General features: G+C 39.2%; 2 protein-coding genes across 4 annotated transcripts; both read left to right on the forward strand.

The window, feature by feature from the left end:
* The first annotated feature begins 11,533 nt into the window (after positions 1–11,533).
* Positions 11,534–41,803, forward strand: NR1H4 (nuclear receptor subfamily 1 group H member 4). 3 transcript variants are annotated; one of them, XM_036401150.2, is made up of 9 exons: positions 11,534–11,618; positions 19,597–19,959; positions 25,253–25,405; positions 29,203–29,336; positions 29,841–29,939; positions 30,491–30,590; positions 31,540–31,686; positions 40,378–40,491; positions 41,565–41,803. In XM_036401150.2, exons 1-9 carry the CDS (start codon positions 11,534–11,536, stop codon positions 41,801–41,803), a joined length of 1,434 nt encoding a protein of 477 aa, XP_036257043.1. The 3 variants fall into 3 exon arrangements, with proteins under 3 accessions (XP_036257043.1, XP_036257042.1, XP_036257044.1); XM_036401149.2 differs by having other exon boundaries at positions 25,253–25,393; XM_036401151.2 differs by lacking the exon at positions 25,253–25,405.
* A 6,437-nt stretch (positions 41,804–48,240) lies between these two features.
* On the forward strand, positions 48,241–57,247 carry GAS2L3 (growth arrest specific 2 like 3). The gene is made up of 8 exons (XM_036401396.1): positions 48,241–48,261; positions 49,241–49,409; positions 49,801–49,919; positions 50,627–50,768; positions 53,342–53,405; positions 54,070–54,208; positions 55,053–55,160; positions 55,877–57,247. Exons 1-8 carry the CDS (start codon positions 48,244–48,246, stop codon positions 57,245–57,247), a joined length of 2,130 nt encoding a protein of 709 aa, XP_036257289.1. The 5' UTR covers positions 48,241–48,243.
* Positions 57,248–71,896: the final 14,649 nt, after the last annotated feature.

Consider the following 71,896-nt stretch of genomic DNA (forward strand, 5'->3'; position numbering starts at 1 on the left):
AAGTTTTAAAACAGCCTCATCTGGAGTCTACCACATGCCTTACCTGTGGGTTGAGGATGCTGTTTAAGTTCAAGCCTGGCCTTCTAGTCCTGGTTTGTGTTAAGTTTCTGGAAGTGTGTTTGGTATTGTGTCCTCATGCCCTGGCTAATAAGTGGATTTTTCCCCAGGTCGAATGTAGGTGCTAAGCTGTAGCCTGCAATATCTGCAGTCCTGCCTCTGCCCTGCCTCCTGGAAGGACCTCGGTATGGGGCTGCACGCAAGGTGCTCCCAGCCATGCACCTGGCCCCACCTCTTCCTGCTGCTCTTGGTTGATCCCTGGATGGCCCCTCATTCTGATTTACGATGTTGTCTCCCCTGGGCCTGTTGCCATCAGCAACCTGGCCACTCAGGTAGTGTGGAGATGTCCTTAGCTCCAGTTTTATCCCCTCATGGAACAGCTCTACTCCGCCTCCTGCTCCTTCCTGATGTACAAGTGCCTGCCTTGCCAAAGGAAGAAGGCAGCCTCTCCCAAACTGAGCACTGCAGCCTTACTTACAGTGGAATCTGATGTTCTCTTTCCTCTCAAATGTCCAGGCAGATGTGATGACATCTCCATCAGCTGCTGAGTGTGAAATATTCCCATTTTTCCCTGGTTATCATGGACTTCTTGGACAGGATAGGGATATTCCCCCAGGCTTTGTCCTGGGGACCTCTTGTGCATCTGATGCCAGCTCTGCAGCTTTCCCTCTCAATGAGTGAGAGCAGTCATCAGCCTGCAATGCTTCAGGGCATGGTAGAGCCTCCTCTAGAACAATAAATTGTACACCTGAGGGTTTAAGAGGTTAACAGTGACTCTGCCTTGCCAGATAGCATCAGCAGAGCTTGTCCTGCACCTCCACTGCTTTACACTGTCCATTCATATGCTGTCTAGTCTACACTTCCTCTCCCCTCCTGAAAGAAATGGTTCTTAGCTAGCTACTGAACTAGTCCTTTCAAACATCTATCTTTTCCTTGACATTAGACAAAGTATGAGAAAAAAGTAGAGTTTTAAAAGTTTGCAGAATGAATTTACTTGGTGTGATTATTATAACAATTCAAAAACCCATCTAAAAATATTCTAACATTTATTTATTAATAATACTTCAATTGTCACCTTTGACATTTAGTTTAAGAGAACTACTTATTAATGAAAGGACAGTGCTTTCATTTACTGGAATAGATCAACATTTCTTAACAATTTTATCTCTACAAATATTTACATAAATGAAGGCTAACCCTTATTGAACTCAATCTCTATCACACTGTAAAACATCAAAATGTCAAGAGAAAAAAAACTGTAAGAATAAAGTATATATTTAGCCCGAGGCCTCTAGGACAACTTCTTATCAGCTAATACTGTACCAACATGTTTAATTTATAGCTGTGATTTCTTTAGGAACTTGTAAACTTGTAACCTCTAGAAGGGGGTAAGGGTGGGGAAGAACATGTAATATCAGTGTGTTAATTAAAATTTAAAATAATGAGAGATAATCTAATATGGAATACCAGAATTTATTAATAGAAAAACAAATCCAAATTTTCAGTTAAGTTAGCTGGAGGGAAGTAGACCAAGTTTCCCCTACTGAAACTTAACTTTTTGGTGCTGTAGCTGATTCCACATATAGTCAGCTCTCCTCTTGCACCCAGGCAGCTGTAAGATGGTATCTTACATATATGGTCTCACTAGAGCATGCTGGCTAACAATTAACTGCCTGTCACCAGGGAGGAATTCCCCCTCTTAGGACAGATAGTTCTGTGGTCATTTTACCCTTCATGATATTCCACTTAAACTATGCGAGTGGCAAAGACAGATTATTTCATCAGGGCAAAATATAAGATTATGGAATAAATTTTGCCTTGCTCAGAAACTGAATAATTAGAGAGCAACTTATAATGAAGAGGCTCTGGTCAATGAAATATTTAATCAACAACTAAACTAATCTTAAAAGCAGTAATTCCTCCACTTTTAAATGCAGGAGGTAAAAAAAAATAAAAATATTAACAGACATAAGAATTAACTTACTTAAACTTTGCAGCCATTCCTTACCAATTTTTTAACCTGTACAGAAACAACCATAGCTATTAAGATTGCTTAATTGTCTTCAGATGATAAAATAAATTGTAAGCATATGATAATCTTGGGCCTCTTTCCAGAAATGAAAAGGTGAGGGTGCCTGAGAGTAAGAAATGCCTGGTTTAAGGAGACAAACCATGGCCCAAAGTGGTGTAGAGGATATGAATCCTCTGGGTAGCAACGATAAATAAGGCATGCCACAGGGATGAACGAAGAGCTGAGAGTGACTGCTCTTTAGTGGCAACTGTTTCTGGTCATTTTGTGAACACTTTCTGAACTGAAACTGATGGTTTGTGCTGAGGCACAATTTAGTTTGCATAATCTCTCACGTGTCTGCAGTACCATTCATTCCAGGAGATATAAGAATAGGGAAAAATAAATCCTTCAGCAAAAGTAGATCTTGGCATATGAAACAAACACAGATCCAAGGCATCTCACTCATGGCTGCTGCAAATTGGATCTTTTGTCAGGAATGCCCAGGTGTTTTCAAAGTACTGACAGCTCCAGGTGCCAGTTGGAAAAGCTGAATTATCCTTCAGCCAGACCAGACCTACTCCTTGTTGCAACTCCCACTTGCCCCAAGATGTTTCCAGAAATCCCTAGGCCAGGATGGTATGTTTTCCCACTGGCAAGACAGGAAGTTTCTCCCTTTGCATCTTGGAGAACAGAGAAATTAATCCATTGGCAGAGATCTATCTGGCTTTAGCTCCTCATCCTTACCTTCCCTGTGGGAATGGCTGTCTAATGCAGGAAAGAATCTGCCTCCAGTTGTGCCAGGGGTGATTGAGATTTAATTTTAGGAAAACTTTCCTCACCAACAGGGTTGTCAAGCATTAGAACTGTCTGCCCAAGGAAGTGGTTGAGTCACCAACCCTGGAGCTATTCAGAAGTTGTGTAGATGTGGCACTTATGGACGTGGTTTACTGGTGGATTTGGTGGTGCTGGGTTAATGGTTGGACTCATTGACCTTAGAGATCATCTTCAACCTGAACAGTTCTACAGTTGTCATGTGTACAATGTTGTTGGAGCTCCAGAAACCTGGCTGTGAGTAGTCAGTAAGCTTTTCAGCTGCTGGAAGAAAATTCTGAGCAAAAGGAGCAGGTACTGGTTATTTGTGGGTGTATTATTTTTGTTGTTTTTTTTTTTTAATGTGTGATGATGCATTCATTTGGATGTGGAAAGAAGGAAATGTTAAAGGTGTACACCCAGCCCACTTTTTTCTTCTTTCCCTCTATCTCTTTCTGTACTACATATTTCCCACCCACACTTTTGATGGCAAACTACTTTGGTTCCAGGATTTGTCTTGCCTTTCCATGAGGTACCTTGTCAGTCAAAGTGTGGAATGGCATTCATTTCAGTGGAGAAAAGACAGAGTAGCAAGAGGAGGAGCAAATGAGCTATGGCAAACACCCCCTTTCTTTCATGGAATGTGAAGTTCATGAAGTGGTATCTTCTAGGCAGACAGATTTCTAGCTCTGAATGTTATCTATGTCCCTGGTTTTGTTGCTGAACATGTATTTGGACTGCTAATGACATAGATGTAGTGTAGAACACATACTCTTTGTCAATTACAGAAGTAATGTTACTATTGTCTGGAAAAGTTTCAGGATGTCAGATAATATTCTGAAATTTAAAAAATTTTAGAATGCAATGCTATCTTAGAGGAGATATTCCATTTATAAGTATCTGTGTTTGAATATTTCCTCCTTCTATTCTCTCCCTTGATGCTGTGTATGTAATCTCTTGAAACACCACAGAAGATATATTTAATTTGCTCCAATTCCTTTCTTTTCAATTCTCATTTGTACATGAACCACAATAAATATGAACACCTGGCTTTAACCAGTAGTGCCACATGTCATTGCTACAGGCAACATCTCCTCTTTTGATTATGTGGATGATTTCTTTGCTTTTTCCAATAATATCTTGAATATATTGATTAATGGACAAAGCACCACTTTGGCACTTGCCTCTTTATTATTGTAAGGAAAGGAAAAATGTTTTAATGCAACAAATGTGTTGGTGAATAGGGGCATTAAATTCCATTTCCTTTGTGCTAAACTCTTAGCTGTCTGACAAACAACATCCACACAGAGGAAAATGCTTTTTGAGAAAGAACATTTATTGAAAGTTAGTCTCTAGGGACTTCTAAAAAGCAATTGCTCTGTGCCACCAACTATATCAACCCAATGCTGGGGGAAGCTGAATGATGAAAAGGAAATTTCAGATCTTTGAAACCTACCAAGAGACCGAAAGCTCCACGGCACATAATATGACATTTGTTGGATTTCTTGCCTCCACTTCTGCTTTTTCTCCTGGTGTGGGACAAAACCCATCACTGGCCTCAGTATGACCAAATAAATTGGCTTTTTTGGCATACTGAAATGGCATGTGCTTTCTAGGCACCACTGGAGTAGACATATAGTGGAAAGTGTCAGATGGGCTGTTGGCATGCTTGGTTGAAGAGACCACCTGTCTTCTGTGGATAGGGTTGTTTTGGAAGAATTCTCTTACTTGAAAGTACTTTGTCAATTTTGCTAAATATTAATTTGTCAAACAGAAATCTCATTGTTTACAGGAGTGAGATGGTGTTCAGAGAGTCAGACATGAGGACTGAGAGAGCCTTAGTCTTAAATGCATTTGTCATGTGTCTAGTGCCTGCTGGAATGAGTTGTAGGCATAAATCCCTGGAAACAGTAGTCTCTTGGGAGTAAGTATCCAGTGACAGCCTTATGGCATCATTCTCCCATTGCTCTCTTCAGAAATCTGTCAGACCAGGACTGTTTGGGTGGCTATCAGGTGAATTTGCAAGGGACAGAACACATAAGAGACTCTTTATTAATAATATTTTCATGAGAAATATAGAGAATTTATAGAAAATTTGAGTTGCGCTGATAAAAGCTTCAGAGCTTGAGGATTAATATACCTTTTTCAAGTATTTTCTTTCCTCTTAAAATGAGGGAAAGTGGAGGAATTTTATTCTTGGTAATTTTAGGGCCAGCAGCTCTCACTTTTCTCAGAGAAAGGACCGTCTTTTTTGCCCAGTGCCTCTCTTTGCTCAAGTAGAAGGCACAGCCTGTGTCTCTGTGTATTCAATCTTTCTCAGACAGTGTAAATATGTAGGGAAGGATGGACATCATATACTGTGTGGCAATCATAAACTCACCATGAGTGATGCTGTCAGTAGTCTCCTCTGACTGAAATTTGTCTCAGTACCACTGTCAGATCAACTCATGCCCACTGGGTATGTTTAGCAATGCAAACCAGGGAATTATTATGCTTCCTGTGCAGGTGGGATGTTGAAATAAAACAGCCTCAATCCATTTATCTTCACTTTGATTCCCTCTGCAGGGTAAATTGGGATGTGGTAGTTCAAGGTCCCCTTTCTGTCGGTGACAACACATCAGCATTTTCAGATACAGTGCAACCCACTCAAGGATGTGGTTTTCCATCTACAGGTACTAATTTCTTCTCCCTGTGCACGCCTGTTGCATGAGTTTGACAGATTTAAAATTAAGGGCCTCAGTTTTTTGTGTAAAGCTTTATGTGATGAGCCCAAATCAAAATGATGCAATTTTTTAGAGATTGTTGCAGATACAGGAATTAAACTTCAATGTCCTCGCATCCCTGTGATGGTGAAATTTATAGCCTATTCTGCTTCAGTACTCAGTGTAATGCTCAGTCTCCATAAAAAGTATGAAAAAATAACAGAAAGACTTAAAAAACAGGTTTATGTCTTGGAATAACATCTAGGCTCTTTGGATGGGAAAGACAAGGAGGCTGAAGATGTCATAAAATGTACATGTGCAAGGAAAGTGTTATAATTAGCAACAAGGTACTATCACCCCAGTGTCTGAGTTAACTTCCCCTCTGCACTCGATCAGAGTATTAACGAGCATCTCAAATCTCTCTGCTGATGGTCAAGCTGGAATTCACAACATTTTAATACAGTCCATGTTTGGAGAGTTTCGCAAAGGAAGAATTGTTAATGAGTAATCCTTGTCCATTAGGGCACTGAGCCAATAAACCCAAGCTTTGATTCATTGTGTTATCACTACAGGCTTCTGCTAAACATGAAAGAAAAACAAAACAAAAATGTTCCTATGTGAGAATCATTAGGATACTGAACTGAGTGCAGAACTGTCTTACATCCTGCCATCTGCAGTCTTCCAGAAAAGAACAGTAAGTAATAATTCCTTAAACTGATAGCTTCTTGCTGTTGTGTAGTATAAAAGTAATTTTATCACCTGAATTATTTAGTAGATGTTAATGGATTTTTTTATCAGAAACAAAAATTGAAGTGAAGAATAATTTAAGAAGTCATTTCATCCACAAAACTGTCTCAACAGCAGGAATTCCCTTTGGGAAAAATGATAAGGTGAAAAATAAGGTCATGTTGAAATTTTTCTTTAGAATCTGGATTCTGTGTGTCACCAGAACAGAAGGTGGAAGTTTGATATTGAGACTTTCTTGCAACAGCAGTATCTAGTTAATTGTGTGCATTAGCTTTGAATTTTTCTTTTCTCATTTTAGAAAAAGGAAATATTTTCAATGTGATTAATGGGAGAATAGAGAAAAATCAGAAAGGGAAAATTATATTTGTTTCATCCAATTTTTTCTTTCACAGTTCTGTGTGTGTATTTCAAGTGTATTTTCCAAAGTTGAAGATTTTAGCACATATTTCACATAACTAGGAGAAGTAAAAGGGGGTTTCAAATTTCAAGTGATTTGAATCCATTGCTAGTTTTTAAGAAAATGTAATTCTACTCTGAGTGTTTCTGCTACTCATTTATTTTCAGAAAACTATAACTGTGGCAGAACACATTTCACTTCTGTTATTTTTATTGCTATTGCTTGTGTTACAGAGAACCTAAAGATTGGGAAATGTATTGGAATTGCACTAGTCTAAATGGCAGTCCAAAAACAAGTTAGAAGTGGAGGGCTTGCAGGTTTTTCAGGTGAGACATGAAAAACATGCTGGAGAAAGCAAGAAACACACAGATGGTGTTTAGGCAGTAATCCCAGGCAGAGTCAGAAGCTGGCCCCGCTCTTTGAAGTCACTTACCTGCTTACAGAAATGTCATTGATACTTCTCATAGAGTTTTCAGTTCTACTTGGGACGCAGAATTAAGAAGTAGGAATATTCTATTTTTTTTTCCTGTGTCCTGTGTCTCTTTCCTCCTCTGATTTTAAACTCCATATTAAGAAATGTAACAGAAAATTTCAAATAAGCCAAATAACGCTCGTCCTGACTCCGCTTCTCAAACTTGCTCGTATGGTTGCTCGCATTTTGCAAGAGTTGCTGTGTAGTTGCCTGTAGTGCTGCGCTTGCCAAAATGACCTGAGAGCAGCAGGCTGGAAATAGAGAGCATGAATCTTCCTAATGCTTTCAGGTCCCTTTGATACACTTTAAAACAAATAGGTAAGCAAATAAAATAGCTTCTCAAATAACTGAGGCACTGCATTAAATATTTTACAGAAAGGCTATGAGGCCACATCAAAAGCCTGTGAATGAGATGGGAATCTATCTTCCCATTGATGTTAACAATGTTTGGATTGAGCCATAGATTAATGATGTTATTGAAATTTCTCTTTGGGCAATAGGCAGTCAGATGTGTGAAGAATAGGAAAATATTATGGGACAGATGGAAGGAAATGTACTTCACTAATATTCGTGAAAGATTTTGCATGTGCTTTGATACATCTTCCTTTGCTGAGTAATTGAAATAGATTCAACCATTCTTCTGAAGGTAAACCACAATTAGAGCTGTCATGGAGCTTTTCTGATGATCAAATGTATTTTTACATTTACTTGAAAGTGTGGGGTCATTATGCTTTCGTTTTCAGTGAAGCCAGTTGATTCAACTTTAATTATTTCAGTAAGAGACCTGGCTTTGCTGGCACAGAAGCCAGGGAAAGCTTTATATTGACCATAGCAAGGTCAGGGTAGTGCATAGATAAGAGCCGACAATACATCTGAAACCAGAGTTCAGTGGTAAGCCCAATTGTCTCTACATACCTATTTGTATACCTCAATGAACATGCATCCCATAAGAAATCTGAATAAATAGGTATATACACCCACACAGTGGAAAAACGAGCCCCATATATAATAATATACATGTAAATTTTCTTAGTTAAACATAGAACAAGTAAACACACATTGATTGTTCTGAAGTATGTTAAAGGTTACATGTAACAAAATTTTATGCAATTCCGAGCTTCTAACATGCAGTTGAAGACAATAATTTCAAGCAGTTGTTCGCATATTTTACTTTATACATGCTGATCTCTGTTTTCCTTTGCTGTATATTTTAGCCTATGAAATAATCTCCAAAAGTGGTGGAGTAAATTGGTTTATTTAAAAAGTTAACTAAAAATTATTTGGAAAAAAGAATTTTTAATTTATCACATGCCTTTTCTTTTCTCCTGAAGGGCTCTTATTTTGGAAAACATATTGATTTCCTGTGCTACTATTGCCTTTATTTCAGCTTTTACATGTCAGATGCTCTTTGTTTCTGTTGTTACACCTCAAGATGGAGTATCAATCCAATATAGTGACCTACATTATTTCCCAGAACTGAACAATTATGGAGTAAGTGTAGCTTCAATGCTCTGTACTGTGTACCTACTGTAGGTCTTAGAGCTGGAAATTAGCACCTGCTCCTTTTAAATACATGTGAAATTAATTATATGGATAAATCTAATGTAGGCTAGATAGCTCACAGCAGGCTGGACTCAGGAGAAAATCAAAGCCAAATATCAATCAGTATTTAATAAAGAATTTGGTTCAGTGAAATCTCCAGTACCAAAGTTATATGCATTGGAAAATATATTTCTGGTCTTTTTTTATGGTGATCTTGTGGCTTGCAGAAAACCCAAGAAGATAGGAATAATCTCTTCCATGAAATCTAGTAAATGGTCTACATCAGCTGGATATATTAAAGAAGATGAGGTATTAAAATGGTGGGAATGGAAAAATCATCATGAACATTTGGCTTGAACTGAATCAATCCAGACAAAAATATGTGTGGCAGAAGGCATAGAGTTACAAAACTTGAAATGTCCTACAATAGTGCAGATTATAACAAATATATCCTCAAGATTCTTACTATCAACAAGGCAGTATTAATAACATGAGGGTTGGGTCTTTTTGTGTGCGAAGAAAATAGATTCTAAGGAGTCCATCTTGAGGTTAAAGAGGTCATTATACGATGACATGTTGAAAATGGAATGTCCTCAAAGAAACGAGAAAGAAGTTTATGGACATATCAAAGAGACTATAAAAACATAGACCTTTAGAAAGTTTCTAAAGGCTTTCTATAAGCCTTTAGAAAGTTTCTAAAGGCTTTCTATAAGCCTTTAGAAACATAGCTTGCCCTCTTTCTTCTTATTTGCAGCACAAACTAGCAGGATGCAGAATATAGAATTTACAAGCTAAGAATCTATGCATTGAAAGTCTGAGGATATACTGGCAGTAAATGCTTTTAAATAGATGTCTTCTTGGGACTGTATTTAAAGTATTTTGATATAGCTTCCAACATTCCCTGAGAAGATAAATTCTAGGCTCTGTATTAACATAGAGGAATTCATAATCCCAGTGCTGATGTTAGGTGTTGCAGTGTTAGGCCCTCAAACAGGGGCTGATGAGGAGATATGAGAAGTAGGATGGCAGTGGTGGAGCAGTCTTCATGTCTGGCTGTAAGGTGAGCTGATCCTGCAAGGAACTCTAAGGGCTGCACTCCCATGGGCTGCAAGGAAGATATTCAAGGGCTGGGACATGAGGAGAGGGAGCTGGTGGTCTCTCTTCTCTGGTCTTCAACAAGAAAATCCAGACAAATATTCATTAGCCCACTGAAAATACCTCATTTTGATGCTTTTCTTGCCTTCTCCCATCACAGAACACTTCTAATGGGCTGTAAGAGGACTCCCATTCTAAGGGTTTGTCATGGGTATTTCATGAGAAATCTGTCTGTCAGGAATTTTAAGACCTTAAAGCCATGTGAGTAGCCCCACATCTTCATTTCAGCAGATAACTTCCCTGGAAAATGAGGCAGCAAGGCAATAAAATGGTTGGAATTAAACATGGACATAGTGGGGTGGCTAGGCTGGTTGCCAAACCCCATCCAAGATACAGGGAGTTTTTTTGCTGTTGCAAAACTATGTTTCTGTGCTAGATTTGAGACTGTGTTTATATGTGATTTGCCTCAAGAACCCTATCTGGTCTGTGATACAAGTAGCTTTTGACATTTCTATGTAAACTGTTTAAATTATCTGTGGGCAGACATTTAAAATGCATCTGTCTAATTAGAGGGCCTCTGTTTATGTTAAAAAAGAACTTAATGAATCCTTACAGACAAATCTGAATATAATTACAGAGTGTGCTTGTCACTCACTCTCACAAGCTACTTCCCAGCCTGCTCAGCACTGGGGCCTCCTTCAGCATTCACGTTTTTGTCAGATGATTTCATTTCTCCTCGAGAAACATGCTGGGCCCTCACTGAGAAGCAGACTGGGCTAGAACTCTCAAATGCTTCAGTGAGTGGAAATGCAGTCCCAGGGACACTCCCACGGTAATAAAACCAAATAAAGAATTAAGACTGTAAGACAGATTGCTGACAACTTTGTGCAGAATCCTCTTGGTGTCTGTATAAGCCCTCCAACATTTCCTCATTGGAGCTCCATATTCTCCTGCTGGTCCTGCCTCAAATGCAAGTCTGGAGTTGGCCCAGTGCACCCAGGTGAGCTGGGCAGGGGAGCCCCTTTCACTCCTCTCCCAGCCTCCCCAAGGCAGGCTTGTGTGGCTGCTTGAGACCAGAGAGAGAGGGTGGGTGAGCCTGGTTATCAGAGCAAGGCTTGGCTTTCTGCTGTTTCTGTGTTTCTGTGGTTTTTTTCCCATCTATCTTGTTCAGTAATTACTGAAGACAAGATAAAGAGCTGGTCCCTCGAAATTAAACTTAAGTTTCCCATCTGTGTTCTTCTGATCTAACCATAAACTTACACTTTTTCAGGAAGTGAAAACAATGAAATGATGAAAGGGTGGTGAAAAATAATGCAAACAATTGGTATTGCATGGTAGGGGGGCTGGGCAGCATGCCCTCAGGAGGTCAGGTCAGTGCTTCAGTCTGAATATTTGAATAAATTCAGGCATGAACCGCTCTTAATTTAAAATTACCAGAAAGAGGGCAAAAAAAATATGCCACAGCAAGGAAAAAACAAACAGGCTGGATGTAGCTTTTTATTTAAAGGCTGAATTAGGTTTTGTAATTTCAACACAATATTTTTACAACAAATATTGAAACAACTTCCTGCATTCTGCTTTACACTAGGTACACAAAAGTTAGTTGTCTTGTTTAAAATATTCTTTTTTGCTTCATATTTTTCAGGGTCTCTTTTCAACCTCCTGTTTAATCAGCATATTCCTCCTGAACTGAAGAATAAATGGGATCTGAAATGAATTTAATAGGACATCATCAGCTAGCCTCTGCTGATGGATTTCCTCTTGCTGAAGGTCCTCATTTGTTTGGTAAGTCACCAAACTGGGTTGAAATAGCAAGCTGTCCTATACTCAGAAACCTAGGAGAAAATGGACTGAAATTTCAAGTCAAGGGTATTAGGCTGAAATGTGCCAACCTTCTTGAATCTTCAATACCTGTGAGAGGAATAACAAACAATAGATCTGTGGTGTTAATGCAATCCTGCACATTCTTGCTCTCATCACTGCTCACAGTCTCACCTACAACCTGTAGGTTGTTTTTGTGACACTCTTCTAATACTGGAGATCATTTGGCAAAAACAGACCTTTGTATGGAGGCTGGATGTTACCTTCATGTGAGTCACTTAAATCAAGCTGAGCAGATATATTTCCAGTTAATCTGTAACGAAGTTATAGTGCAATGTATTTGTATTGCCATATTATGCAAATTTATGAAAGTAATTTCACCTAAATTAAAATCCCTGTCTTCTTACAACCGTTAAAAACTTATCCTATTAGCTTCAGTGCACAAGAAAATTTATAAAGCAGGCTGGAAGATTCTCCTTGCTCCAGTTTCACTGGATTTTTCAAGGCTAAGCATGAGTTTGTTAATAAGTGAAAAATTCTTGGTCAATATTTTATAAGCATGGGTAAGTTGTTTTCTGGTATATGTACCACTAAGAAAAAAAAAAAAGATAATAATAAATTGTTTTAGCCTTTCATTTGACAAGACAATAGGTCCTTCATTGAATAAGTTATGATACATTGAGGGCCTCACACACAATACAGACCCCTACAAAATGCTGCAACACTTCAGAAGTTTGCAGTCCAAATAAGACCAGAATTCTGCCTTTTTGAGTGCTGGAAAGACCGAACACATTCCAGTTTCACCTGTCTGAAACAGGAGTATGGCCTGGGGCCTGGAAGGAAGGGCTCTGGCACGCAGAGCCACTCCAGCTGCAGAGCTCCCAGGAGTCAGGACCATCTCTACAAGTCAGACCACTTGCAGTGTCCTGGCTCCACACAATTAAACTAAAGAATTATCACTAATGGTAGGCAGAACCCATTCCATTATTGAGTGTTACCAGTTTCTTTTCCTCTTTGTTTTGGGGCTTGGTTGGAGAAACGTTTTGGAGTTGTTGAAAAAAAAAAATATGCTAACAGCTAAAACACTCCTTTGCTACCTTTTAATTCCAGTGTCAGGCCATGATATACAGAGAGGAGAATGATGTTCAAATTTAGGGTGCCAAATTTTATATCCAGTGATCTTTCAAAACTCCTGCATACGCGAGCTACTTCAGATTTTTATCAATACATTCCTCCCCAATATCTACTTTTTCATTAATTATTTCATTAATTAAAGGAGTAATTATAAGGTTGCTTAAAAATACAAGGAAGAGTGTTAATGTAAAATACTTTCCTTCCACAGGGTAATCTTACTTACAAATTGTGAAGCTTTCAGAAGAGGCAATGTCTCTCATTAATGGTGTTCAGAGCTTAGCACAATGGAGATTTAATTCAAACTGACATTTCTGTAACATAAAGAAATAATTTACTAAGGAGTTGAATCAGGGGTCTTATTAGGAAGAAAACTTAGGACTCCTGCTGTGTTTCACTTACGCTGACTTTTCTTTTGTGGGGTGTCACTCTAATATGGTGTCTTTTTTGCTTTTATAGCTGGAAAAAAGCCTATCAGAAATAATATGCAACTGAGTGCACAGAGAAAATTACTCATTGTGAAAATATGACTCCATCCCCACAAAACACTTGTAGGAAATGGCTTTGTCTCTCAATTCTTTATCTTTGTAAATTATTTGCAATTTTTGTCATTCCATTTTGGCAGGAAGTGACTTGTGAACCCCAGAAAACAGGAAGAAAGTTTTTCTTTTAGATGGTCCTTATAATGCATGTTTCTTTTAGGTCTTCTCATACATTTCAGCTCACAAGTTAAAAATTGCTGGCTTACAGACATTACCCTTTACACAAACAGTCTCCTTTATTCAAAGATGCACGCTCTCATTCTGTAAAAAAACCTTGGAAATACATTTTGTTTTCACTCTGCTTTATTCAGTCGATGGGGAGAGTGTTCTTAGACCTTCAGATGCAAATCTAATTGCTACTCCAAACATTAACTCTGGGTTCAGGTCTTTCAAAAAGAAATGTTGTCAATTCTGAATTGCTTGTGCTTTGAGCCTCATCACCATAGAAATTCCAGGGCACTTCTACATCCTTTGCCTCAAGACTTCTAGATGCAGCAGGTTTTGAAAAGAAAAGATTGTCTACCTTTCAGTAGATGAAAATTGTATGTTGCCATTTTAAGAGTGTATGTCTAATGTAAAGTATCTCTGGATGTCTTTGGAGGTAGTGTGTTCTAACCATAGTTTTTCACTTCTGCAGTTATGAGTCCCTGGGGAAAGGGCCTCAAAATGCAAATGAGGAAGGATCTTTAACCTAGTTAAATTCAGGGTCCTTCCCTTCCACCCTGTCTTCTTGCAAAACTGCTTTTTTTTCTAACTCTCTACTCAGAAAGGTTATATATTTGTGTGGCACCTGAAGTATATACAGTATGTGACTCAAACTGTCATTTCTATGAGAAGTAGTTAGCTCCATTTTATTTTCTGTGAAAGCACCTCATATACAAGTTGCTAGTATGCAGGATACTAAGTGTGAAACTTCAGATATCAGAAACTGAATTATTTCTAAGAAACTGAAAAGAAAATAAAATTCTTAGTTTGAATGAACACCTATTTCAAATATTTTCAAGTATTTCAAGTATTCTTGATGGCCTGAAAATGTTTTCTTGTAATGTGATGCTAAAATATAACAAGACAAGAAATGCCAGCCTCACTGTAGATGTATCTAGCTGGGAAAGAAGGTTTTGGGGGAAATGAACACTCTTAAAAGCTGTGGAAAGGATGAGGAACAATAAGAAAAAAAATGACGTGTAACAAAGGGGGTAAAAAAACCTGTATACCTAAACTTCTTAATGAAAGAACAACAAATATAATTGAAAATTAATTGTTGTAGACACAGAACCGGGCCTAAGAGTAGCTTAAAAGACTGACTCCTTTTAGGTAAATCTACTTTTTTTTTCTGCTTTTTTTCTTGGCTTAGTTTGGTTTGGTTTGATTTGTGGTTATTTGTGTTCTTTTAGTTGTTGTTTTGTTGGGGGTTTCAGTTTATTTTGTGAGGATTTTTGGTTTTGTTTTTTGGGGTTTGTTTGTTTGTTTGTTTTGTTTCGTTTGGTCTTTTTTTTTGTGTGTGTATTTTTAAAATAAATAAGAGTGATGAAAAAGTTGTTAGGGTCAAGTGTCCAAACTGATTAAACAGCTTCAAGATCATAAGATATGTTAAATAACTTCTTGTCTTTGGCACCACCTGGCAGTTGATGCAACATCTGGCTTCATCCCTGCAGAGAAGATAATTAGGCTCATAACTGACCCCCAAATCAAAAGGAACAAACCAGCACAAATTAAAACAGAAAACATTGGACGCATAATAATTATTAAGAGAGCCAAACCAAACAGAGTGGCAATGTGAGTAAAAAAATTAATGAGAAGGACAGATTGGATGTGGCTTTCAGCAACCTACTTATGAGGAAGGTATCCCTTTCTATTTCAGGGTTTGGAACTAGGTGATCTTTAAGGTCCCTTCCAGTCCAAACCATTCTGTCTTGTCATACAGGTGTGTCCAGTATGGTCTGAGCTCTTTGGCCTTTTTTTGAGAACACAACATTTCTCCACTTAAAAAACCTGCTTCCTGTGATACTGGAGTGGTTAATCTATTGCACAGAACCACCTGACCTTACCAAATATTGATTGATAGAAAATTTGTTTGTAACAAAACCACAATAGGTACAAAAATACAATGGCTAGACTACTTGGAGGCATCCCCTCAAAGTGGTAGCCAAATTTTATCCAGGTAAATCCACGCTGTGAACAGACATTGTTTCCGGCATCTACAAACAAGTTGCTCGTAATGAAGTTAATTAGTAAACTATACAACCCCTGGTCTGTGTCACTCCTTTCTAATCTTAAAGAAAGTTCTCACAGTGAACAGGACACAGACAAAGCAGAATTAAGAAGTTTTATGTACATGTAGACTTTAGGAGGTCAAAAAAGGAAAAAGAGAGTGAGAGAAGGACTGTGGCACCTTAAGGAGAGTATCTTTCATCAGGAAATGGACAGATTGAACGCAGCCTGAGGTAGGATATTGCCATATTCTCCCTTGGATATTTTTGTTATCTATTCTTGCACTCTTCCTTGAAATTGTAGGATGCTAGTAGGCTTTTTACACCAAATGATCTTTAAAAGATGCACAAATAATTTGTTTGGAATTAAACCAGGATTTTGATAATGGCTATGCCATGGCTTCCGAATTACCTAATTCTGGATATTGTTATTTTATTATGTTCCTTGATGAATAATGAAAGAGAGCCAGGGGTTCATATTTTAAACCTGCTTAGAATTTAGTTCTCTTTGTTGAACTTTACATTAGTGGAACAATAACTTTTACATTAAAATGTGATCTCATTGTAATTTCTGTAATATTCTGCATAAAATCATATTTAGCTTGCCCAAAATCTCAGTATCATTCTGTGAACTGAAAACAATTTCTTTATTCCTGCAAGGAATATTTCTACAAGTCAAATATTTTTTGAAGCTTCTTGTAAAGTATTCAGTGTAAAATTTAAAGTAACAAAAGTAAAACTCGCTAATAAGTTTCAGTTGCAAGTAGAAAAAAATATTTGTAAAACAATGATCATACACATGTGAAGGTTTCACTTTGTTTTTAGTAAGTGGTCAATATTTTTGTAAAAGGTTTTAATTGAAAAATACTTATTACAAAATATAAGATTTGCAAATTGAAAAAAAATGTAGATGTAATAAACTTAACATTTGTGTGTGCTTAAATAGTCTTTCCTTAAAAATCTGAAAGGTATCCTTCCAAAAGGAAAAAGAGCTAAGTGGTTCAAAATATTAAGACTACACAAACAAAATGTCGGTGTAGTCCAATGTGCTCATTTCTGATTTCACTTTCACTGCTCATGCTACTGCCACTACAATGATTTTACTGGGCTGCTCATGCTTTAGTTGCATGAGACCAGTCCATGCCAGACCTCTATTATATATATATATCTGGAGAAAAGCTTATGTACGTTCTGCTTGGTAAGATAAGATTACTTTTCTTCTGTGATAAGAAATTATTTAGTCCAGACTTTCATGTACAGGTCTACAGGTACGTCATGCTCAGGTCTACTTAAAACAAACCAAATCAAAACCAAACAAAAAACCCTCAAAACTTCAAGCTAAAGTGGGAAAACCTACATATTTGCCATCTAATAATCTTCAAAAATCATACTGGTCTTTAAGCACTTCCCAAAGCTTAAGCTGTGAGTCTGTTTTACATAAAACAAGGCCATGTTCTCTCAGTCTCTCTCAAACCTGTCTGGTTTTCCTTTTCCCTTCCATTGCTCTGAGCATGGACTCAGTTCAGCTAAATTGTTTAAAGTGTCTGATGGAAGGAGAAAGGAGGTGATTTGGGCTGTTTGGCTTTTTTTCCTTTTCTAAACTTAATTAAGACTCTTTTTTTTTGTTTATTTGTTTCCTTTGGAAGCAGAGTAGAATTAATGACTGGGGAGATTTTTCTAAACATACTTGTAACCCAAATGGCTCTACAGTTCTTTAAATAAACCCCCAGTATTGTCTCAGGATGTGCTGCAGTCCTTTAGTAATCTGAGTTTTTTAACAAGCCCTGATATTTTTTTCCATGGAAGGAATGTTGCCTTCTCTTCTTGCTCTTTCAGAAGCCCAAGTAGTTCAAGAGGCTGGTATACAGCTGTTGTGGAGTTTCCTGTGTATGACAGAAAGCAAAAAGCTAAAAATCAACAGTTTCTTCCTTTTAATTTTGGGATTGTCCCACTTTCTTTTAGCAAACTCACCTAATTACCAATGAGCAAGTGAAAACTTAGATTTCCACAGTGAACAGTTTCCTTTCCAAAGAGATACTAAATGATTGTGTATCCCACAATTAACCCCATATTTACCATCATCAAGATACCTGAGGTACCTTGACCAATCTTCATGAGCAGCAGTCTCTGCAAGTGGTAAATACAGCTAAAATACCACTCATTAAACCTATACAGGATATGAAATCTTTGCTGTCCTCACCCTTTACTTGTTTCATCACTGCTGTGGCTGGCAGGTATCAGTGACAGTCTGCATCTGATGCATGAAGCTGTAGTGTCACTTCCAGGCTCTTCATAGAGTCCCCAGATGCCCTCTGTGTGTCTATACTCTTTGTTTAAATGGCATAACCTTGGATTCAGGGAATGCCTTCTGCTACTCTGCTTCTGCCACTGTAGCACTTGGTGCCCTGGCCTCTTCCAGAGCAACAAAAAGCAACCATAATTAAACTAATTGCTGGTAATAAAGGGCACCATTATTCTCATTTGGTTTTGGCTCACCTTTTTCCAGACATACATCTCGCTGCTTATTCTGGAACTGGGACCTCAACACTTGTGATTGGCAAAGATGTGCTGTGGGCTATAATAGAGAAGCCACAAAAACCCAAAACAGTCGCATGGCTTCTGCAGCATGGTAAAATAGGAAGGGCAGAAAGCTGCAGAGCAAAAGTGTGAGACCTTGAAAGTGAAAAAGCCAGTGTAATTAAAAGGTCAGTTCCTGGCATTAACTGAAGTGAGACAAAGGAGAGGGAAGGATCCCCCACAATAGATTTTGTCATTACAGATGTTCCCTGTTCTTAACTGTTGGCATTTCTTCATTGTTTTTGATTCCTCACAAAAGAAGGACACTTGTCCGTGACCAATTTTATGTCAGCAAAAATGTTTTTGGAGTTCTTCTGAAGTACTGTTAAGTGATGGTCACCAATGAGCATTAATCTATGATTTTCCTGTAAATACTGCTGTTGATTCAAATAAGACTGGACTGATCATCTTCCTGGAAATATGTACTCTTTTCCTCAGACTCTCTTCTTGGAACTATTGAAGGAATTGAGTCAGAGTTTTCAGGAAACCACAAGATGTGGCTCTCTCCAACAGAAAATAAGAAATAGTTTGCAAATAACTTTTAAATTCAGCTTTTCAGTTGTTTGATGTGGACTGGATTTTACCTATGCCATCCAGGGACTGCGAGATGTTGCTGTGCTTGGAGTACAGAAAAGAGGGTTCAGTTGTCTGCAATTTAAAATATGCTATTTAATGAGCAAGGTTAAGGTAACCTCCAGATACCGTGTTGATCCCAACAGGAAAGGTTGCCACTCCTTTTGCCGCTGCCAGCTCTGTTGCTGGCTCAGAGGTGACTAATGCTGGCTTACAGAGGTGCTTCCCATGACAGCCTCACTGAATGGCACAGGGGCTGGGGACCAGGCTGCAGAGTCTGGCTGGCCACTGGAGGCTGGATGGTGAGAAGGTTGCATTTCATCACTTACATTAGGAATATCTTTCTTGTTCTTTCCTGGTAACCTCACCTTCTTATTTCAGGCTCTTCTTGAAGGCTTATTTCATGTTTTCAGTCTTCTAATTAAGCCTCACCCTTGTCATTTTTCCCTAGTGAAGTTTTTGTCTGTCATGATGTGTTCATTCAGAATTAATACAAATTAACATGATGTTCGAGTCTTGATTTAGCCTTCACCAATACCATGGGGTTTTTGCCATTTGTTTGGATTTCTTCCATTCTGCTTTTAGGCCTAATTTGGATTGTTAACTTCTCTGGGGTGGGGTTGCTCTTTCTAATAAACTGAACAATTATATGATTACCTGCACAATATTTTTCGAGATTTTTTTATGTAACTGCCAGTGCTGGACATTTCCACCAATTATAAAGGAATGTTTGAGAATGAATAAATTATTTTTAAAACTTCTTGCAGTGTATTTGTGTAGCAAATCTGAGTTTAGATAATGCAATCTTTGTGCCTGATTTTTGAGATAGATGTCTGGAAGCAGAAACTTCTCTGATAACTAAAATTTCATGGTAGTAATAGAAATTGGTTTTGCATTATTATTTTCCAGGTGTCCTTTCAGAACCAATGAGTTCTCCAGTGCAAGAGGCAGATGTGTCACCTTATGCACAGTACAACAATGTGCCATTTCCTCAAGTTCAGCCTCAGATCTCGTCGCCACCTTATTACTCCAACCTAGGCTTCTACCCTCCACAGCATGAGGAATGGTACTCCCCTGGGATGTATGAACTCAGGAGGTTACCCTCAGAGACCTTTTTCACAAGGGAGACAGAGATAATGGACATCCCTGCAGCCAAAAAGCCTAGACTGGGTCACTCCACGGGAAGAGTGAAAGGAGAAGAGCTCTGTGTGGTCTGCGGTGACAAAGCCTCTGGGTATCACTATAATGCCCTGACTTGTGAAGGATGCAAAGGTAGGATGAAATCAGCTAATAGGCACAGCAGCTACTTAGGTTTTTTGGGTTTGGTTTTTTGCTGTTGTTGTTCTGTAGGGTTTTTTTACTTTTCTTGTTAATTTTGTCCAAATCGTCAAACATACTAGAGATTTGCATTCGGAGCCTGTGTACCCTGTTCTGCATTTCCCCCAGGGCAGACTGGCAGTGTCTTCTACCATTGCCCTATGATTATTCAGCATAACAGGCCAACCTCCAGCTCTTGAGCACCATTAGCTTTTGGTGAACTGAAGGACAGCTTTCTCTGGAGACTGGCAGCCTGGCTCTGCTCTCTGTGGAAGCTGCTCATGCCATTCTCTGCCTCTGGAAGGAACATGCCCATGGAGGCCCCTGGGAGCTGAGTGCTAGGCTGCCCTAGAAAATAGCTAAAACCAGCCCAAGTGCCTCATGTAGTATGCATTGAAGGGAAGTAAAAGCTGTCAACCCCCACCTGCAGGCTGTTCCAGGGACTCTCTTTCCCCCAGCTCCCAAAGGATATGATGGGCGTCTTCAGGTTTGTGAAATTAAAGGATTTCTAGTTCTGTACTTTCTTCTCAGGGTAGCCCCTATCTGTAGGGAGGGAGCTTCTTCAGGAGAAGGTTTTATCTCTAGGACAAATATCTTGCTTCTTAGAAGAATATTATTCACATAATATTATCAGGATAAATGTGATGTAGAAAATCATTACTGTCATGGTAAACATGATTGTCAGATATTTTAGCAGAGAGGGACAAGAGATTATGTCAACTATCATACCTGAAGAAGTATAATATAACTGTGACAAGGCTGAGGTACATTATGGCCAGAAAAATAGTGCCCGATTTTTTCATCCTGTTCTGTGAATAAATATTTCAATAAAATTTCTGTTTTATGGATAAAGACTAAAGCATGGTCACTACCAAATTACTAAAATATCTTAATGTGGAATTCACTGTTATAGAGAGTGGACCTGGACCTAATGTGTGCTTTATCTATCACAGAATCATTTGTGAGGGAAAAACAGATCACAAGATTCGAACACTCGAAACATGAATACAGTCAAGGCTCACACAGTTTATTTCAATAATTCTAATAAATAAGAGATTCATTTATTTCTGCTGTCTGAGTGAATAGTCTCCGAGACAAAAACTGTGAATTAACTCATATTAATGCTGTCATTATAAACCAGGTTAAACTCAATTTTGATGTGGCAATTCCAAGTAATGATACTGTTAAATTAATTCTGTTAGTAAGCTGTTCCTCCTCTTTATTAACTGCAGTATTTAATGTGTGAGAAACTTTTCAAAGACTTAAAATTACAAACTTTGAATTATGTATAGAATGTTTCTGGAAGAGAGGTTAAAGCTATCAGGTAAATATTCAGACTAAAACCCATGGTAAAAGGAAAAGTGCATCCACTTCCCTACTGATTCAGTTTGAATCACTCTATGTAACCATAATTTTACTGCTTTATTGGGATAATCTATTTTATATTTTTGTTCTGTTTCATGACTGCAACATCAATTACAAAGAATAGTACCCTTGATCAAACATAGTAAAAGTTGAATTACTTAAAGATAATGGATTCTGTTTCTACAATAAATTTTAAAGGTGACTAAAGTACCAGCTGATTCAGTAAAGAGATGTGCTGAGGACAGTAATTCTGTCTGACAAGGCAGAGCAGATACTATGTTTTCTAGATCTCTTGATCATTCTTGTTACCTGTGGAGTTTTTCACATGGGTATACATTACCTTCAAAGCATGGAGACCAAAATTATGCTCGGCACTTCAGTTGTGCTCTTATCAGTGCAGTATAATAACCACCTCACGTGTCTGTGTCTTGGACCTCAGTATGAGATTATCCCTTCTTTTTGCAACAAGACTGCTAATTCATGCTCAATGTGTGTCCAAAATAATATGCAGGTCCCTTTCTAGTGCTCACCTTGGAGCACCTCTGCTCCATTGATGCAGTGGATGTTCTTATTCAAAGGAAGAAGCTTTGCACATATTTTTATGGGATTCAATCCTCTGTGATGAATATGTTATTTTTTTTTTATTATTTCTTTCATGGGTAATGTATTCAGCAACACTTTCCATTCTCTTTGGTTTTCTTTCTTGTGCAGATGAAACAATATTAGGATCTTATCTATTGTCCTTATGAGAATATTCATCTGAAGATATTGGCAGGAGTATATATTGATATATATATACATTTCTTAATGTATTGCCATCCATAAACAAATATGTATGAACTATTTCATTGGTATTTTACATAATATTTACAGCACAAGGAGCAATACACTATGTTTAAACTTGCTACTGTGGAGACCATTTCTGAAACAGTCTTTGCAGACTAACATCAAAGACATTCTAGTACAGCCTCAGCCTGGACAGTTATACTGGGTTTTAAGGGCCATTTTTAGGTGTTACAGGACAAGTGTAACATAATGTTGTGCTTGTTTAATTAAGCCACAGAATGAGTTTGGTTGAAACAAAAAGCGCCCATCTTTGAGATCCCTTTCAACCCCAGCCATTCTGTGACTCTATGAAAAGCTAGTTACACATCTCCTCCATGCAGGCTTGCAGTAGGAATTTTTGCAGTATTCAAACCACTTCTGTGCTGCTTGATGTGTCTCACACCAGACTAGAATTCTTCTTGCAGAAAGGGTCCCTCTTTAATCTTCTCCTTACACTAACACCCACCATGGGGGCATGGGGCAAAAGAATGCCAGAAGATGTCTTGATGGTCTGACAGAGCAGAGCAGGTGCTTTGTTAGCAACTGTGAATTTCAAAAACTTTTAAATTTAAAACCCTTCAGAGTGCCAAACAGAGATATTTCCAAAGCTTCCATCCAATCTTTTTACAGCTTCCCTCCTTCAACTTTCATAATTTCCATGAGAAAAAATCAGCATCAGTAACATTGGAGCAGCTCTACCATAATTAATCATATTCATGACTATCTCAGAGCAAAGCAAATTCAACATTTCCAGCCAACATGAGCTTTTTGTAATTTGGCGAGATCAGATAAAAATTAGACTGTGCCAGAAAAACCTTCAGCTTTTGGGATTGCTAACCCTTTGTTAGTTTAACCTATGTTGTTTCAGACTTACCTTTAAATTTTAGTAAAACTCCTCCTGTTATAGAAAGTCACATTTCTGGCAGTGTAAATTCATTTTGAATTAGTAGTGAATAATATATACAGAAATTTCATTCATACCAAAAGCTAATTTCCAAATTAGTTATGAAGAAGTCTGTTCAAAAAGACAATGATTCAAGAGTCACTTCACAGAAAACTGAAGCAAGAATAGGGTTAAAACTAGTGTTTGCCAAAAAGAAAAAAAATATTTTGCTTTTCATTTCAGATAATTTCAGCTTTCTTTTCAAGAGAAAGTATTTGACTGCTTGAATATTGTTGGTTCCTAGCTTTTGCATCCATATTTTTGCCTTTTTCTTTCTTGTATATCTTTAATAAATTATTTATCAATTTTTTTCTTTCTTCCATCATGAAGTAAATGCACACCTTGTGAATAGGTTAAGTGATAAAGTCACCAATCAGTCTTAGAATGTTATAAATATTGGTGCAGAGCTTTTCAGTGTTTACTACTAATTAATGTATCAGAAACGATACGATTTTAAATTTGCAAATAAATTTTATAAAGCAGATGCAGTTGCCTTTAACTGACAGTGAGAACTTACAGCTTCAATCCAGGCTTTTTTTCCTTCCCTGACCAGTAAATGGTAATGTATTAGAACCATGTGAGTGATGAATAAAAATAATGCCTGGGGCTTCTGGAGGCTCTAAGGAATCTGCATTTCAAAAGAGACTGATGCCAGTCAACTGTATTTGTTTGAAAAGCAGCCAATAAGACACACAGCATGGAAGAGATTTCAAGCAGGAATTACTGAAGATTCAGAGAAATGCCAGATTTTTTGGGACCAGATAGTGGAATTGTTTTACTGGTTGCTACACATCAGTGCATGGAAGAGATTAGGCAACTATAAAACCATGGGGCAAATTTGGGAAATTGTCATGTGACAATGCATGATCCTTCAAACACACAGACAATTCTTTAGATTCACAACTGAATGTGCTCTATGATTTGATTATGGGAGACTGGCTCTTATCTGGTCCTTCTTTTAATGCATTAGAGTGTCAGGTTGGAAAACAATAGTTTTATTGTGCCAGGCAGCGGTGATAAGAAAGCAAAAGCTTTTTGAATAGCTCTGGTTAATATAAATGTACACAGAGCTCTAGTTTGAAGTACAGTATAATCAGTGATGTGGCAGCAGAAGCTCCCAGGAGTTTATTTCAGAAACCTGCCCTCACATGGGGAGGAAAACTGATTCCCACTGTAGCTGATGCTGATGCTAAATAGTTTCTGCCATGTGAAGGACAATGTAAGAAGATTATAATGGCACAGTGACTAACACTAAAAATTCAGGAAACATTGACAGCAAAGATCTGTTGCTTTGTGATGACCCTTATTTAATCACATTTATTATCTTGTCTACCCCATGTTTTGCCCACAGTGCCGCTCTCACAGATGGGCAGCAACCAAATAGGAGATTTGAACAGACTTAGGAAGGGTCCTCTCAATTTTTTGTATCAGTTGCTATTTGCATCTATAACTGTGCAATTTTTGAGTGAATACAGTGACAATACCAGTAGAACTACCTGTGCAGGTGAAATTAGGTGACTACTTAACTCATCAAGTGGACAGTACTTAGTGAATAAGGCTGGAGGATCTTGTAAACAGGGGCGGAGGCCACATGTACAATAGGCAGATACAGTGCAACTTCCTTATTAAACTTGGGGGTGGGTGAGCAGAGCAGTATGTGGAGCTTCTGTTGCTCCCAGGAGCAGGGGGAAGGGTGAAGAATTACTCATCTCTCTTTCTGCACATTCTGTACATTCTGCACATTCTGCACCTCAAGAGACTTAACAGACTACCATTTTTTTTCACTGGCTATTTGTATGGTATCACCCTACGGCTCTAGTGCTGGTGCTCAGCCTGCTACAGGCAGGTTTCAGATTTGGGTCTGAATTTTCCCAAAATTCACAGTTACAAGACTTTACTTTGGACTAATGTCTAGTGCTTGGGCTCATTTTTTAAATTATATGACTTGAATACAGTTGTCAGTACAAGTATCAAGATTTTAGTCATCCAGGCACTGACATAAATTGTTGATCTGGCAGAACATGCGTCATTTCAGTGCAGATGGGGGTGAACTTCACCTTGGTGACTTTGCTTCTGAGTGTTTTCTTTCATCTATGTCACTGCTGTTTTGTGCAGGATTCTTCAGAAGAAGCATCACAAAAAATGCAGTATACAAGTGTAAAAATGGAGGCAACTGTGAGATGGACATGTACATGAGGAGAAAATGCCAGGAGTGTCGTCTAAGGAAGTGCAAGCAGATGGGCATGTTGGCTGAATGTATGTATACAGGTATTTGCATCATGCAGTCAGAGAGTGCGTTAAATACTGGATTTGCTTGAGTGTCTGGGTTTGACAGTAAAGTTATAAAAGATGTCATTTGGCAGGTGGAAGGTGTATGAAAGAAGATGCTGTGCCTGTGCATCAAACCCTGTTGAAAGACAAATGCACTTTTAAACAATGGGATTTAACTGGTGGTCAGGGATATGAGGGCATAAGAGGTGAGCAAATGGTGAAGGAAGGCCAGTCCTGCACTGGATGACAGCTCTTAGTCTGCTTAAGTGGGAAGGAGCAGGGGAAGTGGGTCTGTGGGAGACTCCCCAGGAGTCAGGGTTTTGCAGTGTTATGGAAGCCAGAGCAGGAAAGTCCTGGTGTTTTTCTTTCCTCCTCTTTCTGGGGCTCCCCCTGTCAAGTTCTTGCTGGCCAAGTGAAAGTTTTGGCACATACACAATGCCATTTTCAAGAAAAGAGCGGGAATGTTGCTAGCAGGAAGTTTCTGTGGACTTGCCAAATGTATGTTCCCAGACCTCACCCAGCAATCAGGCAAAGCCGGGTAAGGGCTGGCCCCTTTTTATAGTCTCATTAGCTTTCCTCATGGTGCTACAGGCACATAGGTAGAACTCATGGACACATGGGTCTCCAGAAATGAACCAAATGGATTTTAATAATGGTGCATATAAAGCAAATATTATATTCAGACTGACAGTTTATAAATTTTATTGAGCTTCAAGCTGGATAACTTAGAACAATGGGGATATTGAAGTACAACTTTGAACATGTTTAAAGCTCCTCTTTGAGTTATTGCACTGTTTTTGTAAGCCTGCTCCTGTAAACACTCTGTAAACATCTGCTCCTTTGCCTTCCATGAATAAGACTACAATTTATTCTTCTTGATGGCTCCAGTCACTTTAGCATACACGTATGTGTGAAATCAATTTAGGTTCATACAGGAAATTAATCTACTTGGAATTTTTAATATATTTCTATCCTTCAATCTGATCAGAAGATGCTATAGTAACTGTTGGTTATATGAGAAACAATAAGCTCCATCAATATTTCGAAGGTGTTGCCAGCATAATGTAATTAATCTTTCATTCTGCAAATTGAACAGGCTGCAAAGATCCTGAGATAGGACATATTCTTGTGCAATACATAAATATATGAGCAGACCCCACTTTGATGGAAGAACCAATGCATTCTGCATTGTCAAAGGAAAATAATTCCCCTGTGGAGCTCACCCTGATCCATTGCTTCAAAATTTTGAGAATTCAAAATAGCTTGAGTCACTCAGTGCAGCAAAAAAACCCAACAACCCACTGCTGAAAAAATAAAACCAGGTCAGCGTAAATAATACTGACTGGGACCACATGAAACTTTTACACTGGCCTATCATTTTCACAAGCTGGCATAGGGGAAATAAAAGCCAGTGGGTGCTGCTGCCATTTGACTCCCTCTCTGCAATGGAAACACGGGGTATCTTGTGTTGCTCATGACTTAACCATAAGTGTGCTCTAATGCACTGCAATGAGGATGTTTGGCAAGGCACCATTTAATGGCTTTAAAGTAGGAGTGTGTTGTATAATTGCTTTTTGTTCAAGGCAATCTAGGACAGTAAAACATGAAACTTCTGGTAGTATAGGGCATTTATTTGAAAAAATATGACTAGGAAATAAAAGGTTACCTTGAACTTTGTTTCACTTACTCATTTTGTAGGATTGTAATTGCAAGCTCTGGGGATTCTTTTTTCTTTCCCTCTGAACAAGGAGCTAAAGTATTATAAATATTTATGGCACAGCTACTCAACAATCTTTCTCCTGCCCTTTATGTGCAAACTACAGACAGACCAAAATTACTACCCATCAATTTCAGTCATTTGCTGTCATTTGGATCTAAACTGCAAGTTTCTTGGGTGAAATGTCTACCTAGGGAAGACCCAGGTTCTGCCACTCTTCTGGAATTTAATACCCATTGAAACCTAGCTATCTCTGAGCTAAAAAGTGATGTCCTGTCTCACACACAAGTTTTTCAGATGACTTAAATGGAGCCAGAATAAGATATCAAGCTAATACTTAGTAGCGAGAAGCATGAGGAAAATCTGTCTTAATGCTTAAGGTAATGTAAAGCAAATTTTCCCTAGAAAGGCAATAGACCAGAACCTAAGCTGGTGGAAAACAGCACAAGCCCATTAACAGCACCAAAGGATGCACTGAATAATTTAAAAAAGAAATCTGTGGTGCTGTGTGGCACCACAAATTACATGGCTCGATACCAATTATTATCTCTATCATTCCCATTCCCTCCTTTCAAGGTATTCTTTGCAGGTCTTATTTTAATCATGTAAATTTCCTCTTCTCTCAGCAGTTCAGGTAGGTCATTTTATATAGGGCTTAAACAGGAAATTAAAAACATTCACAACGAGATTCACTGGTTTCATGGTATCTTCCTCCACATCATATACTCGCTGAATGGGCCTCTTTTCCTGCTCTGCATTTTTAAAGGTGAAGAATGGGAAGAATACTTGAGAGAAAAAAAGAAAGAAAGAGAGGAAAGAGAGAAAGAAAGAGAGAGAGAGAGAGAAAGAAGAAAGAAAGAAAGAAAGAAAGAAAGAAAGAAAGAAAGAAAGAAAGAAAGAAAGAAAGAAAGAAAGAAAGAAAGAAAGAAAGAAAGAAGAAAGAAAGAAAGAAAGAAAGAAAGAAAGAAAGAAAGAAAGAAAGAAAGAAAGAAAGAAAGAAAGAAAGAAAGAAAGAAAGAAAAAGAAGTCCTATGCTTAAAATAAATAGGTTTATTTTTAGATGAATACTTAAGTGTTTACTTGTTCATTTGTGACTTCTGACTGTCTTCCACAGATTGTGTAGGGTACCTCATGTTCCCTTCTTTTGTTAGAACAAGAAAATTGATAGTTTTTAGGACATCCAAACAAGGATGCTTCCTGGTTCAAAGTACTGAAATGTAGTCTAGAACAAAAAAAAAAAAAAAAGAAGAAAAAAATCCCATACCACAAATTCAAAAATAATTTTTTGCAAGTGAAGCTCTATAATCAAATCACAGCTTTATGCTCTTCTCTAATACAATGAAAAGTAAAATAACAAGACCAGCTGGGTAACTTCTTAAATGCATTTTAAAGGTATTTTGCCAGTCTGAGTTACTTCTGAGTTTACGTTTTCAGCTTTGGTCTACCTGTGTAGGGAGTTAGTAAAGGCTAAAGCCTGGGGATGCCCTCTTCTGTGTGGACTTTCTTTCCAAAAATTGTGCACAACAGACCTAATATTGCTTGAGGATTATTGAAAATATCCAATGCCCTTCGTGTAAGAACAGCTGCACCTCCAGCACTGTTTTGGATCAAAGCAAAAGAACATTACTTTGATGACAGTCTTCCAGTTGTTCCTATTTTTTGCACTTTGGTTCAGTCTTGGAGCACAGGAAAGGCTTTTCTCTTCTATAAAACTGAAACAAATACAGTATACTTCCAGCACTAATGGGCTTTTTTGCCTGTAAGAATAGATTAGACCTGGTCCAAAGCAAGACCCCTGGCATGCTCAGTGTGTGGATTCTGGGCCAACAAAGCCAACTGTTTTCCTCTGCAGATAAGCTCCATGTGGGGTAGACCACTCATAGTGTGTGCCTAGCTTGTCTCAGTAGGATCACATCCAAAGATAGTGAGACGTTCAGGAGATGATCTGCACAGGTAAGAGGGTTGTTGGTGTAAAGGGCATGGGCATGTCTAAGTAAAGTACCTCTAAGTAAAGTACCTCTTCAGTACCTCAGGCATATATAAATCCAATTGCTTTGTGTTGCATTATGTGTCCTAGGTCTCTTAACAGAGATACAGTGCAAGTCAAAAAGGCTACGGAAAAACGTGAAGCAGCCCCCAGATCAGACAGTCAGTGAAGACAACGAAGGCCACGATGTGAAACAAGTAACTTCTACAACTAAAATATATAGGGTAAGAGAATTCTTGTAATAGCTCATTACTGGTGATGTGATTTTTGTTAAGTGCATCTAGTACAGTGAATAAAGGGTATTGAAAACCCTCTGGAGCTGCCTGTGTTGATTAAAACTCTATCTTCAACTAAGTCAAGGACATACCTCGAGTGTAGATGTACTTCTGATATTTTTAGTCAAAACCCTGTAAATCATCTGTAAGATCCATGCAGTATCTTTTCTGTGGTACATATATCACATACATTGAGGTGTGATATTAAAACTTGAACACACCTAGTCATTTGCTAATCATTTCCTTATTTCTGATAATTAACCACACAAACCTATGCAGTTTAAAAACATTATACACCTCTCTTCTGTACACTACAGTGACAAGAAAACCTATTTGTCCTTAGTCTCCAAATGGTGAGAAATGGATGTATAGCTTTTGCCTAAAGCAAGCGATGCTACATCTTCACTATAACTGCATTTCATGATGGGCTTTTTTTTTTTTTTGCCAGTATAGGAGAAGGTAGAACTTACCCCAGAGCAGCAGAAACTTCTTGATTATATTATGGATTCATACAGTAAACAACAAATACCCCAGGAGGTGTCAAAAAAACTAGTAAGTATATTGACAAATTCATTTTTGAAACACTGATAATGAAGTTGAGGATTCCAAGGCAAAAAACATAGTCAGCACAAATAGATATAGTAAGTAGAGCAAACTGTGGGCTTACACTTTAAGTATGCTGAAAGTGGGGCAGAATCTTTCCCATTCAGTCAAAAATTAGACCACATCTTATGAAACTTAAATGTTAAGAAAAATCTTTCAACTGTAGGATAAGACTCTTATGATCAAATCTAATAATTGCTGATTGGAGCTTTGTTTTTTCCATTTTCAGTCTAGGCAATGATTTGAATTTGACTTGCTGTCAAGCTTCTTTTCCTGTAAAGACATCAGTCTGGAATCTTGAAAATATTTTCTAGAGTAAAAGACACTGTCTACTTCTTATGCTGCCTTCCAAAATACTTGGTTTTGACAACATTGGAGACAAATTACAGTGTTTGGCGGAGCTCTTGCCTGGTCCAATCCAGCAGTTATTGTATTTTATGCTTCTAAATAGGAAATGTCAGTGAAAATTAACAGATTTTGTTTGGTTTGATTTTCAACAGTTGAATGAGGAATTCAGTGCTGAAGGAAATTTTCTGATTTTAACAGAAATGGCCACCAGTCATGTGCAGGTTCTTGTGGAATTCACTAAAAAACTACCAGGTACATCGAGGGTGTTGGGGAAATATTTGTTATTGCAATGCTTACATGCCTTTCTGTTGCCTTTTGGAAAGATTTGCATATGTTTTAAAGACTATTTAAAAATGCCTGATCCTTCTACACACTGTTTAGATATTGTATAAAGTAAAGGTGCTTTGTGGTCAGAAGAATAGTAGTCTGAACAATCCAAACTCTGCTACTCCAAGATGTGGCACCCTTTAGCTATTGACAGAGAAAATGCTCAGAGAAGGGATTGCGTCTGTAGAGAGATTTTATTTTTATGTATTGCTGCAGTGCCAAATAGTTTGCCTCTAAATTACCACTAACACTTGCTAGACTCGACTCCCTTTGCTGCTTTTCTAGCTATGCTTCTAGGTTATAACACCCACTGAATTGTGAGTCCCACACAAGAACTTTCTCTAGCTGGTGGCACCAATATTTATGGTCCTTGACTAGTGTGTTATGGACAAGTACTGAAAATCTGAGTTTATTAGCATTTTTTTAACTCTCAAGTTCATGTTACCTCAAGACTGAACACTGGGCATATGGTAGAGGTCCCTTTAACTAAGGAAGGTGCATTGTAACACTGAAAGCAGCATGGCAGTGGGAAAGGAGTGTAGAGAGCTCTGGTGGAAACACAACAGAAGATGTTATGGAGCAACATCAGGTTAGACAAAATTCTCGCTATTGGTTATGCACCACCACCTTTTGCTGATCCTCTAAAATACCATGAACACTGAAATACGTGTGTAATCCTCATAAAATCTGGGGAGGTTCAAATTAGTGTCATGTGCTGAAGTCCAGTTTTGAATGTCTGCAGCAATTAGCAAGCCTACTGACACCAGCATCGAGGTTATGCAGATGTGTGGCACCTCACATGCAGGAATTGCAGGACAGAAAGAAGTGGGAGCTGTTTCTGCTGCTGTCTGATTTGTCTATAATGTGTCCTCAGGCTTCCAAACCCTTGATCATGAAGACCAGATTGCTTTGCTGAAGGGCTCAGCAGTAGAAGCCATGTTCCTCCGCTCAGCTGAGATCTTCAGCAGGAAACTTCCCTCGGGACACACTGTCCTTCTAGAAGAGAGAATTCGCAATAGCGGTAGGTACCTTGTTCAATGAGGCAAAACCAAACCACACCATTCCACTTCTGTGTCAGTATTTGGCCCTTGGGAAGCTGGTAAGATTGTTTAGTAGCATTGAGACAGATTTATCTGAATGTTCTTTACACTAACTAGAACAAATCTAACTGAGCCTCAAGTCTAAAGTTCATAGGTGAAGGATTCTTTACATGTACCTTGCAACTTTTATGAATAATGCTACATCAAATAAAGCTAGTGCATGTCTCCAGTGATAAAAATGAAAGGATGATGAAGAAGAGCTACTACCATTTCAAATTGTTCACATAAAGTATTGGTAATTATGCTTTCAAAGACAATCCCCATAAGCAGAAGAAAAATATTGTAGGATGTTACTGAAGATGACTGAAGGCAAGCACCTATTCTTAGGGTTGTTCTGGTAAAATTGAATCACACTGAACAAGGTCCATAGAAGAATTATAAATACAGCAGGTATTGAGTATTTTTTTTTATTCTTAAAGTCCATTGAAAGCTCAGTGACTCTGATAAGTTCCACTGGTTCTAGACGTAAATCGTAATAATTTTAAAAAGCCAAATGGGGCTAGATATTGTTTGTTCCTTATAGCAGAAGTTGTGTTGTACATTATTATGTATTCTTTGTGCTCCACCAATACAATACTGAATGTTTGCCTTTTTTGGTATTGACCAGCAGGCTTTATCCAACCCTCAGATACCTATCAATGAATATTCAAAGGGATCAACAATTCTGAATGAGAGAGTCAGTCTGTAGATTCTGCCTTCTGACTTTCCCTTTTAAGGATCAGAAGGAGAAGGGACATGTAACCTTAATATTAGTCATGGGAATGGGTTTGAACTCAGTTCAGAAACTACTACTGATGTAGGCAAAATTAAGCCAATATTTACATAGTTGATCCACTCAAAAGGTTCAGAAAACTTGAGAATAATTCACTAGCTGAACATATGTATTTATTTTAGCTTGGCACACTCATGTATAATTAGTAGTTTTTTATATTTTTTTCATTTTCATTGATTATAAGAGGGTACTATTTGATGGACTGGAAACAGTGATTTCCAGAGTGATATGAACAACTTCTGGTCCAGGTTCTGCAGGCAGAGAAGTATGCCAAGAAGGCCAGATATGTTTCCTGGAAACTGAATGAGTTGTCACAGATCCAAATGTCTTCATTAAGAGATTTTTTAATGGATTATAACCCAAATTTTTGATTAAAATAGGTTTTGGAGAAATGAATCCATAGGCAACATGATTACTGAAAACTTCTCTAATCTGTACAATGAGTATGAAGCTTCTTTGTTCCAGGTATCAACTATTCATTAAAAAAAAAGCAAAAAACCAAACCCAAAAGCAAGAAATACTTTAATCCAGAACATTGCATAAGCCCTTATATCATACCAATAATTTTCCTTAGTCATAATGTAAAAATATTCTGTTCATTTTCTGCAGCTATGGAATCCAGATGAGATGCAATATTATATTTTACAAGTTTGTGCTTGACTTCATGATAATACAACTGGCTGGAATACTACATTGTATCCTACCTCAGTATTATTTACCTGTCATGTTGCAGATTTAAAACAAACACATTTTGTTTAGAACAATTTAGAAGAAATTTGTGTAGAAATTTCAAGACAAGTAACAAATGTGGTATGTTTCCTGCAATTCTTTTTTTTTTTTTTCTGTGGGGGAAAAACTCCAGGGTAAATTAAAAGCAAACTCTTAGAACAAAAACCTGGGCTGAATAGTTCCCAAAAAATGAAACACAATAACTTTTTAAACCTGTATGCATGTATAAATACAAATGTGTAACTTCTTGCTCTTGGAAGAAGCTTTCTAAAATATCTTCCCTCAAGCCAGGATCAAGTTGAAGACATAAGAGGAAATTCTGATGTTAGAACTTCCCCCCCATGTATTACAAAAGGATACTGTATTATCCAGCTTACTGCTGCTGACTGCATTTTTTCCTTCTATTAATAGCCAGAATAAAAGAACTCATATATTTTATTTCTTTACTTAGTGCAAATTCAAACCTACTTTAAAAGATTTTCCTTTGCTGCATTTAATGGGGCTGTGACAATAAAAAAAGCAGCTTGTAAATCTTTGCATTTCTAGTTTAATTACTGCTACTGGACCTATTTAACTTTTAAATAAACTAAACTTTGAAATAGTTTTAAAATATCTACTATGGAAATAGCTTATTTTTGCAGTTTAAATACTCATTATTTTCATGTGTCAAAGTTTAAACAAAATGATAGAAAGGCATCCAAATTCTTCTGTTATCATTGTTTACAGATACAACTTTCAACAATATTTCAATAATCTGTAATATAAATTATAGTAAAATTAAATATTACAAGTATTCAATATTAAAAATATTAAATATTATGCAGTTCACACCCCTGAATGTCATAGAACTCAACACCAGGGCTCTAGGTTTCATGGTAGCCTGTACCAAATGTGACATTAGAGTAGAAATGTAAATAATCTTTTCCAGTCTTAACCAGTAAGGACAAATGCTACTAAAAGCTGCAGCTGCCCATTATCATGTTATAGACTGGTCCAAGAGACAAGAATGGCCAGAAGAGATTAAACTCCTCTTTTTCCATATGCCTCACTGGAAAACAAACAAATAAACAGAGAAACAAAAAAGGCTAAATGCAGCAAACTGAAAAATATAAAGACAGCAGAGAGCATCAGAAGAAATTCAGTGATGGCTGAGTGGGAGTTTGAAAATCAAGATTATTGGTAACAAATGAAAAAATAGCATCAGGATTATTTATGGCTCCTAGTGAGGTCCTTAATATTGTCATGCCAGCAGCCATAAATTATTGCTGTTAGTCAGAATTTCTGTCTGTATATTTTTAGGTACCGACTAATGTCTGAATATCAGAAGTTCTATTGTCAAGCTTTGATGCCTGTATCCATAAAATCAGGGAGGGTGGTGATGATTCTGCCTAAAAGTCACAAGCTGTCCAGCATTCTGTCACCTGCCACCATGTCCACTTTGAAGCTGCTCTCATCTATTAATATTTATGTCTTCTCTGCTCTGCCTGTATGGAATGTTTGGGGTTTTTTTTTCCTGATAAAGAAGTCAGAGATCTGGTGGTGATGACCTTTGAGCATTATCAGCATTCATTTTCATTCACATGCTGATGAGGCACACTTTTATTTCTCAGCTTGTGCATATTGCTCAAGTCCTGCTGCACCTCAGAGAATGCCTTGGTTGAGCCCTGATGGTCTTTCTCTGTAAGCCATTAGGAAAATTCTTGCATTATGTGCTCCTGTGACTGAAATCCTCTCCTACACACCCTAATATTGAGACTTAATGAGAAATACAGACTTTTTAAATTGAATGTTACTGAGATTTGTTGCCATTTACTCATCTTATTTGGTGCTTCACTATGCATATACCATATGTGATTGACTCATTCTGTGAAAGGCTGACATTCTAGTAATTTAATGCTTAGTGTTTTTCTGTTATTCTGAAAGTAAATTCTCCCCATTATTGAGCAGTACACTATTTTTAAAAAAGAGAGCTGAGATACAGAAATTTTTCTCTGTGAGTATTTGTAGTTTTGCTAAAGATACCGGGTTTCAGTAGTCATGAAAAGATAGAGATTTTTATTTCATCACTTTACTCTACAGAGCAGTTCTACGAATTTGAGTATTGGGAAATAAAATACTGATATTGACAGAAGGGAAGAATCTGGACCCAAATTTTAAGTTGGCAGCAGGAGCTCTGACATTGTGAAACACACTGCTGTCTTCCTGGATGGGTTACAGGTGCTGAAGTACACTCAGATCCAAGGGAAAAAAGAAATAGCCGCACTTTCAAAGCATTGGCAAGAGGCCACCTCCTGCCATCGCATATGGGATACAAAGTTCCCACTGATTTGGATAAGAGGCTCCTGCAACCAAAAGCAAAGTTTGATATTGGAGCATGGATACTGAATAACTTCCATTGCCCTTGTCTTTTATAATTTGGTTATTAGTACTGAGCAAGAGTAGTGCTTCAAACCCTCCTTGTGCTGGGGTTTATGCAGAGGAACAAAATGATCTTCACTGACGTGTCCAAAGTGTCCAACCCTCCAAATGGTCATGTGCATCCTCGTGGAAGGAGACACATCAGCCTGTGACTCAAGGCAAAACTGGCACACTGCCCAAAACATTAAGAGATTTCGACCACTCTAAATTGCAAAGTATAGGAAAGAGCTTTTCTGTCCACACACCTTTCCTGCACAATCTACCACACCGAGTCATCTGGTTCTAGGTACCTGAACCACAACTCAAGTTGCTAAAATTATTTAAATCATATCTACACAATAGATCTACACCCATGAAAGCAAAACAGATGTTAGGAACCCAATCTCTTTTCTTCTGCATAAGTGTGTTTCTTCAGGCCAAAAGCATTTTTAGACTGTGCCTATGAAGACTAGCTCAAGGCACTGCAGATGCTGCTACTGTGTGCCAGACCACATTTCTCTCTTGACTCTTGACTCAGGCCACTGCTAAAGGAGGGTACGTGGAAACGTCATTTGCACCCTCCTTACAGGCTTGGTTTGGTTTTTTGGGTTTTTTTGTTGTTTTTTTTTTTTTTTTAACTGGGTTTTTTTTGGGGTCAGGGGGTTTAAACTAAGGTTTCTTTGCTTGCAATTATGACTTAACAGAGGTCCTATAGATTGCTTTAAAGAAGAGGGGGGTTTGGTACTTGGTTGTGAGTTCTGCTCAACACATGCTAAGTCTCATTTAAGTTGGCCATTTAACCCCTACAAGACAACAGCAGACAGAAAAGAATGTGCCCATGCTCTGGTGTGTCTTCTCTCCTGGCTAGATTTTCCCCTGGTTTGGCACTCAGCATCACAGGGGTGAATTTGGTCAGTGTTTAAAGCACTATTTATGCATTTGAATAGCTCAGAAGAGAGAGCTAATAAGCAGCATGAAAAACAATTCTGGTAGATGAAATAATGTGAAAGATAAAATGTAAGTTTGAGTAATTAGAATATTTTATTTGCATAAAGCAGCTACTAATATACCCTTGGTTTCATATTCACTAATGTTTAAATGTTTATAAAGAAAAAATGATCTCTATCTATATTAATAACACAGTGTTAGTTACTGTTAATTAGCATTTACTCTCAAGCTTTCTTGCAATAGATTAATTATTCAGTTTTGCAACACAGCCAAAGTAGAAGAGAGAAGGCTGCCTCAAAAAGCTGGCAATACTGACCTGATATCACAGTAAATACACATATTCCAGAATTATGTTAAACAGATAATTATTCATGGCCTGAAACTGCAAACCTTATGATATCAGGTATCAGTCATCTTACCTTTAAAGAGTAATCATAGCCACAAAACTCTAAAAAAGACAAGATCTAAAGTAATGCTGTGCCTTGAACTACTGATGGGCATGAACTTGTGCAAGTAAGGGATGTTGAATGAATAATGTTAATGGGTTTAAATCTGCTCTAGTTAGATGCTGCAAAGCTGCACTCAGTAAAGCTTGTATTTCCCAGTGACCACACTTGGATTTACAGCCAGACATGCATGAACACAACACAACAAAATAATCAAATGATCTGCAGCATCTTCTGCAGGTGTCTGAGCTGGGTAAGGTAGGAATTTGTATAACACAGAAAGATGCCCAATGGCATGTGAAGGATAAGCATGTTCTTACTGCTGTAATGCTGCCTGAAACAAGGTTTTTGAAACCTTTTTAACCTTTTTGAAGAAAGTTAGGAAGGAGGCACTATTAGCAGTGACCAGGAAGCTCTGCCTGCCTGACAGCACTGTGCAGGGCTCTCATCTGTTCTAAATATAGAAATATAGAAGGTAAGGCAGAACTAACTTTTCTGTTCTCAATGAAGCCAGAAATATAATTTCATTTATTTGTTTTTTTTGTTTGTTTGTTTTTGTTTTTTTTTTTTTTTTTTACTTTTGAGCTATAACTTTGAGCTATGACTTTGGAAAATCATGTAACTCACTACTTCTCTAGCCTTTCCAGTTACAAGCACCAAATCACCTTTAATTCTTGTTCTGATAATCTGAAGTGGCAACATCTCATACAGTAGCTAGGAAAAAAAAGTAAGAACTATAAACATCTGTTTCCTGTGTTTCCCCGTTTTTTTTTTTTCTTTCTGTTGGAGTTTATTAAATCCAAACCGAAGCTTTTACAATCACATTAGAAAACAGCTCCCTCTTGTGACAGAAAAGCAATGTGTGTAACGTGCATGCCGGAAGATGAACTAATAGCAGGGAAACTTCAGCATAGGTGGGATGACAGCAAAACTACTAAGAGAAAAGATTCCATTATTCTAGTTCCAAAATTGCTCATTTTTCACGGATTTTTTTCATAATTGTCTTGTGACATATATCAGTTTAAAGATTTTGAAATTCTGTTCTCCCTTGGAAAAGTGGTAAATCCCTTGCATTGCTCAAACATCCCTTTATAATTCCCTTTCATTTCTGTGGTTCTATTTCTTTGTTTGCAGTACACTGATGCAGAGTTCTCTGCAGTAATTTCATTTGCTTTCACATCTATACTCATTTTTTGCTTTACCCTTCCATACTTAATGTTACCTTAGAAACTGTCTGGGCAGGGATTGTTTCACTACATGCTTAGGCATTGTTTGGAGCAGTGAGGATGTGAATTTAGGTCCTCACTAGCTTTTCCATATCCTGCTTGCTAGCACCATTTTCATCCTACTTCTGCTATACAGACAATAGGATTTGAGGAGTTTGGGGTCACCAAAAGCAATAAATCAATCTAGCTGAAAGCTAGCCTGACCTTCGAAAGAAAAGAGAAAAAACCTTCAAATTATGAATATGAGAAACAAATGATGGGAGTCAGCCACAGCCCACTTCCTACCATTTCTTGTTTCCTGTCAAGATGATTATGCCCAGCAGCACAATACCTTGCACTGAGACTTCTAAAAATATCAACTTTGTCTTAGACTTTTCTCATGTTGCTGCTGAGCTACTCATTTCCATGAAAGGAATTAATTTGCTCTGCTTTAGGACCCAGCTTTTCACTTCTTTTTTTTCTACTTTCATGCAAACTTTAAGACTTTGGTGTCCAGATATATGTGCTACTTACATATATAAGGAACCTTGGCATTTCAAACCACCCGAGAGGGAGACAGGGGGTCCCCAAAAGTTAGCAATAACAAGTATTCAAAATTCTAAGCAGTTAATGCTGATGACTAACAGCATAAGCCTTGCAGCACATTAGATGCTATGACTATTGTTTGCTCTGAAAGAAGGGCCAGCTGTGTTACTAACTTCTAAAGGACAAGCTGACCCACATTATATATATCCCTTTAATTGACTTAGCAGTATTGAACTCATCAAGGAAACAAGATTTGTGGCTTGTAGTCTGAAGTGAACATAGGTTGCTCGTGTCATGTGTTTAAAAACATGACTCAGCCGTGAAATAAACCACACCCTACAAGGTCATTCCTTCACTGTTGGGACACATAACTATTCCACTGCTTGAAGTAAATTCACTGTCACAGGAAAATGTGACTGTTTCATAGTTGAGTCAAGTCACTTCATGTTTCCTTTCTTTAGGTTCCACATGCTGAGTTTCAGTTTGAATTGTGCCTACTGGGGGCACTCCAAACCGCACTAGTCCTGGACTTCAGCTTGTTGTTGTACACAACACTCAAACCCACATTCATTCACATGGTTTCCAAAGGAAGTTATAAAGACTTCTCGGAGAACAGCTCAAAATTAAGATTAAATCTACAAGAGATCCTGTGGCCCTCATCTGTGGGAACCGAGGAGGTTCCCATCCTTTCAGCCAAGGAAGGCCAAAAGGTTCTTGCTGCAGAACCACTGGTTTGGATGTCCACACTGCTTCAGAGCTGCAAGCAGCCACTGTCAATAGTTTAATGTCTGCTCTGAGTGACTCACATATCATTTAAAAAAGGAATAATTTTGATGTTACAGAACTTCTCTTTTACACCAAAGAGTAGGATGGAGTACATCTGTAATTCAAGGCTAACTTAGAACATTGTGACCTGATGACAAAGTCAGGCTTCTGCTGATGGTGAATCACATGATCATATTCTTAAATAGGCCTGGATTTTAGCTCTGTATTTTATAATACGTTATTTTATGCTTTAAGGTAGTAGTGGTTGCAAGCAAGTTCATCTTGGACTGCAGGTAATCCTAGACCTAATGAAAGTTTCAGGCTACATAAAAGGAGTAATTAAGTGTCTTTATGGAGAAAACTGAAGCAACTCCCCAAGGCAGTTTGCTGTAGAGTTGGGCTGGAATTAAACCATACAGCCTGAGAGGTTTCCACATAACTAATGCAGAGACAGGGAACACAGGGTCTGCTTCCCAAAGAGGATTATCAACAGACAAGGAAACCACCTATGAGACTTGTCCTGAAGATCCAGATGGACAAACCTGCAGAGTGAAATGAATTGTTTGAAAAAAAGACTTTGAAACCATGCAAAAAGAAATTGCCAGTGTTTGCCTATGTCTAGTTTGCTCTGGAAAACAAGGATGTGCTTGCACTTCTGTAACTAATTGTCTTGCATCATGATTTCTGTAGTAGATTTCTCCCACCAAGACAGTCAATATGAAATATGAAATAATTGCTGTGTAGCAATAAACCAGAATGCTTCAATAATTAAGACATACTATAACTATTTTTTCATTCTCACAGGTATCTCAGATGAATTCATAACTCCCATGTTTAATTTTTATAAAAGCATTGGAGAGCTGAAGATGACGCAGGAAGAATATGCACTGCTCACAGCCATAGTTATCCTGTCTCCAGGTAACTTCTCATCCAGAATTAAATTTTAGTGGTTCTGGAAAGAAAGCGTGAGGAGCAGATGTGAGATTTGTAAAAACTTACATTCTGCATGGAGTAAGTCAATGTGCATGCTCATTATGTACATTCAATTGTTAAACCAGAAAAAAAGCACAGAAATGCAAACTCCAATGTCCTGCTACACCATTTGGTTTTGAACACAAGGAAGAAACTGCTTAAATAACGTTCTTTTAAAAATTACGTGTAACTCTTCACTGCTTAGCAAAACAGGCTTCTTCCTTCAGAAAACCCCAAATGTGGCTTCATAAGCACATTACCCCTGACCACTGTGGAATGCTACTTATTTTAAAGGGGAATTGGGAAACCCTATAACTTAGAATAACTAAGAGTATGGCAATGGAGGTCTTCAGAATTTATCAGGAGGTTTCCAAACCAGGTTTCAGGAAAGATGGGAAGGTGAAGCATTTCCATCACTCTTTGAGTCACTGTGTCTCAGGAAATTTTTTTACACCAAAAATCTCATCCTTCTCTTCTCCTCCCAATCCAAATATTCAAACGCATTTCCATATGAACAAAATAAAAATACAAGTATTTTCTAACAAGGAAATTTAATCTGAGGATGAAGATGTTTGATTTCCCCTTGGTGACCTGCTTTTACACTCTTCTCTTCTGGCTAAATTCCCCAGTACTACACCTCCAAGAACTTAGGGTGTTGCTCAGCTTTTGAAATTCATTTTATGACATACTCTGGTGCAGAACCAGAGTATGGAGGGATGATGACAGAACTCCAGTGAAACGTTGCAGAGTTAAAACAGTTCAGTTTTTAAGAAGGTTAAAAATTTTCTCTAGCTAGAAGTGGGAAGCTTACATGAAAACCCTAAATTTATGCAAAAATAGAGCATTAAACATTTTTATTTCATATTAATTTGAAAATAAATATTCTTTGTAGGTATGAATATCAGTGGCCAGTGTAAATATTTGAATATTTTTATTTTAACTTTTCAGTGTAAATAATTGCAATGTATAAGGGCGTATATTTGCTAATCACTTATTTTCTTTTTTAAAATCATAATCAGATCGACAATATATAAAGGACAGAGATTCTGTGGAAAGGCTTCAAGAGCCACTGCTGGATATTCTACAAAAAGTCTGCAAACTTCACCACCCAGATAACCCTCAACACTTTGCATGCCTCCTGGGCCGTCTCACAGAATTACGGACATTTAACCATCACCACGCAGAGATGCTGATGTCATGGAGAGTGAATGATCACAAATTCACACCTCTTCTCTGTGAGATCTGGGATGTGCAGTGATGGATACTTCTTTATTTTATTTTAGGAGAAATATCTTTTTAAAGGACCACATAGCACTTATTTTCATAGAGAAGTTCCCACGGTGCATTATATTTTCTTTACTGCATTTTTATGCCATGGATTCATAAAAGTCATTTTATCCACTATACACAGAATATTGTATAGCTATCCGACCCTCACACGTGAGTATAACTTTTTCTGTATTTATACCCCTTGACCAGAAAGAGCCCACCAGCTCTTCAGAGGAACACAATTAATTCCTGCTGCAATTAAGTTGATTGCAGTAACTGTTCCTCTGTAAGGAAATGGGGAAATTTAAGTTTCCATTCATAATTTTTCATTGCAGTGTTTTTTTGTTCTTTACCTCTGACAAAGAATATATTCCAGATTGTTACAGTAATAAACCAGCTGAAATGGTTAATGTCATAGTCATTTGCTGTTCAACTCTGAAATGCGTTCATGTTAAGGTACACAAGATATTATTTCTTAACAAGATGAAAAATTATGTAATGGAGAAAAACCACATACACACAAACTCTTTTAATGATATAACATGTAACTTCAATTGCAATATTATTTTGAAGTAAAAATTATAGCGTATCTTCACTTTGTGAAAGTGTGTCACAGGTTATTTTGCTTTATGACTCAGATCGCTTGTGCTTAATAGCTCTCAGGAATACCATCGGCAGCACCCCTGGGACAGGTAAGCGTATCTGGATGCCGTGCGCGGAGGTGCGGATGCCGCCGGGGGCTGCCGGCAGGATGGGGGGGACTCTTCGTGCGGGGCTCCGCTCCCAGCGACGGGGCAGCGCTGTGCCGAGCGCTGCGGGCAGAACGCCGGCTGCCGGGGGCTCTTCGGCTCCCAGCGCCCGGGGCTGCAGGCGGGCCGTGTCCCAGCCCGAGGGCCGTGTCCCAGCCCGGGGCCCGTGTCCCAGCTCGGAGGCGGTGTCCCAGCCCGGGGCCCGTGTCCCAGCTCGGAGGCGGTGTCCGAGCCCTGGGGCCGTGTCCCAGCCCGCGGCCGCTGTCGCGGGAGCGGGCGGTGCCGCGGCTCCGGGCCAGGTGCGGCGGGCACGGCCCCGCCCCCGGCGCCGATTGGCGCTTTCGAAAGGAGCGGCCGGCGCGGCGGCGCCCGCTGCGCTGTGAGAGCACGGAACAGCACAGCCCGGCACAGGACGGCACGGCAAAGCACGGCAGAGCAAAGCACGGCGCGGCGGAGCAAGGGACGGCGCGGCAGAGCGGTGGGTGTGACAGCAGCCCGCATCGGGGGGTGGCGGTGGCCCGGCCCCGGCCCGCGGCGGAGCTGCCGGGGCTGAGGGGCCGGGCGGGCAGCGGGGCGCTGAGGCGGAGCCCCGCTCTCCGCGGTGCCCCGGGCGCGCAGCTCCGGAGCGGCGGCGCTCGGAGGGTCCCGAGCTGCAGGGGCAGCGCTGGGAACGCGCTGAGAGTCCCGCGTGTCGGGGAGCCCCGGCAGAGCCCGGTGCTGGGCGGAGCCGCTCGCTGCCATCGGCCCGGTCACACGTCCAGCGGCCGCAGTTCATCCAGCGTCTCAGTCACGGATGTCGGAAGGGAAGTGCCTCGAAACTTACCCTGGGGAAGGGAGAGGGGAGAGTTTTTGCATAACCGCCTTCAAACCAGTATCTCCTGTGCCCTACGCAGGCGTTTGAGGATGTAGTGCTGTTTCTGTAGGAAATTTGTCCCAGTGCTCTTGGCTAAAACACTCATTCATTTTGCTTAATAAGCCGAAAAGCGTCTGGCTCTTTTCTTTGCCCAAAAGCTGGCCGTGTTCCAGGGATGCTGTGTGTCACCTTTGGCATAGTACCAGATCAAGACATGGGAAAAAGTACATGTATTCCTTTGGGAGCTGTAAGGCCAACTGGCCTATGCATTTGAAATTGTACCGGGTGGATCTTTCAGAATAATGCATGATTCTATATTTAAGTCATAATAAACTACTCCTGACTGTGGCCAGCCAGCAGCCTGCTGAATGGGCATCGAAAAATGCTTTGCTGGAAGAAGTGTGGGTTAGAAATGGGAGGGAGAGAAGAATTTACCTGTGTATGTGAGGGAGCAGCTGGGGCAGTGTGTCTGGTGTTAACCAGCCTCTGCCCAAACTGGATGCTCCTGTGGGAAAGCAGCCGTCTGCATGTCTCCTGCGGAGATGGCAGCTGTTGAGACGAAGTGCTCCTCCCTGATTTTGAGTGGGTTTCTCTGCTCTGACAGGTGTACCCGGGCCCTTTGTTGCCATTTGGTAGGGGAGAGCATGTTCACTGCCTCTGTTTGTGTGCACTTCATGGACAGGTGTGGAGAGGCAGTATCTGGGGAGAACAGTCAGCGTGCTTTAATGTAAGGAGTTGGTTGCCGCCTTAAAGCCCATCACCTCGGACTGACCAGTCTGGTTCTTTCTCTTTCGTGCCTCTGAGGCCTCCCCAGGGAAGCAGAGCTCCTGCTGACTCAGTAATGTAACAAAAAGGCTCTGAAATTGCTGTAGTGATGGAGTAGCACTCCGTTCAGTCTCTTGTGCCTACCCCTTTTCTTTTGCGTGTTGGTAGACGTGTCTGTAAAAAAAATCTTGACTATCCTGTAGTATGTTTCAACAGATACTGACTGACATGACAGCTTCTTTCATTTCGGTCTGTTTATAAACATGAGTTTCAGTAGGCACTGTCAAGACTAAGCCAGTTGCTCTGGGTTAGACTGTTGTGACTACCTTTGGCTGTTGATGGAGTAGAAGATGATATTATATATCTTAAATATAGGGTGAAGATGTAGAAGCATTTCTACCCAAGTGTTTTCTTAATGAGCCTGTTAACAGAAGGCAGTTTAATGAGCCTGTGAATTCCTTTAGGTTCCACTTAAGCTAGGTCAATGGCTGCTTCATCAATGTTTTAGCTATCTGTAGAGTTGTGGATTCTGTTTGGTTGTTTGTTTACATGTAAACTGTTCAGTCAAGTAAAATGGGATTTGGACTCGGTTCATCTTGTGCTACAGAATGGGTTGTAATTAGTGTAGCATGTCTTGCTGGTTGGGGCCCACTGAGTGATCCATACATCCTGATACAGCTGATCCTAAGCAGACTATCTCACGGAGCATCTAAGAGCATGTGTTAGCACCCTGAAGTATTTGTGTAAAGTGCTTTAGTATTTGCTGACTCTGCTGTTTCTCACAGTGTCTGGGGGCAAAGTGCTGGGCATCTCTGTGGAGAGCAGAGGCAAACTGTGGTCTCACAAGTCTGTGTGGGTCATGTCCAAGGGTGTGTCTGCACCCCCTTTCCTGAGGAATGCCTGTCCCTATGCCATGTGTCAATAGATAGGGATGTTTTTCTCATCTCTCTTACCTGGTGTTGATCCATAGCTCTAGTCCTTCACTGGAGGTTTGGCACTCAACCAGCTGAAAGCAATTCTTGCCTCTCCTAGTATATAATTTGTGGCTGACCACCTGTCTCCCAGTAAATCAGTGTCTCTCTATTGATCCAGCTGCAAGGTGTGGCTTGGCGATAGCTCCTCTCCTTCCATCCCACAGAGCCATTGGCAGCAGAAATACCAGCAAAAATGAGGGGTTTTCTGAAGGTGGGGTTGGTGGTGGGGGATCTCTATGCTTACTGAGCTTGGAACTGGGCTGGTTGCACCCTGGTTGGGAAAAGATAACATTTCTGGTTTTTTCCTTGTCTTAAGGGGTGAAGCAGGGAGGGGAAAATGGGGAAGAAACAGCACCAGAAACAGTAGGGGGAAGGGGAAGAATTATTAAAAGAATTGTTTCTGCTGTGATGGGCTTATTCAGTCCTCCGTCCCAAGGGACCTTGAGGATATCAAGGTCTGCCTGGAAATGAGAATGGCACGGCCTGAAGCCGTGCGGGGGATGTGTTACAGTGTACTTTTATTCTGAGCTCCTTTCTTTCACAAACTTCAGTGTCTGAACACCAAATGCCTGTTGAATGAGAGTTGATAAAACTGGCATGTGTAGAAACGGATGCAGTCCTATCTGGAGCTGCCAAAATTCAGTATCAGCTACTTACTTCATTCATTATGTACAGCTTTTTGATGCAGGGAACCCAACTGGTTTTAGAAGTCAGATTTGGTTATGACTCTGCCTGGTACTGCAGTATTCACCTCACCACAGCACCTTCTGCACATTTACAGGCAGACTACTTGAAGGTGGCAGACCTGGGTCTTCTCATCCTGTGCCTCTCACAGTAAGTGATAAGGCTACATTAATCTGTATTCCCTGCAATCTCTGAGCTGAATACTTTGGCATCTGAAAATGGCCAATTGTTACTGTATTCCTTTTCAACTCAAAATTCATGTACTGTAGCTCGCATCATCAGAGGGGTTTTTTGTTAAGTGTTTTTCAGATGCCCTGATAATAAGTGAAGCCTTTTGGCTTACTAGGGAGCTCTGACATATGGACTTACAAAATAACTTGTTTAAGAAGAGCAGGCCCTTGGAGTTCAAGTGCCACAATTTCCCTCAATCTCCTATTTTCCTTTTTTTTGGCAAGACTAGTTTTTGTTAGGCATGCCACAAAACTGCAGATGCTGAGCATTCCTGTGATAGCTGCAGTGTGAATATTTTGCTTTGTTCATGTTTTGAGTGCTCCCTGTGAATTAGGCTGTCTTTTGTTTTCCCTTGGCAGTTAATATGCTAGAGCTCTTGTTAGCCTATATGGAACTCCTTATTTTAATGAGACCAGCTTCTCTACTGGCTGTTCTGCTGTTGTTTTATTTATTTTTTTTTAATCAATGAAGCCTCTTATTGAGCTTCTCTTAGGACAATAGCTTTCTTATGCGAAAGGAAAATGTATTCCCCTGGACAAAGCTGTGGGAAGCATAACATGCTCATTAGTAATGCTTGGTATATACCCTTCCCTTCCCTTGTTCATTCATAGAAGGAAAAATGACATCAAGGAGAGGATGTCTCTTTCTTTTTTTTTTTTTTTTTTCCTTCCCTAGAAATAAAAGGAAGGGGAAAGATATCACTGGAGTGTCTCTGATAAGGTCTGAGAAGTGCTAGCAGTCCTGGTACAAGGAAGTGTCTTCACCTGAAACCAAACTGGTTGCTCATTTGCCAGTCGTAGAGGTAAGTTGTTTGAAATGCCTACTACGTGTGGTCCCATGTAGTCTGTGAGGTTTAAGGCAGTGGGAAGGAGCAAGGGGGAGAAAATGACACTATTCTGCTTTCTATGTAGGATGAAAGGGTGAGAATTTTTTTACAAGAATTGTGTTTTCTGTGATGGGCATTTCAATATTTTGTCATAGGAAGGCCAGGTTGTGCAGGAGAGAAGATGCCGCCTACTTACAAAGCCTAAATATCAGGGACAGGAGAGGAAAAATACTTAATTTTAAATGAAAACAGATGAGTTAAAAATGTCTGATAATGTCTTCAATATGGTTTTCAGTTTAATCTGTAAGATGCAATTTTATTGCAGCTATTGAGTAACAGAGCAAGTAAGTCTTTTTTAACAGGTTTCAAGACGCAGATAGGAACTTTTTGACATTGTAAAATACCACTGGAAAATGATGATGGAGAAATACCCTCTGTACACATGCATGCAGCTAACCTGGCAATGCTGCACATCTTTAGTCCTGGAGCCTCCAAGGAAAGACTTAGTAATCCTTAGCCCAGTGTAGAGCTTGTGCTGGATTTTCCCATGGTTGAAAGTATTGCTGGAAAATACAGCGTTGGCTTCAGGAGAGAAAGAGACTGGATTGTATCTAAAGTTTCCTTAATGTTCCTTTTGCCAGGGATTTGTACTGATAACTATGTTGCTGCAGTAGTTTGCAGCATTCTGTTGAAAACTTAGTGCATGCATGCTGCCTGCAAAGTCACAATTGCAACAGAGATTTATAAAAACATTGATTTCTCTCATGTGTCTATGCTAGAACTTGATGATTTTTGAGATCCCTTCCAATGCACACCATTCTATGATTCTGTAAGAGAAAATCTTATTTGTCAAAATTATTTCTTTGTTTTAAGGTTTTCATGATATTCCAAGTATTTAATGTGAACTCAGGATGCATATATCTGTCTGCACATATGTATGAGATGCACTTGTGATAACTTGGAAGGAAAAATCAGAGCCAACAGTGTTAAATCCAAGAATGGTTTCAAATATGTGCATTACTCTTTGACAAAATAAATATCATACAGTTCCTAAAAATCTTGCCAACTTTGGAGACTGTTTTTGCATACAAAGTTATTTGCTACTTTTGCTGTAATAACTGCATTTTTATCTAAGGGCAGAGAACTGAATTTGACTGAGTACTGGATCAAAACTTTAGCTACTAAGATATTTCCCTCTTTCCCCTTCCCTTCCTATTAGACACATTCTTATTTTTCCAGAACAGCAATGATGGGTTTTTCCTCAGGATTTTCATGAAAGCAGGAGAGACTGCAATAAAAATCTCTTCTTTTTCCCCAGGAGGAGAAACTAATGTAAAGCAGGTGACCATGCAGAATGCAGTTCAGGTAAATGCCTTTTGAAGTGTTTAAATCCTGTATACATGTATAATACTTTTTCTTTTTAATACAAAAGTTTACCCTGAAGCAGATAAAATACTAGATTCCCCAGTTACCTCTGATTAAAAAAAAAAAGTAGTTGTTTTCCCCTTTTACAAGAAGCAATGTGACAAGGATAATCCACTGTTATTATCAGATAGATGACCCATTCACTTCTTAGTGCTGTTAGCTAAGGTTTTGAAGTCAAAGCCTGAGATTATTGAAAAATTTCCATCATGATTAAGAAGTGCTTTTTTAGTAACCTTTTATTCTAATTAATCACTTAAGTATAAATAAATAAATGTATTTTACATACACACTGAACTGAAGGAAAATAGTTAAGAGTACCAGAAAGATTCTGGTATTATTCAGTCAAAAATTATTCAGAAAAAAATCTGGAAATTTTTCTTCAAAAATTTCAGTATGGTCCTTTTCTTGAAGTGTAAGTTACCTTTCATTTACTAGATATACAGTTCTGAAGAGAACTGCTAAGTGTTTGTGTTCAAGAAATATGTTACGTCCTTGCATGGAAACATTTCCTCTTTTAATGCTATAATTTTTAATGATCTAAGCACAAAATGCCTCTGAAACATTTGATTAAGAAATCAGTAGTAAATTATATGATAATTTTCAGATTTCGTGACTTAAAATGTGCTGAGTTTAAAAAACCCGAAGCATTTAATGCATGTTGTCTTTATTCTATATTCAGGCAAGTATGTCATTTTAAATCCAAGGGAGTCAAGAGGAGGAATGCAGTGGTATATTGATGCAGGAGTTACTAACAAGAGCAGAACCATTTGATTGCTCTGTTGGTTTGCTGTATCTGTTGAGAGGGAAGCGAACACTCTTTGAATAACAGTTCTTCAGTCTAATTCAGAAGCACAGGTTTTTGCTGTCTGACTGCAAGTATTAGAGCCTCCTGTCTTCAGCTTACTGGACTCTTCTGCAGGTGTGGTTTGGAGATGAGCTTCCCTTGAGTCCCCGAAGTCCCCTGACTCCGAGGCATGGGCCAGGTCTGGCAGACGTGTGCCTCTATGACCAATGGATATCTGTGAGGCACGAGGCCACTTTGGTGCCCATGCAGGAAGATCTCTCCATTTGGCTGTCTGGCTTGCTGGGTGAGCTTAAAAATAAATCACTCTCTCATAAATTTCAAAGCACTTCCAATGTTCTAGTCAGCACTGATGTGTAATATCTATAGTACTGTTAAGAGCTGGTGTATTTGAGTTTGAATGGCTGGGAGAATTGCATTAAAATGCATGCTTTGATTTCAGTTTTATTAGCTGCCACCTCTTAAGGGTTGCACAATTAATAATTCTAATTTATATTTATGAATCTTGTTAGTCTAATTAAAATCTAATTAATCTAATATTTGATTTTATTTTACTTGTATATTTCTTCTATTTTTCAGTCTTTAACACTGGAATGCTGTTTGATTTGCCTCTAAGTTCATATAAAATTCTTTACCTTCATGGAGTAACTTTAATATTGACCTTCTTTTTCTTAAAGGAATGGAAGTCAAAGCAGAGCAACTGCTAGAAGAACTTGATAATGGGGTACTGCTTTGCCAATTGATTGATGTTCTTCAAAACACAGTTAAAAAATGTTGTAGCACAAATAACTTAAGGGTGAGTTTTATAATGATATTTTAAAATACAAAGTCCTAAGTCTCAAGCAATAGTTACAGGGAAAGCAGGTGAGTGAGGCTTCCCAAAGAATTGTTTTGTATGCTGTGTAGCCAGAGACTGATTAACAGCAAAGTGGCTTTATAGATGGATAAACTCATCCAATAAATTGCTTGCTTTGTTAGTCACATCCTAAGGTCTTTACTAGGTTTTTGGTTTGATTTCAGTAGAAATCTTGCCAGAGGAAGATCTAATCTAAGTCTGGAGTTTGTTCCTCTGACACCAGTGTGGGTTGTTACTGAGATATCCATTTGCACTTGGTGATATGTTTTATGCCAGAAAGTGGTGGCTGAACTCAGGTGTACAGGTCAGCCATAAAAAGTATCCAGACCTGCAGGTGGGCTTCAGTGTTTCCATTGAGAGGCAGTGTTCAGTTTAAGTGTGAATCTCAAGCAAGTCTCTGTTACTTTGGAGTACAAAGGCTGCAGAACTGAGGACTGTTCACTCAGTGACTGTTCACAATGATAAAGTAGAATGCCTTCTATATTAGTGTAGCTTTTTTCATGGAATACATAGTGAGGTGAACACAAAATAGTTACAACTGTTTCTGTACTCTGAATTTAGGGTGGATTTTCCTTTGCAAATATGCTTTGAAATCTGTTGGCAATGTTGATGTGTACAATGTACTTTTTGTTTTCTTCTCTTGCCAGAATTTTCCTATGAGAAAAGTTCCGTGTAAGAAGGATGCTCCATCAGGATCTTTTTTTGCCAGAGATAATACAGCCAACTTTCTTAACTGGTGTAGAGCCATTGGAGTTGATGAGACATACCTCTTTGAATCTGAAGGCTTAGGTAGCTCTCTCTTTTTGTTAAATTTGCTTTGATCTCTGTGTGAATCACTACCTGGTCAGGGAGATGCCTTGTTACAGACTTTTGAACTTTTTCTCTTGACTCTGCATGTGTTGTGCAAGCTCTTATTTTTTTTAAGGTAGTGTCCAAGTAAAAGCATTGAAAAATCAGTTCAGTGACTAATATAACTTGCATGATGCTTTTGCAAACTTCTCAAAGTTACTGTGTGGGATGAAGTGGGGACTGAGAGCTGTGCAACAAAATACCGTGTTTTTCTTCAGTAAAAAGAACCACTGAGAAACAGGAGAAAAGTGTGGTTTCACTTTCTGTGTGTGGGAAGACCACAGGGCCCTGGAGTCAACTCATAATAAGATCCTTTATTTGGTATTACAGCCCATTCTTCTTACAAAAATCCCTCGGAATAATATGTTTAAGATGGTTAAATTTGGTAATGACATCAGGGCATTGTATCTGAAGTGGCAACAGCCTGTTGGTAATTAACGTTTACTTCAGGACACAACATTACTCTAAACCATTTGTATTTTTCCGTTTATAAGATAGTTATAAAAATAAATATTACCAACTATGAGTATGCCTGCCTCAGTGCACAACTGGTGCTGTACAGCATCTTCTAGACTGGCACGATGGAATAAAATTTTTTTGACTGCTAGTTAAGAAGATTGTACTTTCATCACATAATAAATAAGGAAATGCTCTTCTACCAGCTATTATGTCAGTAAAAATTAATTAATACAAAACTTTCTATGGCAAGCCAAATTCTGTTTTTTGTTGTTTGGCTTTTATTTTTTTAGTAAGTAAAATATCTGCCTGTCAGCAGACTAGCAAAAAACTGAGAACTATCTTTGTTTTCAGTAATTCTATGAAATTGTCATAATATTTACTGTATTTTGAAGTCTTTGTTCCATTAATGCTATTAATTAGCATTAATGCTAATTAAATGCTATTTACATACTGGCTGGACTGCCCATGCATCTCTACTGGATAAGTCATCTTTTAAAACAGTTGAGAAAACTCCATCATTTGCATGCTTCATTTTGATTAACTAGTGAGTGCATCTTTTTTCAGTGCCAGGAAATACAGAGTAGAACTGAGTTACAAGAATATTTGAATTTTTTTTTTAGTTCCTTGTACTAATTATATTGCTTAAACATGTTAGTTCCTGTAAGTGGACAGGTAACTAGGACCTGTTTAGCTTCCCTGTGATAAGCAGACATGATTTCCTAGTGCTGTGGCTTTCACTCATTGCAAAGAAGTGTTTTGAAGTCTGTAACTCTTGACACAAGCTTGCTTTGTGGCATAAATATCTTTTGTGAGCCTTTTTGGCAGTTGAAATGAGCAGACTTGCAGCCTCCTAGATGAAACATTCTTTCCACTGATGTTTTTCATCAGACTTTCAAGCCATTCTTCATGAATGAAACAGGGGAAGAATAAGTTGAAAATTGTCTTTTACCCATCAGGGACATATAGCAGCACCTCCTGAAAAATGTAGATGATTGGGAAGGAAATAAATCAAGAGGCTCCTGAGACAGCAGAAATAAAGAGTAGGCATTGTGGGGTGCCCTTTGACATCAAGCCAAAACAAATGTCTTGATCCTTGCTAGGGATGTATTTGGATTTTTCCCTTTTGGACTCAAGCAAATTAAAACACTTTTGTTACAGCTGGCAAATTCACACGCACACATGCACATACACTAAAAAAGAGATTGATTGGCCTCTAAAAGTAGCTTTGAGATTATGGCTTTGTCAACTTTCTATTCTAGATTTACCCTTCATAATCAGATCTTTTTAACAGCAGACTTAGAAACTGGAGTAGATGATGTAAACATCATCAGAAAATCTGACTTCATACTTGGACTATACTTTAGGAAACACTTTTAAAACAAAGGCATTTCAAATATCAAATTGATATCAGAGGGATGTTGGATTTCACCTGTAAAGATAGAGCTGGAACTTTTGAAGCAGTGATAAGAAAAGATCTTACTTGTTGATTACTGAACTGGTAACAATCACCCAGATTGTTCTTTCCCAGCAGAGGTTTAAATCCACTCAGGCTGACTGGCTGTGTAGCCATCCACTTGTGAGCTGGGGCCCTTGCAGTGTATCTTTTTGTGGATAATAACCTCCAGAGTGCATGTACCTAGCTGTGTCTGTAGGCATGAGCATGAACAGATCTGTGTATTTTCCTTTTGGTCTTTTTTAAGTGCTCTTCATCTTTAAGACTGTGATATTGCATTTGGGAGTAGGGAATGGGAAGCATTCACGTCTCTTTCTTTCCTGTTCTCATCAAGAAAGGAGATTATAAAACATATTTCTCTTAGGAGGAAGAGTGATTTCAGAAATGCCAGGATGGGTTTAAAGATTTTTATGGAATAGAAAATTAGAGTTGTAAAGCATGTAGTGCATTGTCAATGATAATGTACCTTGCCTCTGGGTAGGATGATGGGAAATTTATAGTCACGGATAGCTCATCTTCCCTTCTCTTGGCTGTACCTAATTGCATAGGCCTCCTGCAATAAATATGAACTATAACTCCTCTTTGTTCTCTTCCCTTTTAGTGTTGCACAAGGATCCAAGACAAGTGTATCTTTGTCTGCTGGAAATTGGGCGCATTGTATCCGGGTAGGTGATCCACACACGCTCCCAACAAGAAATTGAAGGACACATCCTACTAAGTAGAAGCTAAGACAAAGTTAGGACATTATTTGCAGCTGTCAAGTGATGTTAATTCTGTGCAAAAAGTAATGAGTAGCTTTTCTAGGACCATCATACAATATGAATGTTTTTTTCAAATATTTATTGGACTCTTTCCTTGGAGAGGTACTGTTCCATGCTGGTTTCTATAGCTGTGTGTTTAAGTTATACATTCATCCTATAGATAATGTGTAACTCTTGGAACAGCTTACTGAGCATTAAATATGATTCTAAGGGTTTCAATTTTTCAGCTTTTTGGAAGGTATCTCTTTATTATCTAAATGTAGACTTAATTTATTTCTAGTGCGGAGCTGGAAGCTTTAAGATAGTCTATCTAAATTGGATGTGACCTCAACTGTATAGTTTTGGCAGTATTTTTACTGCATCCTCTGGTAACACCAAGGCTACCTTAGGAAGGGCTCCTGCTAGAAACTCAGAGATGCTCCTTCTTTTGGATTATCAAGGCAATTACTCCTCTGATTCAGATGTCCTTGTCTGTCAAGCCATTATAATTTTACAAGTTTGTTATCATTCATTTCTTTTTGTTTTCTTTAATAAATTAGTAATTAAACACTCTGCTTTGGTCTTTGAGGTATGGAGTTGAACCTCCTGTACTTGTAAAACTAGAGAAGGAAATTGAGCTAGAAGAAACCCTGCTGATGACCTCTGGGCCACCATCACCTCTTAGCACACCAAAGTCATGTTGTCACCATGGGGAGCTACACGAGGCAGTAAGTACTACTTGCTTAGTGGGATATAGGCTTTAAATTAAACTCTTAGTTTTGAACTTGTATGATCTGTCTCAGTATGGACAGGCTGGTTTTCATCTAATATGTGTGAGCCTCCTCAAACAGAAGGCTATGCACCTCTTTTAATCAATTTTTTTTTGTTTTGTTTTGAAAATATAACTAAAATGCTGTTCTATGTGTTTTGGAGTGCATAGAGCCTACATTGTTTTCCTTTCCCCTCTTCCTTTTCCTTGCTTCTTTGAGTATAGGGAATGATCTCATTCCATTTTTCTGGTGTCAATGTTCTATGACTGCAATGAATGTTGCTCTTCAATTTGATCTTTTCATAAAACTTCATCAGGTGTTAAAGTAGGCTTTGATGAAAGTCTTTTGAAAGAAGATTTTTAAATCAAACTCTGTAGCTGTACCAATTGGAAATGAATATGTATCCAGAAAAGGAAATTATTTGTACAGCTTGTAAACTGGTCCAGAGGAAATGATGAACAATTTTCCTATTCTGCTTAAAAATTCATTTGTTTTAAAGGTCCTCTGTGTTGTAATGTAAAAATTCTGTTTCTTTGGGAATGTCAGCCACCAGATTCACTTTCTCTGGAAACTCACTATTTCTCCTTCTTGGCAATAGTCTCACCCTTCCAATTTGTTGCATTTCTAAGTGGCTCTTAGAGGAAGATCTTCTCTAACCCAGCATTTCTTTGGGGACTCCTTTTCCCCTTTTTTCATTTGTTTCCTTCTTGGGTCTTCCATCTTAATAGAAGATTAACTCAATAGATGGTTAAACTTGTGCTTCTGTCAAAATACTAACAAATGCTTTCAATTTAATAACTAGGTAAAACATATAGCAGAAGATCCTCCCTGCAGTTGTTCCCATCGATTTTCAATTGAATACTTGTCAGAGGGACGTTATAGGCTGGGAGATAAAATACTCTTCATACGAGTAAGTAGTTTTTTAGAACTCCAATTTATATTTATTTTGGGGAGAGAAATGCTTTTAAGTGAAATACCTCATTTTTATGGAGTTGTTTTAGAATTACAGAATTATTTAGGTTGGGACAACTTGACATTCAATCCCTAATTCTAAATGGGTTTAATTACTCCATTCTTTAGATCTTTGATCCACAAACATTGATTTTTACAACCACACTAAACTAAGATAATATTTCTCTGTGGTGTCTCTAAAATTTCAGTAATGACTTGCAACATAAATATGGAAAATGCTATAGAATATCCTGAGAATGTTGCTTGTTCAAAACCTAGATTCTTGGGGTTTATAATTTGCAGGGTTGTTGAGTACTCTCGTCAGCAATCATAAGAGTTTGTGTTGCAAGGACATAATCTAAATTCAACCCATGCCCAGAACTATGCATACTAAACAAAGATTCTTACAGAATGGTTTAAAGGTCTTCTATAAAGATGTTTCCATTATTTCCTGACACAGAATTACTACCTGTGCAGGAGAAGCTATCCAATAAAATAATTGGGAAGCAAAAACCTTGTTTATCACATAATTTCTATTTTGAAATGTTTCTCTGTAAGAAAGGAAGTGCTATTTTTAGTCAATTTCAATAGGTGGCAATGTAAGATGAAGAAAAATGAAACAAGATAAGAATTTCTCTTGTTCTTCTGCTCCTCCTCCCTCTTCCCCATTCTCAGATGCTACATGGCAAGCATGTGATGGTACGTGTTGGTGGAGGCTGGGACACTCTTCAAGGTTTTCTGCTCAAATATGATCCATGCCGAGTGCTTCAGTTTGCAACTCTGGAACAAAAAATCCTGGCATTTCAGAAAGGGGTCACCAGTGACAGTGTCCCCAGCTTGTCAGCTAGAAATCAGGAGCCTCCTCTTATGAATCCAATGTCAGCTGTCAATATGTTTCAAAAGCAGCCATCAAAATCTCCTGCTCCTGTTTTAGGTCTTGGGGCCAGTGCCAAGAAGGCTTTAGCTAAACGTCCTCAGTCCCCTGCCCTGGCATCACCCAGAGTGACCCCATCTTCCACTGCCAAGTCATCCACAGTCAGGTCCAAATTACAAGGGTCCTCAGCAACAGGTGTGCAGTCTCCTTTCAAACCATTAGCTGGCACCTCAAAGAAACTGGAGTCTCCTGCATGCAACTCACCAGCTTCTGCTCCTCCACAGCCTGGAAGCAAAAGTTCTTCACGTGCAGGAACAAGGACAGCTCCTGCTCCCTCCGAAACATTGCGCAAACGTATTCGGTCCCCCGATGCTACCAAGGTGAAATTTGCCCTGCCTCGGGGCTCCCCAGCACCAGCACTGCATCGTGCCCCCTCACCCTCTAAAAAACAACCATCTCTCTTGTCTGGGACAGCTGGAACAACCACTTCAAAACAGAAGTGTGTCCCTGCTAAATGCAGACCTGTATCTGTCACTAAAACCAAGGTGAATTCAGCTGCTCCCGGGGCTGCTCGGCCACCGGTTACAAATCTGCGCACTGTTGCCAAGTTTGCACATTCCCAGCAACTCCTTGCAAAACCTCCTGAAAACGATATTCAGATCTCAGGTGCTGGGTCTCAGCATCCTCTGAGAGCCCCACAAACAACTTCTCACCTGGCAAGAAACTTGAAAACTGCTTCTGAGCTAAAACTTTCCACTTCTGCACCTTCCCTTGCAGTCAGCAAAGCATCAAAGTCACCACCTCCATTGTTACCTACAAGCAAAAATGTGTCATCAGCTGGCAGCAAGCAGCCAAATGCCAGTAATCCCCCTCAGGTTGGAGCCTCTTTATCCAAACCTGCTGAACGCACGCCTTTGTCTGTCGTACGGCTTCCTCAAACTTCAGCCAAAACAGCAGTGACCAAAAAGCCAGCACAGCCTTCCACAAAAGGTCAGCATTCAACCAAAAACTTGCAAACAAACAAAAGCTTGACCCCAGGAGCCAAGAAGCCACTTCCAAAGGAACAGGCATATAACAAAGGAACACCTGGTGCATCAAAAGTTCCTCTTACGAAGAGCAGGCAAGATGATCACTATTTTGTTATGACAGGAACTAAAAAGCCCAGAAAGTAAACTAATTTGTTACTTTCTGGGGAAGTCCCTGTCTTGTTCAAAAGGGCCTCTTGTAACTGCTACACCGAGGACAAGGAAAAAAAGCTAAATAGCACTACATTTAATATGAAATATTAGGTATAACATGCCTTTGCTGCCTAACTTACTGTATGAACTGTGTTTATTTTGCGGTTTAGAAACTTCTATTTGGATATGTTTAGAAGTAGCTTACTTGCTGTGTGGCACTGTGGAATGGCAAATATCCTTGATCTGCTGCAAAAAAGTGTGGGAGAGGAAGGGGGAGTTAAGGCTGATGCATTTGCAGCAGAACTCTGGTGGTTCTGGCACATCTGCATTGAGGTGTGTGGCAAGTAACAGAGCTGTGCAAGCTGTAAAATTTCTAATACCTCAATGCAAGAAGCTGTAAAATTTCTAATACCTCAAACAAAAGGTTTGCTTCACTGGTATCCCAGAACCCAGTCTGGGTCACATGTTTTAGAAAGAGAAGAATTTTCTAGTCCTGTTTAGATTTGACAGATGCTGTTATGAATGTTCATTGTGTCCCCCCCATATGCCTTAAAGTGGATTCAGCTCACTTGGAAGTGGAGCTTGGTTTGGTTTAAATTGGACACCAATAATCATGGCCTTGATTGCTCACTTTCATTGTGCCTTAGCCTCTCAAATTCAGAACAGAACTCTCCAGTGAGCAATGCTACCTTTAAAACCCCGGGCAGATAACCTTGCTTAGTCCATATTCAAATCTGACTAGCTTTCCTAGAAAGCCCTTGCTGCATGGAGGGATGTTTCTGTGTTCTAGGGAAGACACTTGCCCCTGGGCTGGAGCCCCACACCAGCTCCTCCTCCTGGGTTTGAGCCCCAAAACAGCTCCTGCTGCAGCAACACTGAGCTGCAAGCACTGACCTGTTCCAGCAGAGCTTTACTGCTCTGCACGAGTGGCCTTTGCATGGAAGACTGAATTGCCAAATGCTTTTCTCAGTGCTATGGGTTAATTTTTGTTGGCACTCTAGTCTGCAGTGGCCTTTCTTGTTTTGTTTGTGGACACTTCTTTCCTGGCTCTCCTCTATCACTCTCTGGAGGTAAGAAATAGTTTCTCAAAGAGGAATATAGCCTGCATTTTCCTTTAAACACCTTAAAGTGCCAGAAAGCTATGCACTGTTTACACCCAGCTCCTGAAGTCTTTCAGTGAGTTAAACATCTGTGGTGCTCAACACCTTTACCCTTGGGGAGTGAGCTTCATGGTAGATTGAGAACTACTGTCTTTGGGACTAGTGCTGTTTGGGTTATTTTGGTGTTAAGGAACAGTTGTCCCTCCAGACTCTGAGGAGCTCTGAAGGTCTTTGAAGACACACTGGTGGTTTCCACAGACCATCACTTCTGCCCTTCATTCCCAGTCTATTTATGGGCAGGAGTGGATGTCACTGCCATAAAGGCTCCTGCATAGTGGAACTGGGAAGTCTTTTTAGAAGGAGAAGAGTTCCATGGAATATATACTTTCTGTTGTTAAGGGATTTTATTTTAGTTTTTTTTTTTTCCTGGAACTAGCGTAAGCAAACATCGTAAGCTGAGTTCTCTTGCGATGTGGCAGAGTCATAGAGCTGCTTTTCTGAGCACCTTGTTAGCTTATTTTATTTAATTTATGATTCTAGTTATGCATATCTACTGTACAATACTGCTCACAACCTGCTGGGAGTAAGCAGTAGATGCCAGTATCCAAACTGTAGGAGGAAAAGAGATCTGTTTTGATAACATGGACACAAGTCCCACAGGATCCCATACAAAGTTCTATGTTTGGGGAAGGCCTTGGTCTTGCTTGTTTTAAATGTACGCTGGTCAAAGCCACTGCTACAGTATTAGGCAGAGTATTGACTATAGTGGTTTCCTGTCAGGTTTGATAAATCTGGCACATGGCTTCATGTGCTGAAAGCGTTTTACAGTAGATGACTTGCTTTTTATTTTTGGGCTTCCAAATGGTGAGTTACATGTGATATATCTCATGCAGATTAGCTGACTTCTTGGGGTTTTCTTTCTGTAATGGGTCTGGAAGAGATGGAGTTAACTTTCTTCATAGCATCCCCTATGGGGCTGTGTGTTAGATTAAAATCTAAGCCCATGTTGATAACGTGCTGTTGTTTGGGCTGTTGCTGAACAACCCTTCCAGAGTCAAGTCTTTCTTTTTCCTGCTCTGCCCCCACAGTGAGTAGGCAGGAGATTGGGAGTGACATGGCTGGGAACTGGCCAACCTGAACTGGCCAAAGGGCTATTCCATATCATAAAGCATCACCTCAACAATAAAAAGGAGGAGGTAGAGAAAGAAGGGCGTGCAGGTTGTGTGGCTTCTACGATGGTTGTTTGCCAGCTTGCTGGGCATCACTCTGTCTGTGGGAGTAGTGAAGGATTGCCTTTGCATCACTTGGTGGTTTATTTTCATATCTTTTCTTCATTCATTAAACTCTTCATCCCAGCCAGTGAGTTTTGCTTTTGCTGCTCCACTCTCCTTATCTTGCTGGGGGTGGAGGAGAGATAAGGAGAGTGAGGGGAGTGCGCAGGTACTTGGCTTCTGAGTGGGGTCAACCCACAGTGCCTTTTAAACCATTTACAGAGTTCTTAGCATCAATCTAAACACTGAGGCTCTTAGATCATGGTGTCCGGCAACTTCTGCCTTTCTGAACTACAGAGAAAATTAAGCAAATGGCTTCGTCTTTGTCATATATAATGTTATTTAATAAACTGAATTTTAAAGTTCAAAATTGAGATAAAAATGCATAAACTGTTACAGTTGAAACCTAAATAAGCTAATCTAAAGTTACACATGGGTAGACTTTTTTGGTTTTATTATAAAAATACTGTATTTGAGCGTGATCCATCTTCTGTGGAAATTGTTGTCTCCAGCTGCATAGTCATGTAACGTGAGGTGAGCCAAGAAAAAAGTGTAACAAAGTACCTCCTAATGGAAATGGATACTATTTTTATGACAACTGTTGCCAAATAGCAAGTCTAATCTTCAGTTTATATTACCTTTTATGAGGGAAAGATAATTTGGTGGGATAAACTGACTGAATTCTCCATGTGATATCAATGTCCTCTGTATGAGTACTTATTTAAAATAAACATACACTGCACCTTTTTATGTGCACACGTTTCTTCTCCTGACATCTTTTTGCAGGGAGGGAAAAAGAATGCATTTCAGAAGGCTCATGTTTTCCCTCTGCCACCAAATAAATTGTAGATTCCATCTCTGGCATAAATAGCTGAGTCTAATTGCTTTGTTTGGAGTTCAAGACATTTTTACTCTGACCCTGTTGTCAGTCTGACTAATTGTGGGGAAGGGGCATCCTCATCTAGGAATGACCCTAAGTAGTTTCAGATATACCAAAAAGTTGTGTTTGCAGCTCTACTTGAAATATAAAGCATCTGCGTGCCATATTTTCCCTGCTCATATCTTGTCAACAAAAGATCTCTCTGTCTGTTGCCATTAATGACAGAAATTTAATTAGTTTTCTTGGGTGGAGAATTGGGTGTTCTCACTGGAACCACCTAATTAACTTTTTTCTCCCTTCCCTATTCTATTTTTTTTAAACTCTGTTAAAGCCTGCCTTTGTCTGCTGTTCCAAAGTGTCTTCAGTTCCTGGCAGTCTGGCAGTCTGGTGCTGGTGCCTAATCACACAGACTTACCCTTCCACTTCAGCTGTGACTAGTAAGCACGTGCAAGTGCCATCCACCATCCTTGTTCCTACAGGACCAAGCTCTGCATAGGTGTTAGTTGTGGCTGTTTTTTTAAAGAGACGCTGTTACAGCTGGCCCATAAAATGCAAAGGCAGTCCAAGATTTTCTCAGGTAAGTATCCTAACACTTTTTTATATATCCTAATCATATCTATCTATCTACCTGGTAAATTTCAAGGCAGTTTTCCTTCTAAAACTTGAAGCACCCATAACTGAACATCAAACTAGGCAGCTCCTTTTCTTTTTCCCTGCAGGGAAAATGAAGTCTGTTAGGTGAGTGAATTCTATGGGGTCATCTGGTGTCTGTTAATTTTCTAGACTACTCTGACAATGTAAACCCCTTAACTTTTCTAGAAATGCACAGACAAAACTTTTCTCTTTGATTCAAATAAAACCTTTAGCTAGCAAAATCCAGATTTGGCATGAAATAAGTAATGCAAGAGACATTTAATGCTCTAAGACCCTTTCATTTCATGCACGTACATTCTTGAAAACTTCCTTTTCATTATTTTTTTAAAGCCAAAATTGAAGCTAATTCCTTAATAAAAGTTTTGAAAAATTAAATTGTCTGAAATGTAGATAAGTTCAACACTTATACCTTTCCGACATTTTAATAAAAAATAAAGCATTGAAATATTTGAGGGGTGAGATCTGCTCACAGTTCAGATCTAGCTAGCCAGCAATCCCCATTAACTGAGAAATGAACTTTCAGGTGTGTCACCTGGTGGGAGTGCCAGCAGTGGACAGCTTTCTACTTGGGGAGGGGTACTGATGTCTAAAGCAAAGCTATTATGGCATTTTGTGTGAAGTATTTTGTTCCAGATGGAAGAAAACCCTTACAGGATGGGAGCAGCTGGCCATTTCTCCAAAGAATGTAGCTAGGCAGAAAGTATTGACAGATTTGTTGTGCTAAGAGTTTTTAGAAGGTAAGATTGCAGCACAGAACTTTGATGTAAAATTGGCCTATAGTGCTGAGTCAGAAAGTACTGTGCAAAGCTGAGGTCCTATTAAAGAAAGCCAAACTTGCCTGCTTCCTCAAACACCCTGTTAGGATATTCACTCAGGAAAAATGGAATACATTAGTGTTTGTCAAAATACTCAGACAGGGCACCTCATAAGAACCATGTTAAAGTCAGTTATATGCATCTTTACAGTGAAAGCATATACTTTACCTCTTGCATTCTAAAATAAAAGTAATTGTTGAAATTCAGGTTGAGAATCTTCTAATTTGCTGAACTTTTATTTAAGCATTATTATTATTTACTTTTCTGAAGCACTGCTGCTGTAACAAAAAGTGCCTTGTAGCAGAACCTATATTCCCAGAAGAACAGAAATAATTACTGTGATGTGTCATCCTGATGAACAATATGCTGCTTCACAGCTTTTTTTCCTTTTTGCTGAATACACTGCTCTATAGACACCTGTGAAATAAAACTAAAATAAATTGCTTTTACTGTGTACACATTGCAGCATTGACCCTTGAAGTACTGTGATGTTATTTATTGCTGCATCCAAAGAAAAGAGCAGCAGAATGAGTTTATTTAAAAATCAAACTAAATATCTTTGTCTGGATCTATAGCCCTGGAATTAGGGTCCTCTATAATACATTAGATTTGGGAGGTTTTTCTGACTACGCAATTGTATAGTCTGGATTTTAAAACACTTAGCTGTAGTAGGATATTTTGCTAGGTTGAATTATTTACAAACATATCCATGAAAAAGCATTTTTGGTGATGTACATGACAATGGCCATAAGAATGTCTGCTAGATTTAATTGTTTAATGAAAAATATTGGTAAGTTTCTTTGTGATTTCCTTCTTAAAACCCCATGAGTTTCCCCAAGACTTGGGTCCTTAAGTCACAGTTCATTTACACTGGTGTGTAAAAGTAACATATTAGGTCTGTGAAGTCAAACATTCACAGTTTAGAGAAAGGTGTAATTCAGATGGGTACGTGTGACTGTTTCACTAGCATACATTAAGCACTTGGAGTACTGTGCTCAGCTCTGGGGCCTCAGCAAAAAAAGAACATGGACCTGTTAGAGCCAGCCCAAAGAAGGGCCATGAAGATGATCAGAGGGCTTGAGCACCTCTCCTATGAAGACATGCTCAGAGAGGTGGGATTGTTGAGCCTAGAGGAGAGAAGGCTCTGGGGAGAGCCCATTGCAGCTTTTCAGTACCTAAAGATGGCCTTCAGGAAAGCTGAGCAGGGGCTCTTTATGGGGGCATGTAGTGAGTGAGAGGATAAGGGGTAATGACATTAAAGAAGGTAGGTTTAGATTGGATGTTAGGAAGGAATTCTTCACTATGACAGTGGTGAGGCATGGGTTGCTCAGAGAAGTTGTGGTTGCCTCCTCTGTGGAAGTGTTCAAGGCCAGGCTGGATGGAGCTTTGAGCTACCTGGTCTAATAGAAGGTGTCCCTACCTGTGACAGGAGCATTGGAGCTAGATAGTCTTGAAAGTGTCTTTTAACCCAAACCATTCTCTGTTTCTATCATTTTGACACAGATGTCTATTATCAATTATGATTTCATCAGAATGCTGTTTCCCTTAGGCTGTAGAAGAGACAGCTCTGCCTGCACAGGCAGTTGTTCAGGATTGGGGATTCTCTCTGTACATCAGTGTGTGGCCCCTTGCCTTATTTTTTAGCCTGTGCTGAAGACAGTAAATCATTGTCATATGGGCATTTGCAGGATCTTATCCCAGCACCTGAATGTTTCTTGAAGCTTATCTCCTTAAAAATTGAGAAAAGTCAGGGCTGAAAGTCGCTGAGATTAAAGTATCCATTCAATTGAGTTAATTAACTTGCACTTCAAAGTAGTTAGTGTGATAGTGTGGTGATACAGGACTGAATAACTTTGAAATTTCAGGTGGGTTGGCTTTATATCTTGGGAGTGCTTAGCAGCATTGCAAATTTGAGTAATGGGCTTAAGTCAGACACTTATAACAAGAAAGTAAAGTAGCTCTTTGTGAAACAATGAGCTTATCTCAATTGTCTAATATCATGCAGGGAGGTAGAAAGAAAAAAGAGAACATATAAATCTTGTTCATAGAAAGAGAAATTTTTTACTTGAAGCAAATCATAGAGCTTTCCTGTATTCTTTCAACATGTTCATCTACGTCTCCCAAGGATGCAGAACCAATCTTCAGGAATTTACAGTTCATCTCATCTTAAATGCATGTAAGGGATCTGTGTTCAGGAGCTACAAGCAATTCTGACCAAATTATTTCTGTCATTTCCTAAACTTATAATATCTGTCTCTGAAATTATTTGACCATTTTGTATGTTGAAGAAGACATTCTGTAGAATGAAACTAAAAGTCTCTCTGTTCCACAATTTCTGGACCACACTGTAAGTATTGTTGGACAAAATAAATGGCATAAGTCCATTCCAATTTAGCTGTTCTGCTCCATGTCACCGCACATGTGCTCCTGTTCAAATCAAGCAAAAGTAGGTGCTTGTACTAGTGAAAGATATAGCTAGGTTCAAACAATGCTTGAGTTATTCAGCTGGGTTTGGGCTATAACCTAACAGTATAATGCCAAAGGTGAAGGGAAGAAAACAAGGAAGAAAGACTAACTGCATACAACATACAGCTGATGCTTCACTATTTACCATTTTTTATTATTCACCTTCTTAGTCACTACCAATTTGGTTAACAAACTTCTTGTGAACATTCTAATGGAAATGGGTGCCTGGAGAACTGTAATTTGTGAGAGAGTGTTGCTCTTGCTGTGACTGAGCAAAAAGGCATTGTGATTGATTTTCCAAGAATTGGGTTGAGAGGGTTTTATAAAGCTTTAAAATAAGCACATAAGCTTAATTTAGGTCTTTTACTTTTTACTGTTTTCCCCTCCCTCAATAAGGAAATTATATTAAGCAGTCATGAAGTCATACCTTCAGTCTCAAAAACCTCTGCTGAAGTTTCTACATCAGCCCTGTTCAGGCCTTGCCTTCTCCCTCTTCACCCCCAGACCTCCAATCACAACCTACAACCACCACAACCACATAATGGGGCAGGCAGCATTGTCTCATTTGGAAGATTAAAAATCTGTATCTATCTCCAAAAAATAAAGAAAATTTTGACCAAGAACAACTTGGTGACTAGGTGATTGTCAGTGGGTTGGATGACAGGATCTTGCCTTTGGAGTGCTAGATGCTTCAGTAAGATCTCTCTGAAGCAAAGTTTGCAGGTGAGCTCAATCTTGTTCTCAGCTCAGCTTTTTGCTTCTCTGCAAATGCTCTTCTTGGGAAATTCTCATCACCAAATGTTCTAGTAGAAAATGAATTATGGTAGTGTTTGGCTTAGTTTGCCTTTCCCTTGACACACGGATACTCCAATTGACTGAATGTTTGAGTTAGGAAGAGACATCTGTCTGACACACAGATAAACACAAAGGAGTTTTTTAAAACCAAATTAGAAATGTGTGTTTTGGAAAATACTGCAGTGTCTTTAAAAACAGTGAAGTGGTATTGTGACAATAAAGCATTTGGTTTTAGCTGAACAAGTACTGCTCTCAATAAAATCTGATTCTGCATAGACTAATAAAAATTCAAGGGCATGTGCTGTTACATTGCCTGAGTCTTCACAGATTTCTGCAATTCATAAAGTAAAAGACAAACATGAGATGTAGTGATGTCTCTCAACGCCGAGTGAGCTCAGTGTTTTAGGAGGAGCTGGGTATGTAGTGGTGTTTTGAGAGGCTCTTTGGAAAGAAACAAGGCTCAGGCTCTCTGTCTGCATGCTTTATTCCTATACAGCAGGAATTCTCAAACTGTACTCAAGCCAATGGGATCCTTAAGCTAAGCTCAAGCCCAAGAAGTTGCAAAACGTACCTTAATGAGTAACCTCATAAAATGCAGTAAAAACCTATGCTTGCCCTTCAATTCAACAAGTGAAATTCAGCAATAACAAATGAGAGTTTGTTACATTTAAAGCAGCTATTTTTGTACATGTTCTTTTTCTCATAATCCTATTCCAAGAACTAGAAGAAAATCCTTTGATTTTTTTTAACAGTGAAAATTGCTTATGACTCAATTATTAAGGGCTAAGCAATGAAATAGCAGGACAGAAATATGTGTTTTGAAACAGAAGTAAAAACATTAGGTGTGGGGCATAGAATGTAAGAAACTAGAGATAGTGCAGAAGGTAATCTCACCCCTGAGGAGTTGCAGCTGTACTAATCACCAAAGATTAGGAACAGGCCTGCCCTTAACAGGCCACAGCTGTATCCAATGAGGATGAGTGCTACAAAAGAGTGGGTTAGCTGGTTGTGAAGAGAGCTGGAGTCAGTTGGCTGTGCTGTGAAGAAGAAGGAGTCAGTGCTGTAAGGAGCTGCCCACGAGAAATCACTGAGAAGGTACGGGAACTTTGCAATAAGGTGACAGTGGTTAGGAGACTTTGTGTGGCTATGTGCTGAAGTCAGGAATGAGTTTGGAAAAGGAGAATAATCATTCAAATTTCGATGAAGTTTTCACTAAGACTACATTACCCAGTGACAATGAAAACTAAGCTTTGCCATTTGCTATCTATCAAATTGTTAATTTTATTCTGACAAACCTGGGTGGCATGTGCTGGAGCCCACTGCATTCAGAATGTGCTCCTCTTGCAGAGGAGCAAGAGTACCCTACATTCCAACATTAGCATCTGCAAAGGTGGGGCAGACGTACCTCAGCCTTCTGGGCCTTTGGAGGCAACAGAGACTCTGGAGGTTTGTGTGGAGTCTGTGTAAGACAGGAAATTGGTAAAAGTTACCAAGCTGAGGAGAGGATTTGTTCTACTCTGTGCAATGGGAAGGCTTAGTCAGTTTGCTTTGCTTGCAGAGCAGAGGCCTTTCTTTAAAGGCGTAATTTGTATCTTATACAAGGAAACTCTGCTGTAGAATTCAAAGCCCTTCTGTTTCTCTGAGCATGCACACATTCAGGCAAAGGTGAGGCCTAGGGTGCCAAGGCTCTTGGGACAGGATCTGTGTGGTGAATGATGATGTAGGTTACATATTTCAGGCAGCTGGCACTCTGCAACTCAGTCTTCACCCCTGTTGACTGAATGTTTGAATTAGGAAGAGACGTCCATAACTTGTATCTAATACACAGTGAGGTTTTCCAAATAGATTTTGATTGATGCTCAATTATTTTTTGTCAAGGTCTATAGCAAACCTTGTGTTATCCATTTGTCAGCACTTGCAACAAAGCTGTTTTCTGAACAGAATTCTCCTTATCAGATATGAAAACTTGGTTAAATAGAGAGGACTGGGTAAACTTCATGCTGCTGTGAAGTCTGATCTTTCATTCTCCACTTCCATAGTAAAAATTAAAGCTTTTAGGATTTATTTAACTTTTATTCAGCTGGTATATCACAGTTATTGATGGGAAGAGAAGATGTTAAGCTTAAAGACTTCTTCCTGTGCAGGCTGTAGAATGCAGCAAGCCAGTCTCTTCTTGAGCTACTTGTCTTTTCATTAAAATGCCAATATATGTCACCAGTATGTATCTTTAAAAAATTAAATTAATAATTAATTACTTAAAATTTTATGGTGCACTACTAAGACAACTCATAGCTCCTCATCTTGAGTCATCTAGGTTCCACATGCTGAATGCTTTCTGCTAGAATTTGGCCTTCACTGCCTTGCATCAAAATTTTCAGGAAAGATGTTTATAGTCATTGTTCTCCTGGGCTTTTTCTGCAGTGGGGATTTTTAATGATGCAGTCCCTAGTGTAAATATAAATTATTGTTGTGAAGTAAATCTGTTTGCCATGCATTACGCTCCAACTCTCCCCAGCCCCTCTGCTATGGTATGTCTAAAGCAGTGATTTGCAATGCTCCTACCTCATCTTGTGCAGCTAAAAAGACAACCAAAAAAAAAATCCACCCTCTCAACCACACCACTAATGAAGTGGACATCCATAGCAGTGTATTTTATTGCACTAACATGAAAAGTCACAGCAAGGGCTCTCAATCAAATTGAAGTTATCTGACAGATAAGCAGTCTGAGGTGACTAGCTAAAGATCAAGGCTTTTGTTAGTGGCATAGATCCTTCTGTGTGTAAGCAGAGAAAAAGTCTTGTTGTTCTCCTTTAGATATTTCCAAAACTGCTATTTACACTTTCTCCTTCCACAGGAAGCAGTCTCAAAATCCTTAGGTAAGAAGACAGGGAAACCCCTTGTGGCTTTTAGTGCTTTGTGTGTTCTGGTTCTGCCAGGTGTTCTACCAACTCCTCTGCAGTGAGACAGGTGGAAGCAACACCTTTTCCTTAATAATTTTTTTTTGCCTCAATCTGTAGAGATCCAGGGTGATTTCCACCATCTGCCTATGATTTGCAATCTCTCCTGATCTTGATGGATGCCCAGTGTAGAGGAAGACAAGCTGTGATATTGGAGGCTGGTACTGCTCTTCCCCACAGAAGTAGACAACACACTTGTGGAATTGTTTCCCCAGAATAAACTTTTAAGTGCTTATTGAATCCAGAAAAAAATGGAAGGAGACTGGATGACAAAATGGATACAGTGGGTCATGGTTTACGTTTCCTATTTCAGGAAACCAATTTAGCCAGCTAAATTAGGTAGCTAGTTTCCTTGTGCTGTATCATTACTTAATGGTAAAGAAAAGTAAAGCTCTTGTCAAGAATTTTTCCCAGACTAGACTTTTGATCTTACTACATATTACTCCAGTTTATCCTTCTCTCTTCATTTATGGGAGAGACTTATGGAGGCTCCCCTCCTAAAGCAGCTAAGTGAAGCTAAGCAGTGACACGGTCTGCTGTGCACCTTTTCTGTGGTTGAGTGCAAATCTCTGTCCTTGGATGTGCATCTATAGTCTCAACATGAACCAGAGGAAATGACTCACATGTCAGCAGATGCAATGTGAGTATACATTGCACATATGACTTTCATGTATATACGTTTTTATTTTCAACCAAAAGTTAATATAAATATCAGTTCTTGTCAAAACCAGATATGAATTAATAACAGCCATGGGGAAGATCTGGCTCACCCTTGGCAGCATATCTCCTTCAAGGAGAGGCAGCTAAAGGATAATTCCCTTTCTACAAAGGGGAAGGGATAGAGTGATTGCTAAGATGTAAAATAATTCAGTCATATCAAATCTATACCATGCTCTTTGTATCTGGTTATGTGTTAGCCAGTCTACTAGCTAACACCAATATTTGAAACCTGGACAAGGAAAGGTTAAGATGAAAAGTTTGAATTGGGGCACACATAGATAATAAAAACCTAAAAGATGTTTTTCTGCTTAACCTAAACTTTGAAAAAATCCCATGTATGCACTTTCAGTTTTATGCTGTGTGTGAATGTCAAATATGCTTAGCTGGAACAGAATTTCTTGAAAGTAATTATTGTTGTCCCATTTGGCTAGATATACTGATAAACATACCAGAAGTATGCAAGACTAGAAAATGCTGATATAGACTTAATAGTTTGGGGGGGTGGGGTTATTTGAGAACTGGTACTCTTAGTCTCATACTGTGATTTTTTTTGCCATGTTAGCTATATGTCATCTATTCCCAATATGTATATTTTAAGTGGAAAGAAATGAATAAAGTGGTTTATTCAGAACAGATTATTTCAAAAAAGGAAGAAAAATTTAGGAATAAGATGTCTCAATCCTTTAACCTCTTTGAAGGGTCAGAGAATTGGACAACCTTTTCCAGAGCAGGTAGCCCAATGCAGTATTTCAGGTCAGATAAGCAAGCTGAGCCGGTGGTAAGGCAGGCTCCGATGCCAGGATTGGCCCTGTCTCTCTTCTGCCCTCCTTCCCTACACTGCAGAGCTTTTAATCAGATTCCTGGGCTAAAAAGAGCAGTTAATACAACTGGGAGAGTTTTACCCTGGAAGAAAATGGGTGTCCTGCTTTGCCTCCCTAGCGTGTTGAGGCATTTCAGGTTACTGTTGAAGGGGTTAAGTGGGATGGTCTGGGAGCTTCAGGAGTTTCCAGCAAGTTGCATGCTGGCCACCCACAGCTTAAGCTTTTGGAGGAAAGTGTCAGGATGTGTGACTCAGGTGGCCACAGTGTGCCTCCCATGGCATTGGTGAAGGAGAGGAGTTGGCTTGCTGCTGACCTGCAGTAAAGCTCAGGCCTGGATAATCTGTTGAGCTTTCTGCCTCCTGCTCTGAACAGGAGCGGGTGAGGTGGAATGGTATCTCAGGTGGAAATGTAGCAGTAAAATTTGCCACTGGAGTCTCTTGGACTTGGATTTGTTTTGTTATAATCTGTACATTTGTCTCCATATAAACACTTCCTTTTAATGTCCCATCTTTTGTGCAGATGTATTTGGCCCACCCTGCAGCAGCCTCATTTTCCTATGCAAGGGCTGTGTCTGCTTTTAACACCACAGCTCAGGGAGGGTTTAGCAGCAAAAAGGAGTTAAGTGAATAAATATATGTGTGTTTTTGCAAATGTGTTTGTGCCTTTTTCTGATCCCACTTCCCTGAGGGAGACTCTTTCCCTATGGAGCAGCCTGACTGGAGCAGCAGCCATGTGAAAGAACAGCAGCTCCTGCTCCACTTCAGCTGCAGGAGAGGAAAGGTGTGTCTGATTGTGAAGATCGGGATTAGCTGGAGAACTGGGAGAAGAGAGGAGGGAGGGGAAAAGAAAAGGAAAAAAAAAAAAAAAAACCAAACCCAAGCCTTTGAATGGCAAGGCTGCACTTCTAACATGTGGCCAGCATGTGCCATGCAGGCTTCAGGAGGCAGCGGGAGCACAGGTGAGAGGCACTGGCTGGGCAGCAGCAGCAAGAAGCATCCTAGCAGGATGGGGGATTCCAGCACCCCAGGAAACAGGGGAGGTCTGGAGGTGCACAGGCCAGGACAGACAGACTGCTGGTGCTCTACAGCAAACCCAGCCTGGAACTCAGGCAGGGCAAATGCATGGACCATGCAAGGTATGTTATTTTTTCATCTCTCTTACTTTTGGCTTGTTACATTATAAGGCAGAAGCAGGAGAAGCACTGAGTTATGTGCTTGCTGTATAGCATTACTGCATTTATGGGGTAAGAGGAGCATTAGGGGATTGGTTTTGAGTATTACTGCTTCAGGAGGATATACAAAAGTTTAGGGTTTTGGGGAGAATTTTTGAGCGTGGTGTGTCTGCGAGAGAACAAGGCTGGGGAGTGATCAAGCAGAGAGAAAACTCAGAGATGCAAATCCACCACTTCAGAGAAAACTGCAGAGAGAAAGGGAAACCTGTCTAACGGTAGAACAAGTGCACAAAACGTGGATGCCTGACAGGAAAACCTGAGGGACTAGGGATAGCCAGGTTTGCATCCATGTTCAAGCTTTAAGGTTTGCTCTTCAGGGCATTGTCTCTGCAATGCTCTGAGGGACTATCAAGCCCCTTTCAGTCCTCTTCACTTGGAAAAATTATTCCAAGGTATACAATTTAATTTCTGTATTGCTAGTAGAGGGTGCATGTGTTTGTTTTTCTGCAAAGCATATCCAAACACCTGGGAATGGCATTAAGCTTGTGGCTGGAACAGTGTCTGTGGATTCATAGTTGTCCTCTTGTTTCCAACCTCGATTCTATTAGGCTGCTAAAGAGTCTCCTGCAGCACATCTCAGGCAACCCTTTCCCTGCCTTGATGTTGTGAAGTTCTGTTGAGAGCTGTATACTGCTTTCCTTTGCTGTTATAAGATTAAAATTTTTGGTTCAACTTAAAAGGTATGTGACCACAGCAAAAGTCTCTTTTTTGGGTTCTTCTGGTTCAGCTGCTGGTTTTCTGTCAGTTGAAAAGACAGGCAGAAACAGCCTGTGCATGGATCATGTAGTTAAACACATTGTTGTGCTGCTGCAGGGTTAGCCAACATTCCTTGTATTTTGCAATGATCCCTGGTGTTGCACTCACCTTGAAAGACATGTCTTTTAACTATGACAACTTTGTCAAGTGGCTTTTTTTGTTGTGAGTTGAAAATTT

Source organism: Molothrus ater, chromosome 5 (genome assembly GCF_012460135.2).
Source record: "Molothrus ater isolate BHLD 08-10-18 breed brown headed cowbird chromosome 5, BPBGC_Mater_1.1, whole genome shotgun sequence".
Classification (NCBI taxonomy): domain Eukaryota; kingdom Metazoa; phylum Chordata; class Aves; order Passeriformes; family Icteridae; genus Molothrus; species Molothrus ater.

What these genes read in the sequence shown, in the direction of transcription:
- NR1H4 (XM_036401150.2), top strand. Translation starts at nt 11,534, where the DNA reads ATGGGATCTGAAATGAATTTAATAGGACATCATCAGCTAGCCTCTGCT. An exon ending in CTACAACTAAAATATATAGG is followed by an intron (nt 29,337 to 29,840) that starts GTAAGAGAATTC and finishes TTGCCAGTATAG; the next exon opens with GAGAAGGTAGAACTTACCCC. An exon ending in AGGAGGTGTCAAAAAAACTA is followed by an intron (nt 29,940 to 30,490) that starts GTAAGTATATTG and finishes GATTTTCAACAG; the next exon opens with TTGAATGAGGAATTCAGTGC.
- GAS2L3 (XM_036401396.1), top strand. An exon ending in TTGGCTGTCTGGCTTGCTGG is followed by an intron (nt 49,410 to 49,800) that starts GTGAGCTTAAAA and finishes TTTTTCTTAAAG; the next exon opens with GAATGGAAGTCAAAGCAGAG. An exon ending in ATGGGGAGCTACACGAGGCA is followed by an intron (nt 54,209 to 55,052) that starts GTAAGTACTACT and finishes TTTAATAACTAG; the next exon opens with GTAAAACATATAGCAGAAGA.